This window comes from Mizuhopecten yessoensis, unplaced genomic scaffold (assembly GCF_002113885.1).
Source record: "Mizuhopecten yessoensis strain PY_sf001 unplaced genomic scaffold, ASM211388v2 scaffold213, whole genome shotgun sequence".
Classification (NCBI taxonomy): Eukaryota; Metazoa; Mollusca; class Bivalvia; order Pectinida; family Pectinidae; genus Mizuhopecten; species Mizuhopecten yessoensis.
The window spans coordinates 1,816,844-1,878,003 of record NW_018403434.1 but is presented as its reverse complement, the minus strand read 5'-3'; the positions used below and the strand labels follow the sequence as shown (position 1 = coordinate 1,878,003).

Genomic DNA, 61,160 nt, shown 5'->3' with positions numbered 1-61,160 from the left:
TCTTTGAAGTGCCTCCAACCAAACACTAGGCTATTAATAATTGAAGTAAATAGACTATATTAATTGAAATGGTAAAATCTATGATATTCTAGTTACATGTATTATTTTTTGTGAACATGTATTAAATGGTTCTAGTATTCTCCTATTAATTCGAACATATACTACATCTTCTCTATAATACTCTCTCTATGTATATATGTATATATGAATGTATGAAATGTGTGTATTTTCTCTGGAAAGGGCCTTTATAGGCAATGCCTGTGCCTAATCCAATTGTGGTTTTTTTTAATACAATAAAATTGATTTGAAATGAAAAAATGTAAGTACATACAAATTGATGCAATTATATTAAATCTGAAATTGTGTATACATGGTTCAATGTTACTCATTATAATACAACGGAGAGAACATACATGTTTTCCTGTTTGATTATTCGCTAAGTCAACATATATATCAGGAAATGGTTTTTATTAAACACCCATGTAAACATATGAAATACACACGAAAAGTTCCGAGAGAAGTATTTGAAAATCTAATTTTTTCAAGTAGAACTGGTGATAATCGGAGATAAATGGGCAACTGCTCAGTTACTCAGAGACAAGACCAGAGCAGCCATTTTCTGTTTCGATTTTGCTCAAAAAATAACAACACGGGGTAAGGTTCTTCTGATGTTGCTAAACAATTCCGTCACATGTTGTGTTTTAACATACACATCCTAATCACGTTACTGTGCTCTGTGAAAACGTCAATTTTGACACATTATAATGCATATTTAAGCTTACTTCAACGTAACTAAGAATTGAAACTATTTACCTAGTATAAAACATGGAAAGATAATATTGTTCCTAACTATATTGATTTTTCTATGCAGATATGTTTGGTATATCAGCCGCTAATTTCATGGCAAGAATGCACAAAGAATACTCATCTTTTTCACTCGTAGTTGCAATTTAAAATATGTTTACTTCCCTGAAAAGAAGTGTTAATCATGGAGACTTAAAGTTATACAATATGTATGTACACCAAACTTTAATGCTGTACTTCATTGTCACTTAACAGATAACAGAGGGGGAAGATACAAACATGTTTTGTTCATTTTCATATATATTGTTTATTTACAATTTTATTGACAGCTGTCAGTAAAAAAATATCACGTTATCTGTGTAACGTTAAAATGCATAGGCCATGCCGAATGATATGGTCTGGTTTTTCTTGATTCTTATTGACAATGTTTAGCCAATATATAGCATATCGACCCAATGTTTCTAAATGTGTCTTGCACGTGACCAAGAACGTGTATCTCGTTTCTAAATGTATGTTGTACAATAACAAACTTGAACTCAGTATCTGATGTTTACTTTTGTTTATTTTGTTAAACTCTAAATAAAGTTTACGTAATGACTTGAATCATAAACCCTGTGACACAACCTTTATTATACATATATGCATACTTGTTTCATTATTGTAAGACAGTTTTTATACTTTTGCTTAAATGTGCATTTGTTATAATTATATTCTAAATCAATAAAAATGTTTTATTTTGAGAGAAAAAAACTTGAGAATATGTCAATTAATTCTCATTTTCACTGTTTCATCTTATGTTAACTAATGACAAGATATTTTATATAATAATGTAGGGTTTTAGGATTTATATCTCGCTCAGTACGATGAATATAGACCTGGATAGTAACATAGACCTCGAACTCCGTCCCCGATCTATATCACTCTATCAGGTTCAAATAACAATGTATTGACGCCGGCAAACGTAAATAATTTATAAATAGGGTTGACAAATTTGACCCGAAAAATTAAATGACCTATATTTTAACCTTAGTACATTTTAATGAAATTTATGCCACATTTCGTTACTTTGTCTACTCTTGTTCTATTACGTTTAGTATTCGTCTTTTCATGTCCTGCACGTTATAGGGTTTGGATATTCAATTTCCATTTTAACAGATTTGATTTACTTTATATATGTCAATTAGATTGGACATCAGGCTAGGCCTATTTAAGTCCTTTTCCAAACTTATTTACAAACATTTTCCCACTTTTATTCAAACATTTTCTGCTAACGTTTTGAATATATATAATTAAATAAATCATGTACATTTGTTGACAACCCATCCTACATAAAATCCAAGGGATACAGGCCTAGAAGACCCTGTGTACAAACACATTGGCCATCCAACCACTGGATATAAAGGATAGGTTACCAAGAAATACAAATTTTGTAAAATTTCAAAATATGATATGGATTCATATAGGAAAATGTAGTTAATATTATCTATTATTGGAGTTGATTCTCTTAAAATTTCTTTAACAAAGCACTATATAATATTCATGGAACTATGAAATAGTTAGAACAGGTTATATAATAGAACATTCATAAATTCCATAAAGTCCAGCCGAATACCAGAGATGTTCTGAAGATAGATACACAAAATGTATAAAAGGATTTGGATCTCAACAGTTTTAAATTATGTAAGTAAAAATGAACAAACTGATTGATAGTACCTATAAGTCGCTTAAGCCCCGCCATCTTAGAATGTTTTCAATTAAATAATGTTGATATTAACCTCACAGTGTCAGAGGAGAAGTATGGCTGAATTGCTCGATTTTTGCCCGGCCCCATCAACTTTCGCTGTTCAATAAAAAGTCGTTTGACGATATCGTTAACGAGCAGACGGACAGACGACACGAGTACGGCCCACGCTTACTTTGGTTTAGCGGACCAGGGAAGATTAGATAAATGTACTTCATTTAAAGTCGGCAAGTCGAAGAATAAACAAATACCTGCTCGAATGAGCTTTTTAGACAAACATTAACAAATATACATACATAAACATACCGGGCTGAATTAAAAAGCGTTAGACACCCCAGCATCCGGGTGCCTACGGTTTGCTTCGCGCCGTTTCTCCATACATTATGCAAATTAATAGATTTTCAAATTCAATTTACTTTAGGTAACTAAATAAACACTACGCGGTTGTTCATACGATTTACCATTCGGTCCTATTCGTTTTCCCGCTTCAGACTAAAACTGGTTTCTTGTTTACATCGATGTTAAAGGTAAAATACAAATATTAATATGATACGGTGATTGGTCAGAATGAAAAGCTGCAACTTGCAGCTGTGCATGTGATACTATTGTGATGGTCGTCTGCAAACATATGCTGTTTGTATACGGTTGTTCGGCGATTTGCATGTTTTAATGCCTTTGATAGAGTGTGTGACACATGATTTCCTGGAACTATTCAGCAATATTGATTTTATTTAAATAATATATTACTCCATACTAAGACGTTCTGTAATCGTCGATTACTGTTTACTTCGATAGGAGTACATGCATGACGAATTGTTAGTGACATAGATGATAAAAATAGAGTTGTTTACCTTTGTTTGGATCACCTGATTTGGTCTGCTTATCTGAATAACCTGGATTGTGTCCTCGTATGTTTTAGCCTATATAAAGGGCCTACAGTATCATATATGTATGTTTATGATAGGGAGTTGCTGTAACACGTGAACTTTAAAATTACATAAATGGCATGTGCTATTTTGTTATACAAAAAATAAACACATACAACATGAAAAGTATGTTATACAATTTATTTTATTTAAAATACCTTTTGGAAATGTACGACAACATCTGGGTTAAGTGAGTGATGTTTCAAACAATTGGATCATTGTTGAATGGAATTAACAAACGGACAATATTTTTGAATATTTGTTTCACCACTAGTTTCCTTATCGTCCGCAGGTACATTTAATAGATTGTTATGATCGATATACCTGTAGTTATTTACACAAGTATGCAGTATAAGTTTGAATTAAGTTTGATAACAGCAAGTGTATTTTAGAAAACATGATGAATATACTTCATACGGAAGCATGCTAAAGTATAGGTTGATTTAGTGTCACGTTACACGTATTTTGTGGCATGTGTCAAATACAAGTGTGTAGCTGCCGTAGTCTGTAAAGCAGACGACCAGTTTAAAGTTTACTACGTTCCGGTAACATGATCGAGACAGCTTGTGTATGTGTACACAGTGCAACCATTGGTGATATCTGTACACATATATATATATATATCAATACAGTAGCTGGCAGTTATATGTAGCGCGGCCAAATATTACAAAAGCCTAACAAAGCGGACACGTAATGTATTCAAATCGGCCGCCGTCTGTTTACATGTAACACAAGCGCCATTTTAAAAACAATATAACAAACGTTTGTCCTATACGTACCAACAGGAACAACTTTTTCAAATTCCCTACGTCTTCCATGCAGCACATACTTGTTTTTTGGTCCAGTTTGATAATATTTCCGGTGTCATTATTTGTGATGTTCCCTCCAATTTCAGCACAGGGGAAACACAGAGAGTTTATAGGCTCGGGATCAGTAACATTCCCTTTTTCAGTGAGATGTTGCCTGGGCAGTACCGTCGGCGTCGTCCCTGCGTCCGTTCCATTATTTGGACGTTGACAGTCATAAGGCCGTGTTAGTATGATGCAGATTATGGCAAATTGAACTGTTGTAACAACAATCAGAACAACAGTACACAGTTTGTATCTTCGATTGTTGCAATGAAGAATTGTTTTGTTATGATACCTGTTCATAGGATCATATTCAATATCTAGATCCGAATGATATTTAAACTCTTGTCGTTCAATCATTGTTGCAAATTTTAGACAAAAAGATGCATTATAACACCAAACACGTTGCCTGTTGGCCAGGACATTTTCACCGTTCACTATTAACAACAAACGTATCTGCGCAGCTTGTTTGATTCGTCCCTAGGTTATGTGGTTTTAGAATTGGCTGTTCGCCAATTTATTCAACCTTGTCTGAATACATATCTGCGATATTGATATAACTGAGCATATTTATTAAACCAAACTATCACACTCATTCACATATATGCAACTTTACTCTTATGCATATCTTTTTTTTGTCACTAAGCCCTTAGCAAAAAAAATAAATCACATTGCATATTTACATTGGCCAGCGAAAGAAAAGGTCCATTCAAATAGGTGTATCAACCGCATAACGTGTCAAAAGGAACCATTAACAATAAAAAGAATCACATGACCTCTAATGATTCAGTTCACAAAATAATCTGCTCCTCGAGAGAGTTTTGAGGGGAACTGATAAATTTCGTTGTTTCATATTCTTATAAATATCATTGCGAACAATGATTTAGTTAGGAAAGGTCTTATTTCTGTATTCAGATTTGAATGGGTTTCCCAAACATATACTTATTATAACATCATTATTTGGGAACATGTTGCATATTAAGTATGTCTGTCCTGTCGAAAATTAAATTTGATTTAAAAACAAACACAATTACAGTAATTTTGGACTGATCGTAGTCAATCTCCGATCGGTAAATCTTTTAAACCGCCTCTTTGATGTTCGGGATGTTATTACATTGTATATATGTCATCAGGAAACACTATCACTTGGTCACCATATAACAAAGAAATCACCGACGAACAAAGGGGTCAATGCAGTTCTCGATATTGAAATTCCTATTTCAGCTAAACATTTTATACCAATGGTATAACTATGTTCTATATAATTATATAAAACATAGGAATTTGTCAGTTTACCTCAAACCTCCCTCGAAATCAGATTGTTTTCCGACATTTTCCCACATTTTTCTAACTGAACAATTTAGGATCCATATACAACTACCTAAAACTGTGTTAGTAAGTATTTTCGTTTCTGTTGAGTGAACTATAAAATAACGAAATAAAATATACAAATGTTATCAATGACAGAGTTTGCCTGTATAACTGCAGCATAGTGAGACAAGGATTCGAACAATAATAAAACGTCATTCAACATTCAATTGGCTGTTTCAAATGCAGTACACGTAATAAAACGAGTCTGATTGAAAATCTGTGTCCAAAAATCATTTTGAAACTGATATAGTTGATGTTTTTTTATTATGAAATATGTATATATTCATATAACTTGGAAGATGTAATGTCCATTTGAAGCAGTTAAGGGTAGAAAAAAAGTCCGAATCCAAAACGAGCAGCTTTCACTATTCACATGGCACTTCAGCTTTATTTCAAAAGGACACCATTATTGCGTCACAACTACATTTCATCACATTACAATAGTAATTGTATAGAGCGTGACGTCACAGTATTGTCCTCTTGAGTTCTGTGGATGGTGAAAGCTGCTAGTTTTGAAGTTGGGCGTTATATCTTATTTCTTATATGTGCATATTTATTACACCATACTTCTACGCACATTATTCAATCATACGCATCTTCACTCTCACGCAAAGAATCTCTGGTGTTTTGACTAAAGTGGGACAGTAGTACATGTGAACGTGTAAAGTGAAAATGTGTTAAAGCTGTCATGATATTGAATGGTTAGCACACTGTTTGATGGGCGTTCACTCTACACAACTTATACAAACAAGAGGCCATAGGTCTCATGGCTCATGGACATTAACACATCTCTACTTCATTTACATCAATTTTTGAACACCTGACAATGATTACCAGTTACATTCAATGACCTGGAAACATGACATGACATGGTTAATGGGAATATACACGGATATAAAAGCTCTCTATGCCAGTTTATTATAAACCGTATTTTATTTCGTAACTTGCAGTTACAATATACAGACCATATAATTATTGCACACATGAACTAGGATCCAGAAACAAGTTATTAAACTTATATCAATATGTTTCCTCAGCAGAAAAAAACATGGATAACAGAGACTTGAAGTAAAAGAAAGAGGAGAAAAAATCGGAAAAGCAGAAAGAATAGCATTTGCCAATGTACAAAACGTTAATCTATGTAAATGTCACTGATGTCATAACGGATTTATAACAGTGGAAAATGTATGCTGTGTTCTACTACAAAGATGCTACGAAAATACCAATAGCATATGGCACAACTGATATGGGAAAAACCCCACCCACCCACACAACAGTATAGGAAGAAGTCATCACCAAAATAGTATCACACCTAAACATTAAAAAGGCCCCAGTCGTAGACCACATCAGTGTCAAACTCATAAAAGTATAACAACACTCTCTTACACCCCACATAATAAAACTTATTAATACAACTATCACTTCTGGTTTCTTCCCAAACAACTTAAAATGAGCACAAGTACAACACATTTTCAAGAAAAAGGACAGATTAGATAAAGGAAACTACAGACTGGTCAGCATACTACCATCCATATCCAGGATATATGAACGAACTCTATTTGATCAGCTCAGCAAATATTTTGACCAAGTTTTTGATAATCTTCTATGTACTTTTAGAAAAGGATATATATGCCAACATATTCTTTTAAAAATGATTGAACCCTGGAAAAAAATAGATGAAAATAAGTATGTAGGTGCTATTTTACTGGATCTATCAAATGTTTTTGTCTGCCTACCACATGAAATTCTACTTGCTAAATTGTCACCCTGTGGTCTTTTTTAAACTGACAGAACTCATTAAACTAAAATCCAAACCTCTTTGAGCAACTGGATCAGTATCAAAAAGGGTGTACCCCAAGACTCAATCCTCGCTCCACGTCTATTCAACATATTTATTAATGACATTTTCCTCTCTGCACAACACTACCAACTATATAACTACGCTTACGACAATACCCTATCACATTCATCCTAAAAACTTAACAAACTTATATCCGCACTAGAACAAGACACAAAAATCTCATACACTGGTTCGACATAAACAAAATGAAAGCAAACCCTGACAAATTTCAAGCATTAGCCATAGGGAAAAAGACCGGGTCACAAAACATCTCTTTTAAAATCAATGACACCTCTATTACATGTGAAGACAGTTCATAACTACTAGGTGTTGATATAGATGTTCGGCTCTCTGTCAACTTGCATATCAAAAACATTTGCAGGAAAAGCTCACAACAACTAAATTACTTCACAGAATTAATAAACACCAAAATATCTGAATAAACTCCACACCTTTATTCTTTCACACTTTAAAATTCTACCCAATTTCTTGGCACTTCTGCTCTGAAACAAATGTTACACAAATAGGGAAAATTCAGTATAGGGCACTTAGATTTATCTATGATGACTTTACCAGTTCTTGCAATGACCTCTTGACCCGGACACACGTACCTGCTTTAAAAATTAGAAAAATGAGACAAATGGCAATAGAAACATACAAAGTTATACAGAAAACCGCACCCCCATGCCTGCACAACATTGTCACACCTAAAACCAAGTTTCAGATACACCAACATATTAGACATTCCACAAGTTAGAACCACCACTACATACGGCACAAAATCCTTCAGATACACAGCAGCCTGCCTTTGAAACAATCTACCCAACACATGTAGGACAACAAATAACTCTACTCGCTTCAAATCTTTAATATCCTCCTGGAACCTCAAAAAATGAAACCTCAACTCCGTCACCCTCACTTCTACACACCTTTCCTGTCTCAATTTTTAATGTATTTTATCAAATCAGTGCCAATTTAAAGACTATATAACATTAAATTTGATGTGTTTAAAACTATGGTAGATGTATTGTTCTAATTACAATGTGTAAAATGTGTCTATACTGATTTTTAATAGCTCGAAATGTGAAATGTTTTATCTCATTTAATATTTGTATTGCTTAAATGTCAATATATCAAATTTGTCCAAGTGTGAATGTCTTTGTATGTAACATGTATGTCGGTCAAAAGCTCTATAGACCTTATGTAATTTGTTTTAAAATGCCCACCGACTTTAAATAAATTTTATCTTATTTTATCTTATCTGATATCTAAACTTGTGTCGTGCACTTATCGTTGCTAAATTTGGTCCAACAGATGCATTATAACACCAAGTTCACTGTCTGACGACCAGCACATACAATGCTCCCACAACAAATATCGAACTTCTGCGGGTTGACATTTTCCTCTTGATTAGGTGATTCCCCATATTTTCAAATATGTGTAAATATTTCCATGTCACCATTGCATTGAAGGCGACCACATACATTCACTGCTAAATCATGGGTGATTCCCCATATGTTGCACGGGGCATTAGCTGTTCTCCAAGTTATTTCCTCATGGTTAAACAATCCTGTGTTTAAATGATAATTCAAGAATTCTATAAATAACCATGCGACATACATAACATACATTGTCATTTGGAATCACCCTGTTCTCCAAGTTATTTACTCATGTTTACTTGTGAACAATAGCCATTTATTTGTTACATGATACTGTGTGTACACCTCAGTAACATATGCATAACTCCGCTGTCCCCCTTTTCTTGATTTTTGACAATATTATTTTGTATATCAGAAATGCACTAAGCCTTCAACTTACAGCGTATACTCGTGATACCAGATTAGGTGTTTCCCAGTATACTGTATATCAATCATTCCTATATAAGTAGATTGTTAAGAGAGAAATTGTCTACTGTTAACGATCCACTGATCAGAGACATCACATTCGATGCATAACGAAGAGGACAATTTATTCAATTATTTGATTGGCACTAAAAAATAACAAGCATATTTTACAGATTTGAAGAACATTTGTTTTGTAAAAAAAACAGAAAGTCTAAATTCACGAGTGGCAAAACCCGTGTTGGAACTCTGAATGTAGTCAGAGCAACATTTTTGATACAATCAACAGACTCATCAGTTAAATTATCTATTGTTTGAACTATGGAATGGACTTATACAGATGATAAACCTCTTCACACTGAATATGTTTTTCATGAAGATAGAATGAAATCTTTTTGGCACTGGCCTCCTCAAATTCAACAGCATCCCGCCGACTTGGCAGCGGCAGGGTTGTTTTATTCTGGAAACTCTGACAAAGTATTATGCTTTTACTGCGGTGTGCAGATGTCACAGTGGTCACCATATCATAAACCTGTAGTGCGGCATAAACATTTTTCGTCGGACTGTAATTTTTTGAAAATCATCGGATAAAAAAGGAAAAAAGAGTGTGGAGTAAATGATGTGTGGGGAGTAATGCTGCAAACTCTTACCTGTCTGACTGCTGAAAACATACTGTAACATTGTAACTATTTCAAATAGAAAATGTGTTGTTCCGTTTGAAAAAAAGGCAATTATGGTCATTTCTGTCCTGCTCTTTCTAACATAGACAGTGGTGATATGATTCGTTTTTGATTGCCATGTATCCAAATAGAACTCATGCTGTTTGACCGTAGTTACACTTCGGGCTATGTATAGAATGACTATAATTCCTATTTGAGGGAACATGTCAAGTACATTTTGTGTATATGTTTTAATGCATTGCATGTAAGTAAGATAAATTAATGATGAATGTTGAACTGAGTATAAATCATTTGTTAAGAACTGTGTTATGCATTAACTGTTTTGGTCATTTTCTTTTTTTGTACATTTTTATTATAATTTGAGTGTTATAACATTTTATGATTACAATTTACTTTCGTGTCGTTGTCGTATAAATATCTATGACTTAAACAATCAATTCAAATGATTCAAATCAAGTAAAGTGAGTGATATTTCGAACAATTTGATAATTATTTAATGGAATGAACAAAATAATATGTTTTTAAGATGGCTTTTCATAATTCAATAAAATGAAATAATGATGACCATATTTCATTTGGAGCGTGTTAAAGTATAGGTTGATTTAATAGTACATGTGTGTAGCAACCGTAGCCGGCTTAGCAGACAACCAGTTTAAGCTTTCAAGTAATATTTCTCAAAATATGTTCCAGTCACTTTAATTACTGCAAATGATATTGATACTATTTTCTGTGTGTGTTTACATTATGCAACCATTGGCGATATGTGTACCCACGCAATAATGAAAAGTATATATATCAAAACGTTAGCTGGCAGTTATACCGAGCGCGGTTAAATAATACAAAAGAGCCACATAATGCAGGTACGTAATGTATTCAAATAGGCAGCCAGGCATATAATGCAGAGCTTTTGTTTGTTACAAGCGCTGTTTAAAAATAGACCTCAATTTTTTTTCATAATATCATCAAGCTCACAACCGAACTGCACATAGCCAGCTCATACACGCATATCTTCTTGAATCTTATCGATGTCACCACGGTACAAACGCTATTAGAACTATATTGACAGTAATATGGTGTGTTTCCAGTTTTCTAAAAACAATGCACATATCTTAACTCGCATGGTATCCAATCTTATCTATGGATAAGTACACTATCGACAACCTTTTTGTAACACTGCCAATAAGTATGCGTTCATCAACTGGTCGTTACAATATTTCGGCCAGGTATGAGTACACCTGTAAAATGAACTTACTGACACAAACATATATAACCCCAAGGCATTAGTAAATGCCGATGGTATCCAAATGCGATCCAAATAGTATTAATATGAGCTGAGGTGTTCCGAGTACAAAGGTACCTGTCAGATATTTCCAAGGTTATTTCCTGTACTGCTGCCAAGATGTCCAGTTCAGCTGACGATGTTTTTATTACGCAATCGACATTTACTAGTAAACGACCAGAATCCGATAGAGATACAGACGTAATGTTCAGCGATGTGCTTGATATGGAGCTCACCAAAGAGAACGTACCGGATTTCAATATGAACTACACATTTAATACTGTAAGACAGGAAGAGTTATTGTGAAATACGTAAAGCGGATGTGTTTGTGAAAACTGGAAACTTCGGCTAAGTGCATTGTACGTGTATATATTACAACGGCTGACTACCGTGTACCACTAGGTATTAAAGTTGGAATTAAAATTACAGTTACTATCTTTCATATTTATTTGTTATCGTTTTCTTTGTTTATCTGTTTTTGTGTCTACAAACCCTATTCAACAGATGGGCATTCTGGGTACGTTTGACATGACCCTGTATGACCTGTTGGATAAGTGGTGATCCATTCATTAAATATCCAACCGCTAGCCATTGGATAGTATGAATAGGTCACTACTTATCCAACAGTCACTCAACTTATCTAACGCCTAGCGGTTGAATAGGTGAAATATTCAGCTTGTAAACACAATAGGTGTCGTAATCGAAAGTTTTTAAATCTAGCTACAGTTCAAACATAAATTCTTGTAATTGATTTTTAAATGATTGCACTGTTGTAACAACAATCAGAACAGCAGTACACAGTTTGTATCTTCGTTTGTTGCAATGAAGGTTTAGTTTCCTATCAAAGCTGTTCATATGATCATATTTAATGTCTTGATCCGAAATATATCTAAACAATGGCCCCTTGATTGGATGATTTCCCATACATGTATATATCAATAGTAATACGTCACTCAGCACTCAATTGACTGTTTCAAATGCAGTACATGTAATTAATCGAGTCTGATTAAATATCCGTTGTCCAACAATCATTTTTTAACTGATATAGTTGATGTTTTTAATTATAAAAATATGTATATATTCAGATAACATGGAAGATGTAATGCCATTTGAAGTAGTTAAGGGTAGAAAAAAGTCCGAATTCAAAACTAGCAACTATCACCTTTTACATGGCTCTTTAGCTTTATTTCAAAAGGACAACATTATGACGTCACGATTACATATCACCACATTACAATAGAAATTATATAGAACATGACGTCACAGTGTATACACGATTGTTCCACAAACTAGCGTAAATGTATTGTCCTCTTGGGTCCTGTGAAAGCTGCTAGTTTTAAAGTCGGGCGTTATATCCTATTTTTACAGATACATGTATGACATATGTGTATATTTATTACACCATACTTCTACACACATCATTCACCCATACGCATCGTCACTCTCACGCATGGAATCTCTAGTGTTTTGACAAAAGTGGGACAGGAGTCCATGTGACGTGTAAAGTGAAATGTGTGTTTATAGCTGTCATGCTATTGGATGGTAAGCACATAGGTCTCATAGCTCATGGACATGGACACATCTCTTCTTCTGTTACATCAATTGTTAGCACCTGACCATGACTATCAGTTACATTCAATGACACGGAGACATGTCTGTGGCTATTGGGAATGCACACGGATAGAAAAGCTCCCTATGCCAGTTTGAGTGTCTATTATAGATTGGATATATGGAAGAACCAACGAATTTTATTTTTGCATTTCCTTTTATTTCAAATATAATATTTCAAAATGACAGTAAAACAATCAAATATCAATGATAGCTTTTCATAGGATCATTTTTGATTTGTATATCCGAATTAATATCTAAACTCGTGTCATTCACTGCTTGATACTGCGCCCATGTTTAGGTAATCCACCGTGCATTGGCTGTTCTCTATTTGATGTACCCATGTTTAAGCACATAGATCACGTGAAGGTGAGAACAACCCTTTGTCTGATGGCCATTTTGTAAACTTATATAATGTCTGTTTCAATTAAACTATGGAACGTATGCATATTGTTATGACCAAATACACTAAATATCAATGTTAAAGTCACGAAAGATGTTAATAGGTCGTTAAACAATGTAAAACCCAACCAAACATATATAAATGATAGCTTTTCATAGGATCATATTTTCAAAAACACTGAACTCTGGCTAACAATAAAACCTCTTCTTTCAAACAAAAACAAGCATCAATCGCACATTGTATTATTGGAAAATGACAAAATCATATCAGACAGAACTGAGGTATGTGAGACTTTCAATCACTTCTTTGTAAATGTGGCCAGTGATATAGGAGGACACACCAATTTTAACCCTGATTTACATGAAAGCATCAACAACATCAAAGACGGTAGGATTGTTATGAGGAACAATAGTGGAGAGAAACACCAAGTCACCAAGCTTGAAGAGTTAGGATCCTACCCCGACCCCCTCCTAAGAAACAACCAGGCCCTAGGACGTTGGCTTCTAATCGTGACAGATCCTACAACAGGCAGCCCCAGCCACATCATAAGTGATCTGGTGAATACATAAACTGATCATATTATGTGTCACTTGTTTCTCTTGTTTCTTTTTGCATTATTTTTTATCAAATAAGTCAAATATGAACCATAACTGTACAAATCTCACCATGTGACTATGTGTGTAGAACCAATTATACATATATCATATAAGTAACTTATTTGATACAAATGTATAACTTATGATTTTGCTATATAATCAATATAATATATATTACTTCACCAAAGCTTAGTAATATGTATGTGTTGCTCTTGGATTGTAACATGCGCAAATTTTCTTTTACAGTGGAAACTTTTATACCTAGGTATAAGTTAACTTACCTTGGCTTATTATCGATGTTCCATCAATTGAATTCATACATATATGTATATAGATTATGAACACAGTCATTATTTTCTAACATTATCTAGGTATCACAAAATGAAAACTGAATATTTAATATATATTCAATTTATTTTTCCAAATATGTATCTCTTTATCATACCCTATACTGTAGAACGTGCATGCCTCATACTACTAGTATAATGATAATATTTACTACAGAAAAAGTTGTGTTATCTAAATTGTATGTGTTATCGTTCCTGGATCATAACATGTGACAATAACATGCCTCTACAAAAGTAAATATATAGTTTATCTAATTAGTGATGTTCTACCAATTGATAATATGTATACATGTATATATACAGCCGATATATGTTATATCCATATAACCTTTCAATCAAGCCCCTTCATTGTGTTTATTTATTGTATGTATTCTATATATACTATAAAAACAAGATGTTTTCTGTATCCATTGACTGTTTGGCCTTTCGAACCATGTGACTGTATGATCGTGCTAAATACAAATGTACTTTATAAGTATGATATTGATTGGTGTAACTAATGATATAAACTTCAGTGAAATGATTATAACGAAAAATAATGCCACATATAGTTTTGCATTTCATGCCATAATTTCACATACCTGAGTTACAAATATAATCCCAAATACATATTTTACTATCAGCCGGTATCTTGGTCAAATGTAAAAAAAACACGTGCATACTGTCTTACAAATGGTCTACCCCTTCCAATTAGCAGGTCAATATTTTGTATTATTGAATGTTATACTATTCTCAACATAAATAGAATGACCAGAATTATTTGAGTCTTAACATTCTACAAGTAATTCTACAAACAATTGATTATTGTACATGAAAATGTCAAATATAGGACTCCCATTATAATTATTTTCTCAATCAAAATGTCAGATATATCTCATCAAAATACATATAAATAATGCTGATTGGAAAGGGCGTACACCATAATTGAAGGCAAACCAAATCCTGTTTACTACTATGTTTGTGACGTTAATATCTATATTTAGTCTTACCATGCTGTCTCTGATCATGTTGATCCCGTATTGCTTGTTAAGGTAATGAATCAGTTTACTGATGTTTATACCTTGCATACGGTCTTTTTACTTACTTTTCTGTTATACTTTCCATTTAATGTACTGTTTTACTCTACTCTAAGTCCACTCAGTCCAAAGTCGAATTCCAGAGATTGTCATTATGCCTATCGTAAGTTTGTTTACACAAGAAACCTATTGATGTGTCCTAATGTTTACCACTCAATTGTCTTTGATAATGGATAAATATAAGAATATCGTAATTATATTTATTGGGACACATCTATATTGTGAGGATTATTACTATATCAACACATTGATCATCCGAGCATTTGCAGGTAAAATTACATACCCTAGCTACTACTTTACATATTGTTTACTTTTTGATGAATCACATTTTTTCAAACTTAAAAACATTGAATATCTTTTATGTACCATTAAAAATATACTACTTCTTTGCAATGATATTGAACTAAATCCAGGACCCCAATTTAACATAGAAATCTCACATCTTAATGTTAGATCTCTCAGAACCAAANTTCCTACCAGAAAACTATATTAAACTATGACGATGCAGATTTTGATGAAATGAATAGAGCTTTAAATGAAATAAATTGGAAAATACTAATAAAAACTCTTGACTCGAATGAGTTTAATAATTTTTTAACAGATTCTATTAATAATCAAATAGAAGAGTATTTACCATCCAAAATTATAACTGTTCGCCCTAATGATAAACCTTGGATGAGGAATATTATAAGGCAAAAATTAGACAGAGAAATAGATTACATAAAAAAGCTGTTGGGAAAATTTCAGAAAGACTAGAAATAAAGTAGAAGACCATGTCAGAGAAACTAAACACACTTATTACGAAAAATTACAACAATCGCTTAGTGACCAATCTGTGCCTCCTAATAGTGGTGGAAAATTGCTAGATATGTCATAAATTCAAATAATGTATCAATTTGTCTTCCTCCTCTTTCTGAAAATAACAACTTAATACATCATCCATTTGAAAAAGCAGAATGTCTAAATAACTACTTCAGCTCAATATCAACTTCTTCTGAAAATCTTGAACCCCTTAGCCCCCATGAAATAACTTTTCCCTTCCTTTTAGACAATATCATTATATCTGAAGAGGACATTAAGGATCAACTGTGTTTACATAATGATAAAATACCTCCTGGCCAGATGGCATGATACCCAAGATAATAAAGAAATTAGCACCTTCTCTATTATGTCCTCTAACTTAACTTTGTAACAAGACTATTGAATCTGGTATTATACCTCTTTCTTGGAAATCAGCTAATATTAATGCAATATACAAAGGTAAGGGTGCTCAAAATGATGTCTCTAACTAAATTTGGTCCAAAAGATGCAGTATAACACCAAGTCTGACGACCAGCACATACACTGTTCCCACAACAAATAACGAACTTCTGCGGGTTGACATTTTCCTCTTGATTAGGTGATTCCCCATATTTTCAAATATGTGTATGTGTAAGTATTTCCATGTCACCATTGAATTGAAGGCGACCAGATAAATTTACTGCGAAGTCATTGGCCCTTGATTAGGTGATTCCCCATATGTTGCACGGAACATTGGCTGTTCTCCAAGTTTTTTTTATCATGTTTACGCATTTCCATGTCACCATTGAATTGAAGGCGACCAGATAAATTCACTGCGAAGTCATTGGCCCTTGATTAGGTGATTCCCCATATGTTGCACGGAACATTGGCTGTTCTCCAAGTTATTTAATCATGTTTACGCACATGGGCAACATCCAAGAAATAACAATCCTGTGTGCAAAATGCTATTTTTAACATCTGATTAAGATGATGTTTCCACGTTTCCCTCCATTTTATAAATAACCATTTGTGCACTATATGACGTACATTGTCATTTGTAATTATCCCTTTATAAGAAGATTGTAAGAGAGTTAGTCTACTGTGCGGATTCCACTGATAAGAGATATCATATTTGATGCACAACGAAGGGGTATTCAATTATTTGATTGGCGCTAAAAACAGAAGCAACTTTGAAAGGATTTAAAGAACTTTTGTTTTGTTAAAAAATAACAGAAAATTTACATTCACGAGTTGCATAACACGTCTAGAAACTATGAATGCAGTCAGAGTTATATTGTTTATACAATCCACAGACTGATCAGTTATAGAATCTTTTAATTGAATCATGGAATGGAAATATTCAGATGATAAACCTCTTCACCCCGAATATTTCTTTCATGCAGAGAGAATGAAATCTTTCCGGCACTGGCCTCCTCAAATTCAACAGCATCCTGCCGACTTGGCAGCGGCAGGTTTGTTTTATTCTGGAAACTCTGACAAAGTATTATGCTTTTACTGCGGTGTGCAGATGTCGCAGTGGTCACCACATCATAAACCTGTAGTGCGGCATAAACATTTTTCGTCGGACTGTATTTTTTGGAAAATCATCGGATAAAAAAGGAAAAAGAGTGTGACGATGTGGAGTAAATGATGTGTGGGGAGTAATGCTGCAAACTCTTACCTGTCTGACTGCTGAAAACATACTGTAACATTGTAAATATTTCAATTTAAAAATGTGATGTTCCGTTTGAAAAAAAAGCAATTATGTGTATTTATGTTCTGCTCATTCTTACATAGACAATGGTGATATAATCCACTTTTGATTATCATGTATCCGAATAGGACTCATACTGTATGACCGTACTTACACTTCGGATTATGTATAGGATGACTACCATTCCGTTTGGAGGGAACAAGCCAAATACGATTTGTGTATATGTTTCAATGCATTGCATGTAAGTAAGATAAAATGATGATACATGTTAACCTGAGTATAAATCATTTGTTAAGAACTGTGTTATGCATTAACTGCTTTGGTCATTTTCATTTTTTTGTACATTTTTATTATAATTTGAATGCTATTACATTTTAGGATTACAATTTGCTTTTGTGTCGTTGTCGTGTAAGTATCTATGTACATATAACAGATAAGATGTTTCTATGTCTTATAATAGTGATACGGTTTCATTTACAAAACATTGACTTTAATAATCAATTCATAGGATTCAAATCAAGTAAAGTGAGTGATGCTTCGAACAATTGGATCATTGTTTAATGGAATGAACAAAAGAACAGGTTTGTTTAAGATGATTTTTCAAAACTCAATAAAATGAAATAATGATGACCATACTTCATTAGGAAGCGTGGTAAAGACTAGGTATATTTAATATTACATGTGTGTAGCAACCGTAGTCTGCATAGCAGACGATCTGGTTAGGCTTTCAAGTGAAATATTTCACCTAATATGTTTCAGTCACGTTAACTGCTGCAAATGATATTGACACTATTGTGTGTGTGTGTGTGTGTGTGTGTGTGTGTGTGTGTTCACTATACAACCATTGACGATATGTGTACCCATGCAATAATGTAAAGTATATATATCAATACGTTAGCTGGCAGGTATATCGAGCGCGGTTAAATAATACAAAAGAGCCACATAATGCAGGTACGTAATGTATCCAAGTAGGCAGTCTAGCCTATAATGCAGAGCTTTTTGTTCATTACAAACGCCATGCATTAATTATATAAATTCCCACATATTTGCAAATTAGTATGTATTTAAAGCGGTTGCAATATAACTTAAACACAATTGCATGTAATAGGGCAAAAACAACGCTCTATTTGCTATTCTTTTTTATAGATCATCAAGTACAAGGCCGAGTAGCGATCACATACACGTATATGTCCTTGTTCTCAAAGACAACAAACGAACTCCAGTGTGTGATTGCTAGAAGTAATTCCAGTAATTCGGTGTATTTGCAGTATAATAGAACGCTAAACCATATAAAACCAAACGAAAGTTCATAACTGGCTGTTTTCCAACTTATTCTAATCACAACCAGATTTGACCGTAAAGTTGTAACTGTGCCAAAAGACCGTTACTCAGCATACATATATCGTTATAATAGTTCAACACGTTTACATGTAATATATTTAACTACAGTACAAGTATAAATCTCGTATTATTGACTTTAAAAGGGTCGTTCAAACACTCTGAGAAAAGATAAATTATTGCTTTTTGCTTTAGTGCATCATAAACATGACAATACAAAGTTTGTACAGATTGATTGTTTTAGGGGTAAGTATCTTTGAGACCTAATATACATATATAGGCATTGAAATGGGGATCGATATGTGCCATGCAAGTTAGACCAAGTAAAGATCCGTCGTGTGCGGTACGTGTATACAGGATTTGCGAATGTTTGTGTTCACAAGGATCTTCTTACGTTACTGTGCCGCTAAACGTCTGTCTTGTTTTTTTATCAGTAGGATAAACATTTCCTAAGAAAGAAGTTCTTAGATAGGTTTTTAACGTTCCCTTATTCGAAACACGGGACGTGAAAAATGTAACAAAGATATAAAATAAAAGTTAATTATTTTACGTGTCATAAACAATTCAATAATTTTACACAATGTCACGCATGCGCGGACACGTATGATGCTGTTTTATGTCAAATTCTGGCAAGATTATTCTGTTCATTTTTTGTTAATACTACTTCATGTGCGTAATATTTATTATGATGATAGCAACTTTATTAATGGCTGGTCTCGACCAATAACTGATTTCAATATGTTGTTTTACAAATGCCATTAAGTTTTGTATTTGACAGTGTCAGACCTAAGGGATTTTGTGTACAAATCCTTGAGACATAATTTATATATTTTGTATGACGAATGTTATATTTTTTGTATTTCTTCCTGATTTTGAACCCATTATGTATCATATATATAAATATAATGTTAACGTCGCAGGCTTAACCCTAGGGTGAGACAAGGATGTCTCACACCGGTAAAAGTGGCGGATACACCTGTCCAGGGTAAGATAAATCCCTTTCTCACACTAGGGTTGAGAGGGGGGATTCCACTATTAATAACAATGGAATGAGGTCACGTCAACCATGCAAAGTTAACTTTATATTATGCATATGATACACAATAGGTTAACATGGTAAAAGAAATATTTGTTTTTACCCCCTTCAGGGTGAGATAAAGGAATCTCAACCCTCCAGGAAAAAATCCTTAGTTGCCCAACACTCGACAAAATCTCGTGTTTGACACCTTAAGAATCTACCCCCTTCAGTTGAGATTCCCCTTATCTAACCCCTAGTGCAAACATGGCTTGATCAGTGCCACAGATATTGTCCGAGCTCTTTTCAAAGCAACTTGAAAAATGACACTTGCATGAATATGCATGTTTTAAATCACACACTGAGAGAATAATTTAATATGAACCCATTTAAATGTTTATGCCTTGAGATGTTTTGCTTACAGCTGTGAGTTCAAAGTCATTCAATATATCAACTATATGATTCCAAAGAATATTTTGCCAATAAATAGCTTGTTTTATCAATACTGAATGCAAGGGAGTTTAATACGTATTTTTTTATTTTATTACTATTTCTTCAATTCGATCATATACATTCCTGTCCCACGTATTCAGTACGATACAAAGAAAGACAGTCTTGCTGTAGCGAATATTTATTTGATGATATAATGTTCACATGAGTTATGGATTCCTTAGTCTTTCATAAAATCAGCTAATGTCTGTATATCTATTTATTTCCAAAAGTTCTTTTGCTTTTTGCCTCAAATATATATGTGATTGATCGCAATGCACGAATAAGCGGTATCAAAATACATTTAAAACACTACCTTTACTACGCTTTACGATATATAAAATTAGAGTTATTTTGTTGTTTATGTTAGTATCAAACTGGTTTTCGTGAGTCGGTTTTGTACAATATTAGGAGGAAAAGCATCAGTTCCTTTTTTCAATAAACCAAATGAATCGAGTCAATGACTATAGCTAGAAAGTTTCGATAGATAGAGGAGAGAGAGGAAGACTGACACTCTCCAACAAACCTAATTAGTTGCTAACGCATTTAACAAAGTAGTATAAACTTACACAGGTAATGCTGCTAGAAGCGTTCACAACTATAGTTCCTGTCTAACCTAATTATACAATGTAGTAGGGAAAACACTATTAACAATGCAGCCTTTTTTTTCTTTTTTCTTTATTTACAAAAATATCCTCTTCACAAATAGCTCTCTTGATGCACAATTGTTTTTGTATTGTTTAACGGCCCATCGACAATGTAAGTCATTAAGGGCACTTGAATGGACAAAATACTGTCTTGAATGGACAAAAACCTCTCAAACCTTCGTACGCATTTACAACACCTGCTACCTGTACTGACTACTTGGTCTAGACAATTCTTGTCACGCAGGAACAAAAATGTAATCATAATGTTGATTGTCGTTTATAATCTTTCTATTATAAATGTAATAAATAAAAACATTAAGGTAAAAGTCAATTTAACTTCGCTATTTATGTATGAAAAGGGTTAAGTGAAAGGGATGGTGCAATAATAGGTCGTTTATAGACCAACACCAATACGCATTTTAATTTTTGATGACGATGCGTTTACACCAGACCTACATAAATTGCTATACATTGTTATTATTGAATTATTTCCGTTTGACATATTTTGAGATATTAGGGGTCACAGGAGGGGCAGCAAAATATGACATGTTTCATTTCGCAGTTCAAATAAATTCAATATCCTTTAAAAACATTAAATTAGTCAAAACCAATTATTTAGATTTGTTTTTACGATATAACATCAGTACAATGTAATAAAAATCAGTTGTTTTTAATTCTGCTCTAAGTGACACCTTATTTTCACCATGAAACTTTGTTAAAATGTCAATAAAAAAATCAATAAATGCACGTTGTGCTTTCCCTATTATCACCCAGAGGGGCTATTTATCCATACTAGGTCCTATAGTAATCCTCCTACCGGACATTAGTGCATGGGGTTGTAGTTGACAGAATACGTCTCTATTGGTCAAGTTATTTTACCGTTGTCCTTTTCACTAGATACTCTAGAAACCAAAAAAAAAATGGAACACTCTATCCTCGTCTTGCAAATAATCTTGGGTTTTATTACCAAATAGTCGGACAGAAGGCCAAAAAGATGAATAATAATGAAATAACTTGGTCCTAGTTATAATCGTCATACTATTGCGGTAATTGTAGACCATGAAGGGTATAAACGAATGTGAGTGTCACGATTGTAAAATTATTGTAAGACACAAGCTTTAGATGTATTAGCTCCTAGTTCTTCTCCCTGTGCCGCCACTGGATCGTCCAACGCCTTCGCTAAGTCGGATACCTGTTGGATAATCACACATCAGACAATAAATAACGATTTAGTAATCATTTTCACTTAAATGCATATTTAAATAAATGTATATGAAGATAGTCTTTTTATGATTTTGTATCATGTTGTATTGAATGAAATTAAAAATCTGAGCTAAAACTCCATGTTTCCTATACCATTCGTACATGTTTTATTGTTGCCTTAGAATAAACATAAAACCAAAACAGAATACTGAATTGTCAACAAAACCAAACTTCTGACTCAAAATAGATAAATCAAGGGCAAAGTATAAATGAAAAAAAGATTTACTTGGAAACCCTTGAACGAGTAATAGAAGGATAATACCTGTTACTGTGGAAGGGGAAGCGTTTTGCGGTTCAACGACTACATCCGACATGTTGATCTTATTTTGATGTTATGATATTAATCACGAATGACGAAAACAACAACTACCAATAATCGAAAGATACGAGGACCAATCTATAAATTTTGTTACCACACAGCTCCCGTCAAAACGGGCGATAAACAAATTAGGGCTTCAGCAAACTGTAAGCGCATTTAAAGATCAATGCACGTGTAATATTTCGACATCATTCGACAAGAAATGAAATATTAATCATTATTGAATGCGGAATGAGGAAGGTTGAGACTAAATCTGAAATACGGTCCTGCACGATGTGTTTAACAGTTACCACTATAACCGATACATGAAGAAGTATGCAGTATAAAGGGCACAACAACCGTCATATTGAGAAATGTCTCCAGGTAGGTGAACCGATTCGAGAAATGGGTAAGTCGACATAATAGAGGAAACAAGTCCGACCAGACAGGCCAGTTGTTGCAGCGTCAAAGAAAAATAGTTTTTAAGGACTATGGTCGTTTTAATGTTTCTGAGATAGCTCATATGGTTGGTATTTCCGAAGGCAGTACACATCGCATTCTGACCAAGTGCTTGGAACTAAAAGCGCTCTATGCTGGATTGATCCCCTATTTGCTGACACCTGAACAAAAGGCCAAACGTTTTAATATGTACACTGTACTAAAAACATATTGAAAATTGCGACTCAAGAAAGCTATCTGAGTTACTTACAGCGTATGAGTCCTGTGTCTATTACTTTGAAGCCAACAGGCGCGTAAATAACAAGCAGTGGTTGTCGAAAAATAACAAGAAGGACAGTGATTATAGGACGTATGAAAAAAGGTACGTCATGCTAGAAGTCCCGTTGTTCAGATACCTTGCGAAGAAGGCAAAACCATCACAGACAAGTTTTACAGAGACAAAGTACTTAAGCCTGTCAAAAGATTTGACATGAAAACCCGTCCAAGTAAAAAGTCGAATGGCATCCAGATAATTTACGAACACTTCATCCAAAAAAGCAATACCGTATTGGTGTTTTTGAAGTAAGAGAATGTAGAACAGAGTGACCACCAACCCTTTTGACTAGATATAAGTCCCTGTGCTTTCTTCCTGTTCTTATATAAAACAAAATGGGAAACAGTAGAAGTGCTCTTAGTAGTGCGATCTTCCAGTGTTTTGCCAGTACACCTAGGGGAGACTACCACGTAGCGTTTACGCCATGAATAGCGCGATTTATTATGTGCGTTTCTATTAATAATAATTAAGGTCAGATTATATGTGCATCATGCATGTGATTCCTGACACTAGTGACAGACTTTATTGAATGGCCCCTGTAATAACTTTATATTATTTTAACACATTTTCTACACCTGAATTGCAAAAACATATATTTCAGAAGAAGTCCTTATATTTAAAGGAAAACGACAAAAGTTGCATCATATAAACGATAAATATATATCTATTTTTGATGTAATATATATCGGAGTGTTAAGGTAAATAAGTTTCATAATGTACATACATTTATACTCGATTTGCCTTTTTCCCGTGTCCTATTCAACAGCTCCTTAACAGCCTCCTATTGAAGGAAAAATATGTTTTCATCAAGCGTTTTATAAATAACGACATGTCAACTAAAATTCAGGATTTGCCTTTCACTTAAAATATTATACCATAGCTTGTTGATCAAACACAAAAACACGACTTTAAATATATTACATATTCGTAATGGTGTACATACCATAATAAGATAATTATAGTAAATGGTAGCATTTCAATACGTACCAGTGTCTTCTTGTTCTCCATGTTTTCCTGGTGTAGTTGTCTCCCTCTACCTTTATAGCTTTCTATCTCCTGAAGCTTCTGAGACATTTCCGCTTTGTGAGCATCAATTGTCTCCTTCAGTTTTGTTTCAGATTGCTGTTTTGCTTTTTCTAATTGCTTTTGCTCATTTGCCACATGTTGAGCTAGTTCATCTTTCAACTTCTTTTCTTCTTCCCGTGTCATAGTAGACATATTATCTCTGCCACTGTCCCGCCCAGCAGGTATCGGTACCGGAATAACTATACTATTCGCCATGTCTGATTCATCATCATGTTCCTTTTTCCTTTTTTTCTTTTTCTTCTTCTTCTTTTCTCCCGTGTCTCCATCTTCCAATGCGGATTTCTGTAATAGCATAATATGTTGTTCATTTTACGTTCAGATTAGATTAACTTTAAGATATCGAAATACCCCGACTGAATATTTTGTTATATGTGTGTTAGAAATATGTAATGTAGAATGAATATACACGGAGAAGTATGTCATACTTACACGTTTACTTGTGACAACTCATTTAAAATTAAGACTTTTGTTTATTTTTTTCTATTTCGACATTGATATGATACAGTGTACTACATTTGTTTCTGAAGTTGCGATTGAGCTGCTGCTATTTAACTGATATCTTTGGAAAATATAAATTACCGAATGATTTGAAAGAGAGATATAAGGTGTTTCAACTTACTCCTATGAAAGTCTTTTCTCGAATCATCAGATCCTTTGTTGGAAGCAGACCCGTGTCTCCTTTCGACGACACCAACTGGTCGTCCTTCTGCCGTCCCCAAACCTCGATAACCAGATGACGATCTCTCAAATAATTCAAGAACTGCAAAGTAAGAGAAGGGAGGATATGACACGTTTGCAAATATAATGGATCAACCATTGATACTTACTAATAACGATGTGATTTCAAACGAAAAATTATCAAAAACTAAATTCAAAAACTCAATACCCCTGCACTCCACATGATTGAAACAATATTAATGTCGAAGTGAGAGGTTGTGATGACCTAAATGTGGAACGCGTCACAACACGTGACCATCAGGTTAATGTATGCAAAAAAATAACTAAAGAATACCAAAGTACATCATTGATACTCCAGGGTTTACGCTCACTTTCACTCTTTGCACCCCAGGGATATGTCATGACTAAATCGAATGCTCATTGTGCGCCACGTTGTAAATTAGACAACACAACTGGTTTGATCCTTTGATGTACATCAAAAGATTTGGTTTGGTTTGGTTTAATTACGTCCTATTAACTGCTTAGATCATTTAAAGACGTGATTGCGTGAGTGTATGCAGGAGACATGAAATATTGGCGTGATTTCCTCTGTGTGATAGCGCGGATCTTATGACGATTTGATAGTGCTATCTTACTGAAATGCCATGCTGAAGGCACCAAGCAAAGCATTCCGCCAGGTCACATTATACTGACAACGGGTGAACCAGTTATTGCCATTTCCCTTAATGCTGAACGTTAAGCAGGGAATAACAACTACCATGTTTAAGGACTTTTGTATGTCCCAGCCTGAGGACAGAACCCATTGCCTTCCTTACCTGGGAAATAGGAAATAAAAGGAAAATTAGATGAAGAAAGAAAGATAAAGATTCCAAATATCGCAATGGGCGCAGCAGAATTTTTTTGACTGACTGTCTTTGAAGTTGGGTATATCTGTTATCTTTATGACATGTATCAGCATAGATATTGGTCATGTTTTACCCGAGACCAATCAAATAGCCAACCAAGTGCTTTCAATTTCGCTATGAAATATCCCAGTGACATAGACAGCGGAAGTGAGCGTAACCCCTGGAATGACCGAAATGGGAATCTTTTTTCAAGTATTGAATACCACGACTATATTCTAATCGTTATGTAGTAATTGTATTACAACGACAACCTACGTAAAGTCGAAAATATGAACAAAATTTGATAAAGACAACGTCGATGCATTCGACCCCTTATCTAATATATGTTGTTTGTGTTTTATGAAAAAAAAATCCTTTCCGCAAAACTTGTACCCGAATCTGCTTTGACCATTTCTGAACAGTAGTTCATAATCAAATAGACAGCAATATTGCACAACACTACGACAATCTAGTTAGATAGGAGTCACCTTACCTGTTGTGTGACAGGATTCTGTACATAAAGTTTTTCAAAGTCAAAATCAGGAGTTGTCCCTACTGATTCCTTCGTTTGTGTGTAGTCATTATCAAGGTAAAACTTGAATTTGCAAAATGACTGAAAGAAAAAAAAAGAAAAAAAAATGTTATGCAAGAGTTGTCTATGTCTATACAATTACGCAACAACTTCATTCATCTTCTAAAATGGAATTGATCTTAGCACGCTTATCAAGATAGGTGAAACTATGACTGGCAAAGGAGTTGTAACAAACTAATGATAACAAGTATGTGCTGCGTGAGAATGAATACAATCTGCTGTAGGCGACAGTATTATAGATGCTATATATGGTAACAAGTAGATACCTAGCAACAGACAAAAACTGAAATGATGTATGAACTGTCATTAAATGGGATGTTATAACCTATTTATCAGTTGTCGTCTGGGTTCAGGTTTACCTGTTTGATATTTGTAGGTAATCCCCGAGCCCCGTTCACTTTCAACAAGAATGTCAAATCTTTGCCAACCTGAAACAGAAAGTAATGTCGTATAAAAAAATGCACATAATAATACCGCATACTTGATTTTGATTTTATTGATCGGACCTTATCTTTGTAAAAATCTTACAAGGTCACGATAGGTATAAAATAAATAAGTGTGTAATACTGTATAACGTAGCAGAGTACCATCAACCTCCTCTTTGGAATAATGTTAAACAGTACGGAAGCATACACATGTTAATTATCACGTGACCATGTAATTAACACACATGACTCAATTCCAAGTTTATTATGTGTAAAATATGTTAAGTACAAGAAAGAAGACATCCTTGATATTTTATAAGAGGTTGTTATGGCGCTCGAAAAGCCAATGTACCATCTTACATATACCGCTACCATATAGCTATAATCTGAAAAGAATCGTCAATGTGCCATATACGGTAAATTATGGGCTCTTTGTTACATCAAATACCATTTGTAAATCGAAAATGATTTGTGTTGTTTTAATTGTACCAATAAACTGAAATTTAATTGAAAATGTACCAAGTCCGCCGTATCCTCGAGAAGAGCAATGTCACCGAGCGGCTGCTTGTTGTTATCACATGGAATCACCTCCAACTGTAAATGTCCTAAGAAAAATAGCACCGAATACATTGTTAAAGTCGTTTATCAGATTGTCATAATGTAACGCAGTTCCGTTTCTTGTCAATGGGGTCGAGAAAATGCTTTATTGAGAATGGTTTAACTTTGATCCATTATGTACCTTAGATTTTGAATAATTTTGATCATTAGTCGTTTATCTAGGATAACTTTTAATTGTCATATATAGTTGATTTGAGGTGGTTTTAACATACATATACCTTTGATTTATGACAGGTATGTTTGACATAGTACCTACCTTTGATCTGCGTCTTGTGGTCATGAATGTCGGCGTTCTCCTCTATACTACATTTATAAGCCAAGGACAGCAGGCTGAAATGTGCTACACCAACCATTACTTCTGTATCAGCAGGCTCCCAAAAGGGATCGTCTTCCTGACGTACATTAACGATTACCGTTTTATTCTCTACGATAATGTAGACATAGTTAAATAAAAATAAGTCCGTTAGTTAATCAAACAATTGTCTTTTAGATAAAACAATGTTTGATCACGTTGATCCAAGGTAAGCATCAACAACTGTTTGTTATTGCTCGTAAACATTTTCTGACCGGATAATTGATTTTTCTTTTGAAGTTTTTATAAATTTGTAGATTCCAGGAAGCTATAGTGCTGTGAATCATTTTAACCTGTACTGGAAGTCTCCTAACAAAACGCTTACGAGATGTTTTTGTTTGCTGTAGAAAGTTAAAATGTAGTTAGTTAAGCATTGAACTGTTACCAGATGCAGTATACATTCGATTTGAATGCAATTTGGGTGACAGATAAATAGATTGGTAACAGTTCATTGCTTATATTAACATGTATATCATTTATTTTGTATAGTAACTGAAGCAAAAATACGTTTGAATTTCCCCCTTATCATATCAGTGACGTCAGTAAGTTCAAATTCCAGAACAGCCGAATTTTCCAGAAGAAAAAATATAGTCTCTCGTGTCATTGAAAACCACACGCACATAAAATGGTTTGAACACAAACTTAATTTTATTATTTATTTCATATGAGTGTGTTTAGGTTGAATTTTTGTAATAATTGCATAACTTCTGCCTGTTTAAAATTAAAGCTGTTTTTCGCGCATTAATAGATTACATGATTTTGGAAGTGATGCGGCGCTGAATGGACTCCATGAAACAGATTCCATGTCTAATAGGTCAGATTAGCATCGCTAGCAGACGACGATTTTCATAAGGGCTCGGTTTCGAGATTTTGAGTAGGCCTAATGGATGACATCACTGAAGATACACATTCTAAAACCTTGTCGATACCCTCGACTTTTACAAGGTTTTATAAATAAGTTTTAGTGTTTTGGTTATTCACTGATGTTATGCATAACTCAAAATCTCGAAACCGAGCACTTGTGTGATGACGGTAATTTCGTATCTAGAATGGCGTTTACAATAATTGTGTGGTACCTACACATCTTATATTGTCATAATTTGTCAAGTCGCTTAATTTTTTACGATGACCTACATTGCTTAATGCTAACGAACCCAGCAAGTTATCTGAGTATCCTATTGATACCGAAAGTATCTGGTGGCCATGTATATACTATGTTCCTACACTGACCGAATCACTGTAAATTGCAGTATACAGTCTCTAATACTGGAATTTGGTTTACTAACGACATATAGGCAAATGTAACACAGAATGTAAATATTAAGGTATGTCAGATTTAATTGCGAAGCTACCTGCAATGATCTCCCTTATATCCAGCTCAGAGTATCTTCTACTGTCAGGGTATGCATTAATAGACACTATGCCTAAAACAAGACCCGGACGCTGATATTCATGTATAATTCCTAATTGACAACATTGTTAAAGTGTAGACTTAGAAGAATAACGGTACTCTAAGTATGATTAAAATCTAGCCAAATATGATCACCTTCGAAACACGCCAGTTCTCGTCCTTGGAGATAAAGTCCTGGTACTGCTGCTGCATGAGGGCATTGCGGTGTATGGCCTTATCTTTGGTCCACATCCAGTGATTACCAGTAGTAAGGTCCTTCACCTTCATCCGTACCTTGAATTATCCGTGCATTATGTTATTATGATACACCTGATCAGGACAACACTCAAACCATAATTTCGGGTTTGTGTACGCAGAATACCACGTATCGTATTAACCAAATATGCATTGCATCTACTAACATGTATTTAATGATGTTTATTTTTGTCGATACCTTATTTGTTCGTTGTAAGTTAATCTTCCTGACTACAGAGATAAAAGTGATCGATTGAATTGTGATCTATGTGTTTTACTCATTAAATACTAAATTGTGTCGTCACAGAAACGAGAAGTTACTGGGTAGATATGTGCCTGATTGATACATGACATATTTCATGTTGTCTTTTTCTTGAGGTCAAAATGCAACGTGACATCACTTGTTAAATACGTTGTGACGGGCTATCTAAAACGTTAACAGTCATAGACTTTATTATAGACAACGATAGCTGGGTGGAATAGTAAATCTGAAACGGATAATTTGAAACAGAAAAATAGTGTTAATGGAATTCCAAACGTGCTATCATAAGATTTGGGCGTGAATTCAGCTGGAATTATTGCCACAAGCCAGTTTGTATTGGCTTAGGGAACAAGGATGCTTGAAAAGGTGAGAATACATTTGCTTAATCATTCTTACTTCAGTTAAAACCGCCTGAAAATAAAATAATTGACAAACAATTGAGCGATTTAATACTCTTGGTAAATAACAATTTAAAATATTAAAAAATATATAATTATTCGTTATCGCTTACTCAATTAAGGCCTAAAAACTAAGTCCATACTATTCACTATCCCATACCATTTTCGTTTAAGACGTGTTGCCTCTACACGTTTTTTAAGTTGACAGACAAAGCAACATTTGATAGTTTATTTTATGAATTTTCTGAAGCTGGTCAATACATTTTTATCAACCATTTTTGTTCTATTCCATTTTTCGATAAATCCATTCATACTCATGATCTTTATATAACAACACTAGTAAACAACGCCGACAATTTACTGGATACAATGTGGAAGTCTAACGAGGTCTTACTGCAGACAGATTCACGGTAAATAAGGTGTTTATCGACAAACACGGAATTATGAACTATTATATAGTAGCAAAAAGACAAAGTGTTGTAACTCTGTATTAATCCGATGCATACAGAGTAACCAACGCTAGTTGAAAAAAAAGTTTTGTTATTAAAATATAAGATTGAAAGAAATTAAATTAAGATAATATTACATCCGATTATTTTCCAAAAAAAACCCAAACAAGTTGCATTCTTTTTCCTGATAGCTACGTTTATGAACAAATTCTATCATTCTAACGGTACACAACAGAGTATTCCTTATGTAAATCAATTAGAATGAATATGAACAATCGAAAGGCCAGAAATCGACTAACGCTTTTGTTCGAATATATGCTACTATCAGGAAGATATATAGTTCATTGTTTCTCATTTTCCTAGAATGTGTTTTGAACTTTTGAATAAAAATATCTTAATAATGTTTCTTTATGTTTACACTTGTTTATAAATATTTGCGATCTATACCTCAGTAGGTCCTCTGTGGAGACTGCGGAACGCTGGAGCTAGTAAAGCGACTTCAAACTTCACTTTCTTATCCATTTCCTCAGACATAGCGTTGGCTTCATTCATGATCCGCAGTACCTGTGTGACTTCCTCCTGTAATATCAGGTCCTCTGGAATGCAAAAAGGAACAGTCATTCAATGAGGAACAAATGCATAATGCAATAACTACAAGTACAAAGAAAGTAAGCATTCATTTGAAAATATTGTTTGTAGGTGCAAAAAACTAAGCAAAGCAAACTCACTTTACCGTAACACATTGTCATTTCGTTTATCAAAAAAAAACATCAATGACACCAAGAGTCAATTATTTAAATGTTCCGAATCATATGTCGAGGGACATATAGCAATGCATATGCTAGTTCAAAGCGGAAAACCTGTGTCATCATTGCTAAATACATTTTATTTGAATGATTTAAAAGTAATTATCAATAAGCTTTAACGACTCAATACGATAATTGTCTGTATAAAAATGTAGCCATATCGTACTAGAAATGCCTGTAAATGGGTGATTTTTATTCAAATGTTACATTTACGAAATAAAATGAGTTCTGGTTACCATTGACGGGTCTTATTTATCAGAACAGAATTTGTTAAACATATACCTTTCGACGTGCCGTCTTTTGAAACAAGACCAGACATCATAGCTAGCTCCTGTTGTGCCTCATCAAAGGTTGGGATATGTACTTTATTTCCACTTTCAGATTGTTTTGTGGCCTCTACAGGGTGATGGAAAATGTAAAGGACGTTCGCTCCGAACAGTACCCTGGAAATCGAAATCATTATATAAGTTACATGTAATGCGAGAATTATACGATATTCGTAATTTGTATTCAAGTTATTCTCACACTTCTCTAATCGGCATTGTCTAATAACAACGATTTCCCTGTGTGTGACCAGTCACTTAGATCCACCCATACTGTCGGTTTGTTTCCTACAATTCATTGCTTTTTGTTCATTTGTTTTGCATGGAATTTGGCACTAATTCATGGTTTATCAATTTCACACAACTCTGTCACACGTTAACATTTATACAAAGTCTCTGTCTGAAATGATATTCCGTTATAATTCTATCTTAGAAAAGAAAACTACCTATCATGTTCACATACGTTGAAAAGACAACACTTAATTAAAAAATGATGCAGGTAAATTAAACCATTATAAGGCTTAGTCTGAGTTTTATGTATGTTCCAACTGACCTGTCATGATGATGTAATCTGGTCTCGGCTAATATTTTCTGACCGTTGACGGTCACTTTGGCGGTATCAACCGGTTGTATAAGCACTGATCCATCTTTGTTAATAATCTCTGCATGGTTGGGTTGGATGCTGATGTTAGTACAAACAAGACTTATGAATGGTAAATAAAATTAAGAAGACAGACAAGGTTGAGGGAGCTACTCGTGTTGTCCTTTTTGCGGGATGCTGAGATAAACACCTTGGGTACATGCATGTGTAATGGCGTTGATAGGTGAAACAGGTGTCATGAGTATGACAGAGCAACGACGAAATAATTAGATATCACCCTCGTATCATCTTCAATTGGTTCATTGTTAACACAGCATATAAACATTCAATATTACATAGAACATTGCTGAAATGCAGGACGTGTTGCAACAAAAGGATGAGGTAACATATCAAGCCGTTTGCAGTCTTCTCCTTGTAGTATGACTTTTATATTAATTTCCTCACATTAAACAATACGAATATATATAAATAAAGCATTTGATATAGCGCCCCATCTAGCTAACATAAGCCACTCTAAAACGCTTTATAGTACACAGATATACAATTAATACAATTAGAATATACATTAATCAATACAATTCTGAGAGTTTCGCATGAGCTGCCTTATCAGGCGCTAACTACTAGTCTTATGCCACCTGGCTAATATCTCCCCATGTGTGTATGCCTGTGTGTAAGCTGGAGATGTAATGTGAAGAGAAATTACACAACAGGCAATAAGGAACACCAATCCTCAAAGCGTACTGCCATAAGTATGTTTTTTATATAACTGTAAATACTTAATAGTGACTAGGATTACATACTACATTTAGTTATTCAACAGGTACCTGTCTATTAGACAATATAGGCTTCTTAGATGTTGCCATGTACTCACCCAAGACCTGAAAGTGGTATGTCTGCATCTGATTCTGCTGTCTTGCTCCCTATTAAAACTTTTCCTGTTGGTTCCGAGAAAAGGGCAATCTATTTAATATGTTTATAGTTAAAAAGCGGTAAAAATGTTAAACGTTTATGTGTCTGTAGAAATATAAATACAAGAAAACACTGAAGCCTAATCTCGTTAGTACTTTCGTCCATCTTTAGGCTGTTCAAGTGATTTGAGTTTATCTTTGACGTCATGAAGAGGGAACACGAATATAGCTATGGAAAACAGGACAATTTTCTACATATATACACGAACCATAGCGTCAGAGAAAAAGGCAGTATTTTATATATATATAATGGAAATTGCTTTTAAAGAAAAAGGCAGTATTTTTCATATATATAATAGAAATTGCTTTTAAAGAAAAAGGCAATATGTTACATATATATTTTAATCATAGCCTCAGAGAAAAAGGCCATCTTTTACATATATAATAAAATTTGCTACAGAAAAAAGGCAATATGTTATATATATACATTAAACAAAAGATATAAAGTTAAAGGCAATATATTACATATAAATATACATGTAGCGATAAATATTTTATCGCTATTTCATACATGTGATACGGGACGAAGTCTTCGTGTTTTGTTTTATTTATATATACATGTATATATACTGAAACTAAAAAAAACATTCAAGCCTGCTCATGCAACTACCTTTAATTACGGTTCCCAATAGTAGTGATTTCATTGTACAGTACACTTATGAAAAAAAAACGCCTTCGTAAGGTAACCACTGCTGTGACCTCATTGGTGCTCTTACTTCATGACTGACTGTATATATGACAGCTACCTCGTGCGGCATGACCATTTGAATCATTTAAACAATCATTTACCCATATCGCTAAGATACAGTTTCTGAACGAACAGTGTTACACAATGTATGTATATGTACAATTATGTGTGATCCCCTTACAAGACATTAAACTATTATCGCTTTAGTATTAAATGATTGGAAAACAGACAAAGATTATCACCTTTATCGCAGAAGTGGACCACCATGCCATTAAGTGCCGGATCCTCATTTAGGTTCCAAAAGTGTGGCGTAACTTTCTTGTGTTCCTCTATCCTCTTTTCATCTTCAATCTTTGCCTAAATAGATTAAGAGATGCCATATTGAAATGTTTGTAACAATCTGATTCCATCTCATACAAAAATCGGAAATTTAGTTTGGCAAATAAAACTGACATGCTTTTTTCTTAAGGATATGGTAACGTATGCTCTTGATATTCAAGTTATTTTTCGACCTTATAGAGGAAATCTGATCCTTGTTAAGTTGAACTAATCTTCGCAAGTAAGATATTTTTTACTACTTACGACCAAAGCAGGGTTACATGTTAATTTAGAATCCTAACGAGTTATTATGTGAAATTGTTTGAATTATAAATCAAATGAGCGGCAGCGAATTGGTAAGGACAAAGTTAACAAATCGATACCTTTGATGACCTGTTTAGTGATATACATACGACATAACAACAAATATATGGTTAAGCCGTTATACTATCAGGACTAAGATTAGATGATTTTCTTTTTATCTAACAAAACGGATTTCCATTATTGCAATTTTATTTATTAATCATTCTTATTTTAATTCGAAACAACATATTCCTTTTAATTGGTCTCAATGAAAGAAGACTATTTTAAAATTGTGTTAATGATTATTACATGTTATTAACAGCGCTGTACGAGTATTAAAGAACACTGTCCAAAATATTGATACATCTTTTATAGCCATTTGACTTTTCAGGCCAATCACACTCAATCTGAGGGCTTTTGACATACCTGGTTTTCTTTCTGTGCTTTCTCAAGTCGTTGTTCCCAGGATTGCTTCATTTCCTCCATTTCCTTTTGGTTCTGTTGTAACTGTTCCTCAAGCAACCGTTTTTCCTCACTTGTGGCTACAAATATGAATGTTGACTTTTTTTAATTTTATCAAATTGATAGTTTCCGCTTTACCTGTTCAATACATTATGTACCGTGTTATGTTCACAGAACAGCTATATGTTACAATGCTCAAATACATACCTAAAACAATGAATGATGAGCAAAAGTTAGAAAAGTAAATTAGCATGCATTACATACGTATATAAGACATGAAGATATCGATATTAAAAGACAATAATATCACATACAGGAAATATTACGTTAAACGTGAGTGCTAAAACCTGTTATAACCTTAAACAGATAAGTTTTATTTAAATGATAGATGTATTCTTTTGCAACGTTCTAGTCTTTAGGAAATGGTTGTACCAAGCAAACTTTAACCCCCGAAAAAATCCGGTAACACTTCATGTTGCACCGTACGTTGTCATGGTGCTCCAAATGGTATGGATTTTGTAGAAATGGCAGTCAATGTTTACTTTATGAATATATTTACAGCAACAACTGTGGACGCTGGACTTCCTTCCGACTGATGGGTTACTGGATATAACACAGAGCAACATCAACGTTTGTCGTAGTGAACAATCTCATCAAGCTAGCGTTTAATATTTTGATAACAATAAAATACTCTTCGTCTATTATAACTATATCTACCAAAGATGTGTTTATCATACATTGAAGGTTGGCCACAATTAAATATTTTTTGTGCATACAACTGTTTCTTTATCACAAGTTGAAGGGAAGCCCCCCAACATTTCCCTGTCAACATGGAGCTTACTAAAGATATCATATCAATAAAATGACAAAATAGTATCGCAAACAATGAGCTAGACGTCCAAACAGACATTTTGTCCAGACGGCGATTACCTTCTGTGCCTTCTCCTTGTAAAGCGTTTATTCCTCCCACTTTCAAAAGCTTCAGTAGCCGCGCGTTTTCCTCTCGGAGTTCTCGGATGAGTTTATCTGTGGGATTCTCATTGACAGTCGCTGTGGTCTTGATCGCTTTTGCTCGATCAGCTTTGCAAATACAAAACCATTTCAAATAGATAAAGACTGGGTATGTTCGAAAGTATTATGCTTTAAGTAATATGTATTTAAACGCATTATGGATTGCATGCAAGACATCGATAAAAAAAAATAATATTCAATGGCAATCGTGCTGGAGAGAATACCAAAATATTATGCCATATCAGGTCGTGAAACATGCTCGAAATTGGAATTGTCACAATACATATGCACAACATATCAAAGGGGAATAACTCCGGAAGGCTAATAATCTACTCATGTTGATGAAACTCAATTACAATGAAAAGGTTGCTCTCAAATTATATTATCGTACGTTTAAAGAAACTATTATTGTAACTATATTACAGTTTATATAATGTTAAAATACGGCCATTACAAATACCTTATATAAAAAATGGCAGGGTGAATTTTAGCAAAACCACTGGTCAGACAAATGGTTTGGTTTTTCTGCATGTAACGACGTGTACATTTGAGGGTATTAAATTTTCATTTTATAGCCTGCAGATATTTCTCTTAAACATATAAGGATAGGTAAAGAAATATTTTTGTATCTATTCCAGGACCCGGTTCGTTTATTCAAGAAGGCACGATAGTGTAAAATTCTAGAATTAATTCTTTAGTTCTTAAAAAGTGTTGTTTTTTTGCAAATAAAATTAACAACTTCAGTCAATAAAAATCAGAAATTATATTTTATTGTTCAAACTACTCTAACTGCAATTGTTTATCTCAATATTTCAAATTACAAATTATATAGTTCACCATGGACGTATTTATTGAATCCTGTCGATATCACTTTAGAGGTCGACTTAACATAATAACCAACATTTTTGCACATACGATGTAAATATCATTTTTTGGGGAATCACTTGTCCAGGTCAAGATCTTATAATGTAGTATCGAGCATATTATTGTACAAATATCGTCAAAAACAATTATAAAATTGTCTTACCAAATCTGAGAGTGGATAGCGTTTCTTTGTAGTTGATATCTGCGGGACTTAGTGCAGCAATCTAGTTAAAAGAAGAGGATAACGGTGTTTGATGTAATGAGTAAATGATTCTGCAACCTGTCAACCTCATAACAAATCAGACGCATTAGAGTTTCAATAAGCATACTAGCGTATCAGTACAAACATACCTTATTTTGTAAATGATGACAGTCGCTTAATTTATTATAAGAAATTGATTTACCTTATCTAACAGAAATATACAACATAAATATAACTAATTGCCAATAGAAATGAAAACTTGTACATTTCAACACAACACATTTATGGGGAAAGTACGGAAATATATCAATGAAAACCAATATCCATATGCATGTCTATATCCTCTCGATGAAATGCATGTATAGAGGGACAACGTCTGTACAAGCTTATTTTGGAAACCGTAATTATGTAGTTTGCAGGATGCCCTTTGCATTTCTGATTTCATTACGGTATTTCGTGTTAGGTAATACATTCGTGTGGGTTGTGTTTTTTTTTGGGGGGGGGGGGGGGGGGGGGCTGTATGCATAATAAAATGACTAAGTATTATCGAGCTTACCATAACTGTCTTACTGTTGCCACCAAGAGCGTTCTTTAACAACATTGTCAGGGCAGAGTCTCTGTATGGAACTGAAAGTAGAGCGATTACCTCGTCAAAAGACCATAGAAATTAATACATGAATACACATGTAGTCATGTTTGATGCATGACGTATAATAATCGAGATCATCTTGACATATATGACAATTATATGTACAAATCCGAATCTGCTTATTTTTTTCGGTTGTATAGCATTATAGTTTTACTGTTTTGTTTGTATATAAATACAGGTCAGATGCCAACTTACTGAAAGGTTTTGCTTTAGCAAGAGCATTGATGACATTTCCGAGTGAGCTTAGCGACTGATTGATACTGCTTCCTTCCTTCAGCCTGTCCCCCTGTGCTCCAGTGCTCGCCACCCTCTCGCTGATTGAATGGAATTATGCATCGTATTAGTAATCTCTAACAAATTCTGAACATTTTGTTTCACAAACGGATAAGCACCTCTAAGATTAACAGCGGAATAAACTTGTTTAAACACCGAATAATAGTTTATCTGTATTATGTATTACAAAAAAAAAATGTTTTGAAAATTGTGAATTGTGTTTTTATGACATGAAAGCATACAATGCACACACATATATAATTCTTTATGTACATTTGATATGCCGTAAACTATTTGTCTAAGCGCTTTTAGTATGCTTGCTTAATAACCTATCATGACAATCGCAGACTATGTAGCACTAAATCATGATTTGCGTGTAGCATGATAATTGTTGTCGATGCGCAAATTATGAGTACGTGAATATAAATACATGTTAATTGTATTACTTAACAATGCAATCATCGCCTAGATTGCGTCCTCACCTGCCGGCTAGATCGACAAGGTTGATGACCGACGTCTTGGTCATACTCTGGCCTTTACCGTCTTTAGTCACCTGTTTGAAGTGGACGGCCACAATGGTGTGAGCGCGGCTGTAACACAGGACATTTTAATAAAACGTTAAAAGAACAGTATCAATATCTGGACATTTGGAATTCCGTACATACAATGAAAGAATACCAGTCTGCTTTAAAGGAACGTGAACAAAATCTTCAACCACGTTTTGTATACATGTCTTTTCTGGTGAGGCTATACTCACAAATTTATACCATAAATGAAAACAAGCTATAGTAATGCTTATATTTAAGCGGAATATCAAATCATAACTAATATATATAGTTATATGATAAGTAGGAAATTTGCCTTATATTTAAACACATATATACTCACGTATGAGATTTCCTGTGATTAAGATTAGCTCAACCCTAACCGACGCTCTACAGAAAAACAAAAGTGATTGAAGTGGTAACATTCTGATTATTTTTCGTAACTACAGTTCGACATGAATCGATGTCAGCTAGACGTGATTTTACATGACTGACATTAGTAACAAATATTGCACTGACCTACTCGTTGCATTCATATTTGTCGACGCTACTGTTCTGTTTTTTGTGCCTTCATTGATTTTGTTTTCAATCTCGGGATAACTGTTCACCAGTGATGTCGTAAGCGCCTCAACTATAAACAAACAAACAAAATTCTGTAACAAATTGAAAAGACCATCCCCCCCNAAAATTGTCGTTCAATTGCCAACAATAATGTAACTGTCACCATGTGTTACATTTATAATTTCAAATACGTTTCTCTACCTGACATGCTGATGAAGTGATATAGATATATATCAAGAGTAATTTTGCTGCATCAAATGATAAAACATATATTCATATCACATAATATTCTTATAGCGCATTATGAAAATCATCATGTATTACCTGATATTGGGCAATAACACATAACACATAACCCATGTCTGATGCGTAATATTGCATATACGATTAACTGTACGGGTCTCATCATGTTACCACTTGACTTTACATACATGTACCATTGTCAATAATGTTGTGTATATTACCATAGAAGCCTCTCTTCGGGTCACTCTTGATTTTCATGCTTCCCTTGTTCTTGTTAGATTTAGAGTTCAGTAAATCTCGAACTTGTTCGTTGTATATTTCTAACATACTAATCATCACCTGAAACGTCAACAAATCATGTTAAATCATCAATAAATATTACTCAATTGCAGTGACACATTTCACTGATTACAAACCAAGGCAAAACAACATACTCCGTCGTTTACAAACAACGACAATACAACAGACTACGTCATTTACAAAGACAAAACAACATACTACGTCGTTTACAAACAAAGGCAATACAACATACTCCGTCTTTAACACACAACGACAATACAACATACTACGTCGTTTACAAACAAAGACAAAACAACATACTCCGTCGTTTACGAACAAAGACAAAACAACATACTCCGTCGTTAACAAACAAAGACAAAACAACATACTACGTCATTTACAAAGACAAAACAACATACTACGTCATTTACAAAGACAAAACAGCATACCCCGTCGTTTACAAACAAGGATATAAAACACTGTAACACATCACACCGTTCAGAAACAAAGGCTAAATAGCATATACCGCCGTTTGAAAACAATTACAAAATAAAATACCACATCATCAACACACAAAGTCAAAATAGGATACGACACTCCTTACCAATAACACGATCCGGGAAAAAGATGTATGTTTTGTAAAAAATATTTGTTTTGTTACAGATAATGACCGATATTGAAAAACACAAATGCAAAGTTCATGTTGAATATATTAGGTATAACTATACATGTTAACAATTGTATCTTTTTCTTGCAATCAACGTACAGCATTGTGGCTTACACACCTCAATTTTGTCGTGTTTCCTTGAAGCAATAGGTTGAGTCTGGCTGTGTTCCACAAAATACATAAGTCTTCAGTGTACTTTGCGGTTTTTTTTAGGCACAAGTGTTTCGAAATTTGATGTAATTTATTTACCTCATACACCCCCTTGTCTTTAACATCACCAGTATCACTCCGCTTTTTGTCGATACCATTAAACAGTTCTATGCAGACCATTGGGACGATCCCTTTGTTGGATTGGTACCCGACCATTGAATACGTCTTCCCACTTCCGGTCTGGCCGTACGCAAACAGAGAACAGTTGTAGCCCTTCCATGCATTGTCCAGCACCCCTCTGCCTAGGTTGTCAAATACACGTTTCTGGGGGAAAAACAGGTTTAACAACAACCGTAAGATGTTGTTATTATTTACAATAAAACACACTCGGAATATCAGGAATGAGTAATGCAGATTACTATTATCATCGATCCTCTTAAAACAAATGAGCGCTTTCATACGAGTAATTTTAAGATTATGCTGGACGGCGGAGGTTCAATTGGATATAAAAAAAAACTGTTAGTACATGTGACAATATAAGAATTACACAAATAATCCTAATTGAAATTGACATAGTGGATCTTATTTGACTTTTAATTTCATTTGAGATTTATAAAACGAGCCTCTGGTAATCTACAAAATTTCCAGGTAAAATAATGAAAGGATTCACATGTTTCAATTTACAAATGTACGTTGTTAGATTAAGTTTATCACATAATCAAGTTTTGTCGAAAACATGCACGAGATTTTTCTCAGACTGTCTTGAAATCTGAAATATAGACATTTTCATCAATTATATATGCTTATAATACTAAACCAACATAGCGAAATCCAAAGGCAGTAAGTGATGTACGTGTAAGGAGAACTGGACATTCCCTTATTTGAATACCTGAGGTCGAGTACAAGCCCATACCCTAGTTAGATACTTAGACTATAACCAGGCCGTACCCTAGTTATATACTTAGAGTAGACCTGATGTCGAGTACCAGGCCTTACCCTAGTTAGATACTTATTCTATACCTGATGTCGAGTACCAGGCCTTACCCTAGTTAGATACTTAAACTATACCTGATGTCGAGTACCAGGTCGTACCCTAGTTAGATACTTAGACTCTACCTGATGTCGAGTACCAGGCCGTAACCTAGATAGATACTTAGACTATAACCAGGCCGCACCCTAGTTATATACTTCAACTATACCTGATGTCGAGTACCAGGTCGTACCCTAGTTAGATACTTAGACTCTACCTGATGTCGAGTACCAGGCCGTCCCCTAGATAGATACTTAGACTATAACCAGGCCGTGCCCTAGTTATATACTTAGACTATACATGATGTCGAGTACCAGGCCTTACCCTAGTTAGATCCTTAGACTATACCTGATGTCGAGTACCAGGTCGTACCCTAGTTAGATACTTAGACTCTACCTGATGTCGAGTACCAGGCCGTCCCCTAGATAGATACTTAGCCTATACATGATGTCGGTACCAGGCCGTACCCAAGTTAGATACTTAGACTATAACCAGACCGTACCCTAGTTATATACTTAGACTATACATGATGTCGAGTACCAGGCCTTACCCTAGTTAGATACTTAGACTATATCTGATGTCGAGTACCAGGCCGTACCCTAGTTAGATACTTAGACTTTACCTGATGTCGAGTACCAGGCCGTACCCTAGATAGATACTTAGACTATACATGATGTCGGTACCAGGCCGTACCCTAGTTAGATACTTAGACTATAACCAGGCCGTACCCTAGTTATATACTTAGACTATACCTGATGTCGAGTACCAGGCCTTACCCTAGTTAGATACTTAGACTATACCTGATGTCGAGTACCAGGCCGTACCCTAGTTAGATACTTAGACTATAACCAGGCCGTACCCTAGTTATATACTTAGACTATACCTGATGTCGAGTACCAGGCCTTACCCTAGTTAGATACTTAGACTATACCTGATGTCGAGTACCAGGCCGTACCCTAGTTAGATACTTAGACTATAACCAGGCCGTACCCTAGTTATATACTTAGACTATACCTGATGTCGAGTACCAGGCCTTACCCTAGTTAGATACTTAGACTATACCTGATGTCGAGTACCAGGCCGTACCCTAGTTAGATACTTAGACTATACCTGATGTCGAGTACCAGGCCGTACCCTAGTTAGATACTTAGACTATACCTGATGTCGAGTACCAGGCCGTACCCTAGTTAGATACTTAGACTATACCTGATGTCGAGTACCAGGCCGTACCCTAGTTAGATACTTAGACTATACCTGATGTCGAGTACCAGGCCGTACCCTAGTTAGATACTTAGACTATACCTGATGTCGAGTACCAGGCCGTACCCTAGTTAGATACTTAGACTATACCTGATGTCGAGTACCAGGCCGTACCCTAGTTAGATACTTAGACTATACCTGATGTCGAGTACCAGGCCGTACCCTAGTTAGATACTTAGACTATACCTGATGTCGAGTACCAGGCCGTACCCTAGTTAGATACTTAGACTATACCTGATGTCGAGTACCAGGCCGTACCCTAGTTAGATACTTAGACTATAACCAGGCCGTACCCTAGTTAGATACTTAGACTATACCTGATGTCGAGTACCAGGCCGTACCCTAGTTAGATACTTAGACTATAACTGATGTCGAGTACCAGGCCGTACCCTAGTTAGATACTTAGACTATAACCAGGCCGTACCCTAGTTAGATACTTAGACTATACCTGATGTCGAGTACCAGGCCGTACCCTAGTTAGATACTTAGACTATACCTGATGTCGAGTACCAGGCCGTACCCTAGTTAGATACTTAGACTATACCTGATGTCGAGTACCAGGCCGTACCCTAGTTAGATACTTAGACTATACCTGATGTCGAGTACCAGGCCGTACCCTAGTTAGATACTTAGACTATACCTGATGTCGAGTACCAGGCCGTACCCTAGTTAGATACTTAGACTATACCTGATGTCGAGTACCAGGCCGTACCCTAGTTAGATACTTAGACTATACCTGATGTCGAGTACCAGGCCGTACCCTAGTTAGATACTTAGACTATACCTGATGTCGAGTACCAGGCCGTACCCTAGTTAGATACTTAGACTATACCTGATGTCGAGTACCAGGCCGTACCCTAGTTAGATACTTAGACTATAACCAGGCCGTACCCTAGTTAGATACTTAGACTATACCTGATGTCGAGTACCAGGCCGTACCCTAGTTAGATACTTAGACTATACCTGATGTCGAGTACCAGGCCGTACCCTAGTTAGATACTTAGACTATACCTGATGTCGAGTACCAGGCCGTACCCTAGTTAGATACTTAGACTATACCTGATGTCGAGTACCAGGCCGTACCCTAGTTAGATACTTAGACTATACCTGATGTCGAGTACCAGGCCGTACCCTAGTTAGATACTTAGACTATACCTGATGTCGAGTACCAGGCCGTACCCTAGTTAGATACTTAGACTATACCTGATGTCGAGTACCAGGCCGTACCCTAGTTAGATACTTAGACTATACCTGATGTCGAGTACCAGGCCGTACCCTAGTTAGATACTTAGACTATACCTGATGTCGAGTACCAGGCCGTACCCTAGTTAGATACTTAGACTATACCTGATGTCGAGTACCAGGCCGTACCCTAGTTAGATACTTAGACTATACCTGATGTCGAGTACCAGGCCGTACCCTAGTTAGATACTTAGACTATACCTGATGTCGAGTACCAGGCCGTACCCTAGTTAGATACTTAGACTATAACCAGGCCGTACCCTAGTTAGATACTTAGACTATACCTGATGTCGAGTACCAGGCCGTACCCTAGTTAGATACTTAGACTATACCTGATGTCGAGTACCAGGCCTTACCCTAGTTAGATACTTAGACTATACCTGATGTCGAGTACCAGGCCGTACCCTAGTTAGATACTTAGACTATACCTGATGTCGAGTACCAGGCCGTACCCTAGTTAGATACTTAGACTATACCTGATGTCGAGTACCAGGCCGTACCCTAGTTAGATACTTAGACTATACCTGATGTCGAGTACCAGGCCGTACCCTAGTTAGATACTTAGACTATACCTGATGTCGAGTACCAGGCCGTACCCTAGTTAGATACTTAGACTATACCTGATGTCGAGTACCAGGCCGTACCCTAGTTAGATACTTAGACTATACCTGATGTCGAGTACCAGGCCGTACCCTAGTTAGATACTTAGACTATAACCAGGCCGTACCCTAGTTAGATACTTAGACTATACCTGATGTCGAGTACCAGGCCGTACCCTAGTTAGATACTTAGACTTTACCTGATGTCGAGTACCAGGCCTTACCCTAGTCAGATACTTAGACTAAACCTGATGTCGAGTACCAGGCCGTACCCTAGTTGGATACTTAGACTATAACCAGGCCGTACCCTAGTTATATACTTAGACTATACCTGCTGTCGAGTACCAAGCCGTAACCTAATACGATACTTGGACTATAACCAGGCCGTACCCCAGTTAGATACTTAGACTATACCTTATGTCGAATACCAGGCCTTACCCTAGTTAGATACTTAGACTATACCTGATGTCGAGAACCAGGCCGTACCCTAGTTAGATACTTAGACTATCCCTGATGTCGAGTACCAGGCCGTACACTAGTTAGATACTTAGACTATACCTTATGTCGAATACCAGGCCTTACCCTAGTTAGATTCTTAGACTATACCTGATGTCGAGTACCAAGCCGTACCCTAGTTAGATACTTAGACTATACCTTATGTCGAATACCAGGCCTTACCCTAGTTAGATTCTTAGACTATACCTGATGTCGAGTACCAGGCTGTACTCTAGTTAGATACTTAGACTATACCTGATGTCGAGTCCCAGGCCGTACCCTAGTTAGATACTTAGACTATACCTTATGTCGAATACCAGGCCTTACCCTAGTTAGATTCTTAGACTATACCTGATGTCGAGTACCAAGCCGTACCCTAGTTAGATACTTAGACTATACCTGATGTCGAGTACCAGGCCGTACCCTAGTTAGATACTTAGACTTTACCTGATCAGCATATTTCGATCCCGCAGGTTCCATGTATTTATCCGGGCGCTCAGTGTACTCGTCATGAGACCAATAGGAAAAGTCAAAATTGAACTTCTTCGGCTCAGCGTTGATGTCTTCGGGATTACGAATTTCCGTAGAGTTCCCCACCATCTTGATGATAAGAGTGGCATTTCTCTCCTTCTCTCTCTCATTGTGGGCCAGGGTCAAGGACAAAATCAGTAAAATTTTGTTTTTTTGAAATTGATATGTTTAGCTAACATGTATAGTACTATGCGAGTTAGGTATCATGCCGGCAACCCGGGCAATAGGTATCGGAGCAAAAGGTAAGGCTGGACAACGGCTAGAACAGAAATAGGTACATTGTAGCAATGTAGCTAAGAACGTGAACACTGTCGTACACACCTTACCATAGAGTATAACGTTAATAATCACTGTCGTAAACAACTTACCATACAGTCTACGTTAATGATAACTGTCGTACACACCCAACCATACAGTCTAACGTTAAAGATCACTGTCGTAAACACCCAACCATACAGTCTAACGTTAGTGATAACTGTCGTACACACCCAACCATACAGTCTAACGTTAATGATCACTGTCGTACAATTTTAACCATACAGTCTTACGTGAATGATCACTGTCGTACACACCAAGCCATACAGTCTAACGTTAATGATCACTGTCGTACACACCCAATAACACAGTCTTACGTTAATGATCACTGTCGTACAATCTTAATCATACAGTCTTACGTTAATGATCACTGTCGTACACACCCAACCATACAGTCTAAAGTTAATGATCACTGTTGTACACACCCAACCATACAGTCTAACGTTAATGATCACAGTCGTACACACCTACCCATACAGTCTAACGTTAATGATCACTGTCGTATACACCCAAATATACACTCTAACGTTAATTATCACTGTCGTACACACCCAACCATAAAGTCTAACGTTAATGATCACAGTCGTACACACCTCACCATAAGGTCTTACGTTAATGAGCACTTTCGTACACATCTATCCATACAGTATAACGTTAATGGTCACTGTCGTACACGCCTCACCATACAGTCTAACGTTAATGATTACTGTCGTACACACCTATCCCTACAGTCTAACGTTAATGATCACTGTCGTACACACCCAACCATACAGTCTAGCGTTAATGATCACTGTCGTATACACCCAACCATACAGTCTAACGTGAATGATCACTGTCGTACACACCTAACCATACGGTATAACGTTAATGATCACGTACACATCCAAACATACAGTCTAACGTTATTGATAACTGTCGTATACACCCAACCATACAGTCTAACGTTAATGATCACTGTCATACACATCCAACCATACAGTCTAACGTTAATGATCACAGTCGTACACACCTCACCATAAAGTATAACGTTAATGATCACTTTCGTACACATCTATCCATACAGTCTAACGTTAATGATCACTGTCGTACACAACCAACCATACAGTATAACGTTGATTATCACTATCGTACACACCCAACCACACATTCTAACGTTAATGATCACTTTCGTACACACCCAACTATACAGTCTAACGTTAATGATCACTGTCGTACACAACCAACCATCTATTCATACAGTTTAACGTTAATGATCACTGTCGTACACACCCAACCATACAGTCTAACGTTAATGATCACTGTCGTACACACCTATTCATACAGTTTAACGTTAATGATCACTGTCGTACACACCTATCCATAGAGTCTAACGTTAATGATCACTGTCGTACACACCCAACCATACAGTCTATCGTTAATGATCACTGTCGTACACACCCAACCATACAGTCTAACGTTAATGATCACTGTCGTACACACCTTACCATACAGTCTAACGTTAATTATCACAGTCGTACACACCTACCCATACAGTCTAACGTTAATGATCACAGTCGTACACACCCAACAATATACTCTAACGTTAATTATCACTGTCGTACACACCCAACCATACAGTCTAACGTTAATGATCACAGTCGTACACACCTATCCATACAGTATAACGTTATTGATCACTGTCGTACACACCTATCCATACAGTATAACGTTCATGATCAGTGTCGTACACACCTTACCATACAGTTTAACGTTAATGATCACTGTCGTATACACCCAACCATACAGTCTAACGTTAATCATCACTGTCGTATACACCCAACCATACAGTCTAACGTTAATCATCAATGTCGTATACACCCAACCATACAGTCTAACGTTAATGATCACTGTCGTATACACCCAACCATACAGTCTAACGTTAATGACCACTGTCGTACAAACCCAACCATACAGTCTAGCGTTAATGATCACTGTCGTACACACCCAACCATACAGTCTAGCGTTAATGATCACTGTCGTATACACCCAACTATACAGTCTAACGTTAATGATCACTGACGTACACATCCAACCATACAGTCTAACGTTAATGATCACAGTCGTACACACCCAACAATATACTCTAACGTTAATTATTACTGTCGTACACACCCAACCATACAGTCTAAAGTTAATGATCACTGTTGTACACACCCAACCATACAGTCTAACGTTAATGATCACAGTCGTACACACCCAACCACACATTCTAACGTTAATGATCACTTTCGTACACACCTAACCATACAGTCTAAAGTTAATGATCACTGTTGTACACACCCAACCATACAGTCTAACGTTAATGATCACTTTCGTACACACCTAACCATACAGTCTAAAGTTAATGATCACTGTTGTACACACCCAACCATACAGTCTAACGTTAATGATCACTTTCGTACACACCTAACCATACAGTCTAAAGTTAATGATCACTGTTGTACACACCCAACCATACAGTCTAACGTTAATGATCACTGTCGGACACACCTAACCATACAGTCTAACGTTAATGATAACTGTCGTACACAACCAACCATACAGTATAACCGTACACACCCAATCATACAGTCTAACGTTAATGATCACTGTCGTATACACCCAACCATACAGTCTAACGTTAATCATCAATGTCGTATACACCCAACCATACAGTCTAACGTTAATGACCACTGTCGTACAACCCCAACCATACAGTCTAGCGTTAATGATCACTGTCCTATACACCCAACTATACAGTCTAACGTTAATTATCACTGTTAGTGTTGTACCTGTCCGCAACATTACAAAGACCAAACGCTATAAGACAGGTCCAGCACTGTCGTACAAACCCAACCATACAGTCTAGCGTTAATGATCACTGTCGTACCCACCCAACCATACAGTCTTACGTTAATGATCACTGTCGTACACAACCAACAATACAGTCTAACGTTAATGATCACGTACACACCCAACCATACAGTCTAACGTTAATGATCACAGTCGTACACCCCTCACCATAAAGTATAACGTTAATGATCACTTTCGGACACATCTATCCATACAGTCTAACGTTAATGATCACAGTCGTACACCCCTCACCATAAAGTATAACGTTAATGATCACTTTCGGACACATCTATCCATACAGTCTAACGTTAATGATAACTGTCGTACACAACCAACCATACAGTATAACCGTACACACCCAATCATACAGTCTAACGTTAATGATCACTGTCGTATACACCCAACCATACAGTCTAACGTTAATCATCAATGTCGTATACACCCAACCATACAGTCTAACGTTAATGATCACATTCGTACACACCTAACCATACAGTCTAACGTTAGTCTATCGTTAATGATCACTGTCGTACACAACCAACCATATGTCGTACACACCCAACCATACAGTCTATCGTTAATGATCACTGTCGTATACACCCAACTATACAGTCTAACGTTAATTATCACTGTTAGTGTTGTACCTGTCCGCAACATTACAAAGACCAAACGCTATAAGACAGGTCCAGCACTGTCGTACAAACCCAACCATACAGTCTAGCGTTAATGATCACTGTCGTACACACCCAACCATACAGTATAACGTTAATGATCACTGTCGTGCACACCCAACTATACAGTCTTACGTTAATGATCACTGTCGTACACAACCAAACATACAGTCTAACGTTATTGATAACTGTCGTATACACCCAACTATACAGTCTAACGTTAATGATCACTGTTAGTGTTGTACCTGTCCGCAACATTACAAAGACCAAACGCTATAAGACAGGTCCAGCAATCCGTCGTTTATCTTATCTAGCATTTTGTACATCTATTGGTATTAAATAATACTTTCTAACATTAATGATCACTGTCGTACACACCTATCCATAAAGTCTAACGTTAATGATCACTGTCGTACACACCCAACCATACAGTCTAACGTTAAAGATCACTGTCGTACACACCCAACCATCCAGTCTAACGTTAATGATCACAGTCGTACACACCCAACAATATACTCTAACGTTAATTATCACTGTCGTACACACCCAACCATACAGTCTAACGTTAGTGATCACAGTCGTACACACCTATCCATACAGTATAACGTTATTGATCACTGTCGTACACACCTATCCATACAGTATAACGTTAATGATCACTGTCGTACACACCTATCAATAGAGTCTAACGTTAATGATCACTGTCGTACACACCCAACTATACAGTCTAGCGTTAATGATCACTGTCGTACACACCCAACCATACAGTCTTACGTTAATGATCACTGTCGTACACACCTATCCATAGAGTCTAGCGTTAATGATCACTGTCGTACACACCCAACTATACAGTCTAGCGTTAATGATCACTGTCGTACACACCCAACAATACAGTCTAACGTTAATGATCACTGTCGTACACACCTCACCATACAGTCTAGCGTTAATGATCACTGTCGTACACACCCAACCATACAGTCTAACGTTAATGATCACTGATAGTGTTGTACCTGTCCGCAACGTTACAAAGACCAAACGCTATAAGACAGGTCCAGCAATCCGTCGTTTATCTTATCTAGCATTTTGTACATCTATTGGCATGAAATATTGCTGTTTACCCAGGTCAGATTCAATAGTGAGAACTAGATGTTTAATTAACCTTTTCGTACTTATTTATGCCCAAAGAATGATATCAGATTTTGGTTTTGCATGAATGACTTCCTTAGGCTACACTTTTACGCCGTTCAAATGAAGCATACAGTTCTGTGCCTAATTAAAAGTCACGAACGTACTTTTCCTCTCTATTTCTATCCTTTTTTAGTGATTTTTTTTCTGAAGTCAATTTTTACTCTACTGAAACAAAACTTTGAACCATGAATTTATTTCAAACCGCTTGACAGAAAATTCGAGAAATATGACGAGAAGAAATCCAAACATTCTTTTGCATTGATACGCGCAGAAATCTTTTCTTCAGGAGCGTTAAAATTTATTTCCGAATTATTCAATGAAAAAATGTAGAATGCTTGATATATACAGGAAAAAAAGCATTTGTGACCCTAAATTTAGCACAGGACCAGGGTGCAGGGAGTAGCTGACAGGGTGGGGCTGATATGATACGGCTGAGAGGGTATGACTGATAAGGTAGGGCTGACAGGGTGTGGCTGATAGGGGGGCTGACAGGGTGGGAATGATAGGTGTGGTTGGATTAGGGCGGGGAGCTGGCAGGGTGGGGATGATAGGTGGGGCTGACAGGGTGGGGTTTGATTAGGGCGGGGGGCTGGCGAAGATGATTTTCGCTTCGTTCTTACAAGTACACTGTAGCTTTCAGATGACTGATACAATATGACTATCAAACTACAGTTTAAACAGAGTAATATCGACAATCACATCATAAGTATCACATGCCGGCACACCAGCCATCGTGCAAAGATACAAATGTATCTGTGATATCAAAATATGAAAGAATGAACTATTTTGTAATGATTGGATACTAGGTTTTTATGAAGTTGTTCCTTTTATTACATCCATAACTTTGAAAATATCTGAAAATTAAACCAGCAGAGATATGTTATTGTGAAAATCCATGTATATTTGATACTTCTTTCAGTACTGTTACACTTCGTTTTTGTACTAATATGCTTTGATTTTCGTTATTTACTTAAACTTTGCCAGAAAATCCTGATACTGTATAACCACAGATACATTTTACAAGAATTCCGCACTCAAAAAAAATCGGCAAAACATTACAGGAAAATAACTTGGAGAAAACATTTATTAAATATGAGCATCTGAATGTCGAATGTTCGAATAACAGTAATCCATAAAATTTCTTTTTAATTTAGAAATATTTCATTAAAGTGACGTAGGGTACCAACTTCAAAGTTAACCAGAATGTAAAACAGACTGAGAGTTTACTTCACACGTCAAATAGACAAAGGATACTACCTATACTGTAATATCTAACACTCTGGCCTAGATCTGTAGGAACGTTTTAAAAGTAACGTATGACACGAAAGGTGACATCGATTGAACACTAGTACTGTGTCAGTGTAACGCCCTGCTTACCTTAGAGAGTCAATATTTGACTGTAGTTAGTAGTTACGCCAGCCGTGCAAGGACAAACATGGGCCTTCATGGATAGCAATTCACAATGAGTTTAAATATCATCGTCGTATGATCATGTTGTCGTAATTGATGTCTGTCAGGTTATATGGCCTCAACAACAGCTCATAACATAAACGTTTTTATTTTTAATGTTGTATGTGGTGACGAATACTTCTGTTGTTTTAGGGAAGCGACCTTTTGTTAAATTTAAAAATATATATTGATCAAAGATATCAGATATTTAGATATTTAAGTGGAATTGGACCGGTAAGATTACATGATGACATAGGACATTTTGGAGAGTGATGTATCACAGCTGTTGGGTGTGTTTATATCCAAATCAAGCTGGCAGCGATTAGCTTAGAGAACAACACTCATTCTCCTAAAGTCTTCCTAAACATATCTTTAAAAGTAATATCCTGCTCTAGACCGCTCAATTGTTTCAGAGGGAGGAAATCTTACAATTATACAATGACAACTAATTTAAAAAAAAAAAAAGTGCGGTAGATCCAATCTGATGAGCTGTTCTTTGCATTGTCATATTAGGATTTGAAGAAGCTTTCAAAATAGGGATATCTGGCAAGGGTACTACATGCTTGTAAACACGCCATAGTAAGTGAAGAAGTTTTCAGCTATTGATAAGTATGTGTGTTTGAAATAGATCCCATTGTAAATCTGTATTGGCATTAGTAGTTGCATGACAATCTGTCTGTGTGTTGACTACGTGTGTGCTGTGTTTAACATGACACTGAAGGTTAGGTGCATCGTACATACTTGACATGTTTTATCTTGTTATATATAGATAGCTATGTCTGGGTCAGAGAGTCTCATAAACGGGTGTCTTCAATCCCGCTATACGATATATTGGGTACTGATTGTGATCTGTTCGAAAAACAATATACAACATAGACATTTGTTCTATTTTTGAGACAATGTATGATTGAACACAACATGATTTTAAGAGTCAGTACGATCACGGAATTTGATTAGATGTTATCTAAGTCCGTGGTACGATAAACCATTTTTAAACGTATGCTGATTCATACATCTATTACACAATGTCTGATATCGATTATCTGGACCGGAAATAGATTTACCTGTGTTAATCTTACCTGTCTAACGATCAGTAATTGCGCGTGCTTGGAAACGCTGCATCGATCGAGGTTCTTATGCTGTTTACGTTATCAAACACAAGTAATCAGTAATTACACATCAACAGACATACACTGATGTTAACACAAAGGATATAAATGGCCTCACTCGGACTGCCACCTTCACGTTTTCTGCCATAGTTCCTTCTCTGCTTATTCCGGGAACGCCACTCTACTTTAGCTGACATACACTTCCAGGCATCCCCTTTGTTTTCAGATATCTTACTAAAACACACTACAAATTCACTGGTGACGTTTCAGTCCTATGAGTTCCACGAAAATGTAACGCAATACCTTCGACTGTTAGCACAATTCGCTTAAACCTTTCGGACAACAGTATTTTCCAGTTGTCCTGTGTTGTTAATGTTTTCTGGTACGTCCAAATGAAATATGATCACATTCGATATGGTATTCATCTACCGATACCAGTAAGATCGAGTGCAATATAATCAATAGTATTGACTATATCGACACATGTGTACTGCGCTAGTGTACCTAACTATAGAGCGGGTACGTCAGGAACCACTCACAAAGCGTTTTGGTAGAGGACCCGTCAGGTCTTTATTGATTACAATACTCTTTGAGGCGTATACACACGTGTAAACACACACTACTTACCTACCTGTTAGACACACTGTATAGAATTTAAAGCTCTGTGGAATGACAGCTTGACAACCGACAGTAACAATACAATGTATAATGTAGACCTTTATATAAGTCCACGCATTGTTAGTTTAATTACTAAATACCCCACAGTAACAATACAATGTATATGTAGACCTTTATATGTAAGTCCACGCATTGTTAGCATAATTACTAAATACCCGACAGTAACAATACAATGTATATATATGTAGACCTTTATATATAAGTCCACGCATTGTTAGCTTAATTACTAAATACCCGACAGTAACAATACAATGTATTTGTAGACCTTTATATATAAGTCCACGCATTGTTAGCTTAATTACTAAATACCCGACAGTAACAATACAATGTAAATATAGACCTTTATATATAAGTCCACGCGTTGTTAGCTTAATTACTAAATACCCGACAGTAACAAAACAATGTATAATGAAGACCTTTATATATAAGTCCAAACCCTTGCCTATTGCAATACCCTGGGCTGGTTCCTTGATAATTATGGAATATCAAGACGTTCTTTGGTACTGGTCAACTCAAGTTTTGTATTGCATTGTGTCTTACGACTCATATGATCAAACACAACATACATACTTATACAAAACAGTACAAAATCAACAAATTTCACTTACACATCTACAGAACTTCTGACACACCATCAGTGTTGACAAAACATACCGCATTCTCTAAAGAATTTATTTCCTTTGTCACATACAGTATATGACTCACAAAATATGTAAAGCCTTTCTTAATATTTGTCGTGAGTAGTTCTACTTGTTGAATTGTGCTTCTAATTTAATATGGCTTAACATCCGACTTTCATAGTGTTATAAAATATGGGTCTTAAACATAAACCGTTTTCAAATCTTCAATATCAATAACAAAGAATGCATAGTCTATTGATATGATCGTCATTATGGTGTCTAGCTATTATTTATTTAATCCGCGTGCTGAATTTCAAATTCTGACTTTGTCTTTCATGAACTGCTTATCAACTGATTCTGATTCAATAACTTTGTTATCAAACAGCAAAAGTCGGGGCCTACATGTTTATACAGCAGGTTCTTACTGTAGCTAATTGTCTTTACAATGCACTCCTGTGTTTTTGCAGTTTAACGTCTAAAATGAATTTGTTCTGTGTTCAGTTATTTCTTATATATATTTACCCTAACCCATTTATATTAATTAACAAGCTATGTATGTTGGCTTTCTTGTCTTATTATGGCATGGTGTGTTTTTTTTCCAAACATTTGATTGTAGTTGAACAAATCGTCAAAATAATTTGAATTCTTATATAATTTCTTATTCACAGATATTAGTTTGAATTCAAGCTTCAATGTCCCCTGCCTATACCACTATATCATTTTGTTCACGGTTAATACCCGTGTATTCTGTAGTGTATTAAACACTTTGTACCTTACATATACGACTGACACTGAAACAATGGCGACCAGCTGGAAACATAACTACAGTACTTACAACTAACATGACTAATATAACTCATAGCTTTTATTGAAATTGATTTGGATAGAATAGATTTGTCTATCCTAAAGAAACCCTATTAACACATGTGATAAATCCGTGAAGTAAATATAAACTTTGAATATTTATTTCCAAAACAACATTGTTAAACATTAGAAACACGAACAGCATAGGTTCCAACACTCACTCTAACATAACTGCTAAGTTTGGCTTGGACACGAACAGTAATTGAAAACTGTTGAAAAATACTGATTGTGTTCAAAACTAACTTAGCATTTATTTTGCACATCAAACTGATGAATTTTATTCCGAATTCACGTTATACACGTATTTGACACTGAGGAAAACTTGGACGAATTCTGGAAAGATCTTGAGTTGAAGTACAATCACACAGCGTCTAATGTATAGGCTTAGTTTATGTTGACCACATTGTATTTCAAATCATATTGATGTGGATACAGAGGCAGCAATGCCTGCGTCCACTGATATCCTATGAAATAAATCTGAAATAAATATATGTTTACATATAAACAGAATATTAATTTTTATATGTGTAAGTTAACTCAAGAGAATGTTTTACAAAAACGTACTCAATAGGATGAGTTCCTGTTAAAGGTCTCTTGTCGTCTCTTCTCGTCCAAGGTATACCAAGGGCAATAACTCTTATACTATATATAATCAGTTCATTGAAAAAATAGCTTCACAAAAACGATTTAAAAAAAATGGAATTAAATATTAATTTTGGTAACAAAAAATAGCAATTAATTATGACTATTTAATAACTTTATGATGAATAATTAGCAATTACCTATAATGTAATTTACAATTAATTTTAGTTTAGTTTTGGTTTTGATTTTATTTTGTTAAACGTCCTATTAACAGCTAAGGTCATTTAAGGACGTGCCTCCATGTGTGTTGTATAGACGCGCATGTGTGTATGTGTCCTGGATGCAGGGTATGCTGAACGTTAATCAGGGAATAACAACTACTATTTTTAAGGACTTTGGTATGTCCCGGCCTGGGGACAGAACTCATTGCCTTCCTCAACTGGGCGAACGCTCAACATTAAAGCCAGAAGTGAGGTGTTCCCGAGCAAGGCGCTATGAAAAACACGTTAGAGGTAGACAGAAATATACAGATCCCGACTATTGCAATTGGTGCAGCATACTTATTTGATCGCTTTTATGTCCCCAAGTAGAGGGCACGAAAGAAAAGCCCTAATTGTGCAGGGGATTCTACATTAGTCGCCGCTTACGATGCATACGGTGGGTAACAGCAGGTGTATTCTTTTCTAGATCCCCGACATGCAGGGGTGGGTAATATAGAGGTTCCCCAACGAGTGATGATTGGTTATCTTGTTTATCTAACTCGAGTTAGTTAATTTTCCAATTGTATAAAGGCACGAGGTTTACTGAGTGTCTCTTTCAATTTGAAAATTAACAAACGATTGTTAGATAAACATGATAACCTACCATCACGAGTTTGGGGTCCACTTTCTCCCATAATGTTCATATTTTATCTGGAAGGCCATATGTTTCCCTTAAAGTTTCCGATGGGGAGAAACAATTGCCGTGAATCATGACGTCATAATAGAAGATGACGTATCAAAGCATTGTGACGTGACGTCATAAGTAAAGAAAAAGACCAATGAAATCACGTCCAGGGTGTAACTCACTAGTGGGTAACCAAACATGTTTACCAACTCCTAGAAGGTTTATTCAATGAATCGGGAGTGAGGAAACCTATAGTGGTTGTGGGAGAAATATAGATAACTACATGTAGTAGTCTAATATAAATATCAAATTATATTTATATAAAGTAATATTTTTAGAAACACACAGTTAATTTAGTATACATGTAGGTATACATGTATTGTAATATATAATAATATATGTCTTAAATATATGCAGTGTATTTCGTTCATTTTCGAGAACTCATCGATTTTCACTAGTGAATATATTAATGTTGGAGCATGAATGGGTAGAATTATTTCTTTTTTGAAACAAAATGTTCTGATGTAAATCTCGAGGATCACACACTCGTATGGAATAGAAAGTGTATTGAGAGTGATCCACGGCCTTTCCCTCTGTTGTTTTGACAGGAGGAATGGCCATTGATCACTTTATGTGTATTTTGCCCACTTGTTTTGACAATTTCTTTTAATGATAGCTCGGTGTCCAATATCATTCTAATATGTTCTCCTACAGATGATCCCGCGTTTCCCCATACAACTACAACACAACTCAAACACAACTGAAACACCAGAAACAATCAACACATAGCAGGCATCCGTACATTACTGATATAGCGGAACATGCAACATATCATTGGAATACCAAAAACAAACAAAACACAACTCGTAATAATGTAAAATTTCAATTGATACAGTAAAATCTTCAAATTTTGCTTTGTTTCATATTTTCAAAGTTCGTAAACTATGCATGCATCATAGAAGACTGAGGTTGATTGCTTCTGCAATTTGTGTGTCCATACCTATGAAATCTTCAATTGAAGATACGTTCAGCTTGTTTTCTTCCAAAGGCTCCGATACAACCATGTTTAAAATGTCATTTCCGACACCTAATGGCGTCTGACCTACGGCGATAATATGAATGCCGGCCGCTCTTACGGAAGCCGCCTCCAACGCCAACATATGCGTCCAGATGGTATCCGATTTCATAATGATGAGGATCAAGTCTCTTCCTTCCGGTCTATCTCCATCAGATCCGTTGTAGACTTTATCATGGACTTCCACGATAGCATTCTTAAGATTTTTCGCTCCATCACCATTACAACTTAGTTCCTGAAGTGCTTTTATCTGTGACAAAACATTGCCATGTTCATTAAGCTTGAATTTAACATTTGTCGGACCACTGAAACAAACTACAGCTAGTCTGACATCATATAGTTGAGGTAGGAGTCGCTGCGTACAGTTAACCATCGCTTGGAACTCTTCAGTGGTGATTTCAGTGGACGATTCTAACACCACAGTCAGGTCTACCGGAATCACTTAAAAATATGAGAGAAAATGTTATTTCAAAAGGGTCATCAAACGAATGACTACAGTGATCAAGGGATGAATTTGACTCAAAAATATTTATTGGAAATGCTGAACTATTTTCACGAAATCGATCACCAAACGTAAAATTCATATACATATCAATTGCTTGACAACGTTACATGTATATATCCGTACCAGACGCTCGCTATTTGTCAGTACAAGACTTCCATCATGTATCACGATCAATCATTGGGGGGTTTTGTTCTTTTTTTTTTTCGTTATTTTATTGTGTTTTATTTCGTAAGTTTAGAGAACGTCTGAAATGACCGGAAAATACCACAATGCTAAAAGACGAAATAATGTAAAAAAGAAGACGAACAAAAAAAATCGATACTTTGATGAAACACACAGCTAAAACGTTCGTTGTGTTTAAATAAGAAGAAAAATACGAATAAACAAATAGAAAAAAGACATATACAATTGAAATTTGTAAATTATTTACATTCTCTGATGCAAGAATAATTCTCATTCCACAGGGGAACGCATTGTTCGGTCTTCGAACATTGTCGGGTTCTGCAGGGCCCCATGCTTTCCTGGAAATATCAATATAAATAATTAGTAGGTAATGTGTGATGTACGGAACTGGGGTAACGCCTGTTCCAACATTCTATAATAATTTGATACAATGTTAACTTTTAACAAAATGATATAGTTTTTTTATGTTATTTTGATTAACTTCGCACCCAGCTGGATTATTATTAAGACATTGAGTTGGTCATATTTCAAACATATCATAATGAATCGATGAAAATTGTGTCCACTTCACAAAGACGTGACGTAACATTGTTTGTTCCTATTCGAGTGTGACGTCATTTCCGGAGTGATATTAAACACGTTACATGAACACAATTTATGTGATGGCTTTTTGACACTGCATAACACGATATTCATATGTTAAATACGGGAAAGTTAATGGTTTTCCGTTAAATAATATAAATATTTCACGAGTATGGTAGAATAACGAAATATTTTGCGAGTGCAAAGCGCTAGTGAACATAGATACATTATATTCCGCTAAATCAGAGAAATAAAGTTGTTATATAACAAGACAACAATAGATTTTCTATTCTATTTTAAATAAATAAGATGAAAATATTGCTGTACCAAAAAGGACTGGAATCAGTAGCGTTATATTTGACGCCGGGTTCTAATGACGTCACGCTCTAAAACAAGGATGTGCTCTATTGTAAAAGGGAAATTCTGTCGTTTACTGCTAATTACGTATGATTTTGATAGCTCAGAGTATGTACCACAGATGTGCAAAAACAACACTTATTCTACCGTCGCTTTATCAGCAACAGAACAGAAAGTTTGCGGCAGATAATAGAAAAAGAACATTTTGATTGGTCAATACTTAGGCGATACTAGACCTCATATCATCACATGTGAAGATATACTATAAATAGGGTGTCTTTCATTCTTCAATATGATTTATCATATGGCTGAAACATGATTTAGGACACAATGTGTATATACGCAATAACGTTAACAACCACTTTTATTTGTTGAACAGTGACATATCAATACCAAAGCAACGAATAACCGATATACTATTTATAAGTGAAAGAACTACTTATATTGCTTAACCCTTGAGCAGAAAGCAATCAAAATATTACATTGGGGTGTCTTGCTGTGCTATACAGATGCTTTTTATTGAAGAGGTTCCCATGGTCAACACTGTGAAGAATGGACATAAATCGTTTGCTTTTTGAGGCCGCCAGGGTGTGGAACAGTTTCCCAAATGACTTCCGAAAAATTGAAACTTTAAAGAATTCAGGAGGCTGGTCCATACCTGGGATGGCGCCATCTGCCTTTGAAATATCTGTAAAGAGTGATACTTCATACTGTGCCCTGGTTACCTCTGCCACCTGACATTTTGGATTGTGTGATACTATTTTTGTCTTATTTCATTTCGTTTATGTATTAATTCTTTTCTATAATATTACAGCATATGATTCGTATTTAAATTCCATACATTCTAACATATACATTTTTACAAAACTTTATAAATTTTGTTAATTGATTTCGGTATACTTTTTTACTTTTCCTACTATATTACTGTCAATTTGTATTCCTTGCTATATTACAACGTATGTCGCGTTGTATAAATATTCCACTTCATAGTGTTTTAATCCTAATTCTTAAGTAATTCTTTTGTGATATAGAAGTATTCATTCACTATTAGATATATCTTTTATTAACTTATTCTGAATACTACCTATCTG

General features: G+C 35.4%; 1 protein-coding gene across 1 annotated transcript; it reads right to left on the bottom strand.

The window, feature by feature from the left end:
• Positions 1-20,926: 20,926 nt before the first annotated feature.
• LOC110441309 (kinesin-like protein KIF28P) lies at positions 20,927-54,314 on the bottom strand. Its single transcript, XM_021484456.1, has 25 exons — positions 53,845-54,314; positions 46,052-46,246; positions 41,078-41,302; positions 40,104-40,221; positions 39,598-39,709; positions 39,016-39,123; positions 38,456-38,574; positions 38,168-38,238; positions 37,573-37,633; positions 36,465-36,614; positions 35,499-35,614; positions 34,694-34,808; positions 33,667-33,730; positions 32,748-32,876; positions 32,154-32,314; positions 31,513-31,661; positions 29,858-29,995; positions 28,216-28,351; positions 27,861-27,946; positions 27,276-27,344; positions 26,818-26,937; positions 25,382-25,522; positions 24,664-25,044; positions 24,401-24,457; positions 20,927-22,535 (listed from the first exon to the last, which is right to left on the bottom strand). Exons 1-25 carry the CDS (start codon positions 53,884-53,886, stop codon positions 22,443-22,445), a joined length of 3,156 nt encoding a protein of 1,051 aa, XP_021340131.1. The 5' UTR covers positions 53,887-54,314; the 3' UTR covers positions 20,927-22,442.
• Positions 54,315-61,160: the final 6,846 nt, after the last annotated feature.

Excerpts from the sequence above, each read along its gene's own strand:
- LOC110441309 (XM_021484456.1), bottom strand. The coding sequence starts at position 53,886 with ATGGCAGAAAACGTGAAGGTGGCAGTCCGAGTGAGGCCATTT. Across the intron at positions 27,947-28,215 it reads CCACAAGACGCAGATCAAAG|GACATTTACAGTTGGAGGTG; the intron begins GTAGGTACTATG and ends TATTTTTCTTAG. Across the intron at positions 27,345-27,860 it reads TCGAGGATACGGCGGACTTG|GTTGGCAAAGATTTGACATT; the intron begins GTACATTTTCAA and ends TTTCTGTTTCAG.